General features: G+C 31.6%; 4 protein-coding genes across 5 annotated transcripts; all 4 read left to right on the plus strand.

Annotated features, from left to right (window-relative positions):
- The first annotated feature begins 5,534 nt into the window (after positions 1-5,534).
- LOC139525941 (uncharacterized) lies at positions 5,535-15,950 on the plus strand. Its single transcript, XM_071321142.1, has 6 exons — positions 5,535-5,645; positions 10,292-10,607; positions 11,454-11,519; positions 12,128-12,220; positions 14,338-14,466; positions 15,494-15,950. Exons 2-6 carry the CDS (start codon positions 10,299-10,301, stop codon positions 15,806-15,808), a joined length of 912 nt encoding a protein of 303 aa, XP_071177243.1. The 5' UTR covers positions 5,535-5,645; positions 10,292-10,298; the 3' UTR covers positions 15,809-15,950.
- Positions 15,951-25,602: 9,652 nt separating this feature from the next.
- LOC139525942 (uncharacterized) lies at positions 25,603-30,414 on the plus strand. The gene is made up of 5 exons (XM_071321143.1): positions 25,603-25,919; positions 26,690-26,755; positions 27,525-27,617; positions 28,743-28,871; positions 29,980-30,414. Exons 1-5 carry the CDS (start codon positions 25,611-25,613, stop codon positions 30,214-30,216), a joined length of 834 nt encoding a protein of 277 aa, XP_071177244.1. The 5' UTR covers positions 25,603-25,610; the 3' UTR covers positions 30,217-30,414.
- Positions 30,415-32,837: 2,423 nt separating this feature from the next.
- LOC139525943 (uncharacterized) lies at positions 32,838-39,211 on the plus strand. Of its 2 annotated transcripts, XM_071321144.1 has the most exons (6): positions 32,838-32,912; positions 33,806-34,122; positions 35,180-35,245; positions 36,051-36,143; positions 37,132-37,263; positions 38,398-39,211. In XM_071321144.1, exons 1-6 carry the CDS (start codon positions 32,867-32,869, stop codon positions 38,698-38,700), a joined length of 957 nt encoding a protein of 318 aa, XP_071177245.1. In that variant the 5' UTR covers positions 32,838-32,866; the 3' UTR covers positions 38,701-39,211. The 2 variants fall into 2 exon arrangements, with proteins under 2 accessions (XP_071177245.1, XP_071177246.1); XM_071321145.1 differs by lacking the exon at positions 35,180-35,245.
- A 4,917-nt stretch (positions 39,212-44,128) lies between these two features.
- LOC139526926 (coiled-coil domain-containing protein 110-like) lies at positions 44,129-47,559 on the plus strand. Its single transcript, XM_071322103.1, has 2 exons — positions 44,129-45,039; positions 45,853-47,559. The coding sequence occupies exons 1-2, from the start codon at positions 44,157-44,159 to the stop codon at positions 46,230-46,232; spliced, it is 1,263 nt and encodes a 420-aa protein (XP_071178204.1). The 5' UTR covers positions 44,129-44,156; the 3' UTR covers positions 46,233-47,559.
- Positions 47,560-72,089: the final 24,530 nt, after the last annotated feature.

Genomic DNA, 72,089 nt, shown 5'->3' on the forward strand with positions numbered 1-72,089 from the left:
TTGATGCCTTTAAATTAAAACAGCTTGAATTAGAACATGAATTTAAATTAAAACAAGCAGAACTGGAAATGAAGGAAAGGTTGGAAATAGAGAGAAAAGAAAAAGAAGATGAATTTAAATTAAAAGAACTGGAAATGAAGGAGAGGGAGAAAATAAAAGAAGATGAATTAAAATTAAAAGAACTTGAAATGAGAGAAAGGCTAGAGATGGAAAAACTGAAAATTGAAATGGTCAAAGAAGAAAGCAACACTAAAGTCCAGTCGAAATCAGATTATTTTGATGCAGCAAAAAATATACGTTTGGTTCCGAAATTTTGTGAAAAAACAGTTGATAAATATTTTCCACAGTTTGAGAAAATTGCTAATAATTTGAAATGGCCAATGCCGTATTGGACTACGATGCTGCAAAGTGTTTTTGAGGGTAAGGCAGCTGAAATATACTCCGCACTTCCATCAGAAAAAAGTTCTGATTATGACACTGTGAAACAGGAAATTTTGAAAGCCTATGAGCTAGTACCAGAAGCATATAGACAGAAATTTAGATCTTATAAAAAGTTTGATTCGCAAACCTATGTGGAATTTGCTCGGGAAAAAGAAGATCTATTTGATAAATGGCTTACTTCAAAGAAAACAAAAAACAATTTTGACCAACTAAGACAATTGATGTTATTAGAAGAGTTTAAACAATGTGTTCATTCAGAATTAAAAACACATTTAGACGACAAAACTGTTGAGTCAATACATGATGCGGCTGTAATTTCAGATAATTATACTCTTTCACATAAAAGAAGTTTCAAGAGTCAAAATGTTAATACTTCCAGTGGAAATTACAAAAATCAAAGCACTGAGCGTACTGATAGTAAGCCTGTTCCACAGAATAAGAGTCAGTCCAGTTATAATATGTCTAGTCCAAAATTTGATACTTTTGAGAAGAAGTCACTGACTTGTGCTTATTGTAAGAAGATTGGTCACCTGATGGCTGATTGTTTTAGACTCCAGAAGAAGAATGAACGAGATAATAAGCCGAAGACCAGTGCTTGTACGACACCTTATATTACCAGTACATTGGAATGTCCTGCGCGTCAGGCTTTTAAGTCCAGTTTTTGTGATTACATGGAGGAATACAAACCCTTTATGTCTGATGGGTTTGTTTCTATTGTTGATGATACCACTCTTCAGCCTATTAAGATTTTACGGGACACTGGAGCTTCTCAGTCTTTATTGTTAGAAGGTGTGTTGCCTTTGTCCGAGAAGACTTCTGTTGGTGCCTCCGTTTTGTTACAAGGTGTAGAGTTAGGTTGTATAGATGTTCCTCTCCATCGTATTTATCTGAAGTCAGATTTGATAACTGGACCAGTTGTTGTAGGTGTTCGTCCTAATCTCCCTGTTGAGGGTGTTACCTTATTGCTAGGAAATGATCTAGCTAGGAACAAAGTGGTTGCTGAACCAATTGTTACCAGTGAACCGGTGGTGGATGTTAAATCACCTGAAGATGATGCTGAATTGTATCCAGCTTGTGTTGTTACTAGGGCGATGGCTAGAAAACAACAAAATGAGAATTTGCAAGAAGACAAGTTTGATTACATGGACCTTTCTGAAACTTTTATAGCTGATATTGAAGATCCTGGTAACTCAGAAAAGGCTATTATAAAACCACCTAGTGTTAACAAAAATGTTATTATGCCATGGCCAGATGTAAACAGCCATTCATTAGACCGAAATAATTTACTCGAAGAACAACATAAAGACCCTGAGGTTCTTCAGCTCAGCCAGAGGGCTCAACCACAGGAGGAAGCAGACAAAGTGGCCGAATGCTTTTACCATCAGGACGGCATTTTAATGAGGAAGTGGAGGCCTCCTGATGCTACCCCAGAGGAGGAATGGAGAGTGGTGTACCAAGTGGTGGTGCCTAAAGTTTATAGGCAAGAAATTATTGGTCTTGCCCATGACACCCCCTTGGCTGGACACTTAGGTATAAGGAAGACTTGCCTAAAAATATTGCAACATTTCTACTGGCCCAGACTTAGAAACGATGTTGCAGAATACTGCAAATCATGCCATATATGCCAGGTTGTTGGTAAGCCTAACCAGAAAATACCACCAGCACCTCTTCTGCCTATTCCAGCCTTTGACGAACCTTTCAGCAGAGTTCTAATTGACTGCGTTGGACCTTTACCAAAGACCAAGACTGGAAATGCGTATTTATTGACGATCATGTGTACATCTACCCGCTTTCCTGAAGCTATTCCGCTCAGAAATATCAAGACACCTACTATCGTCAAAGCTTTGATCAAATTTTTCACATTAGTAGGACTTCCTAAGTCTATACAGTCCGACCAGGGATCAAATTTCATGTCGGGTTTATTTCAGCAAGTCGTATACCAGTTAGGGATTGCTCAGTACAGATCAAGTGCTTATCATCCAGAATCTCAAGGTGCCTTAGAACGTTTTCATCAAACATTGAAGAACATGATTAGAACTTTTTGTCTTCAATTTGACAGAGACTGGGATGATGGAGTTCACTTTCTACTCTTTGCGGTTCGAGAGGCTGTTCAAGAATCCCTTGGATTTAGTCCCTTTGAGTTGGTATTTGGTCATACTGTAAGGGGACCGTTAAAATTGATTAAGGAAAAGTGGCTTACTGAACATACTGACTTGAATCTTTTAGACTATGTATCTAGATTTAAAGAAAAATTGTTTATTGCTTGTCAAATTGCTCAGAAAAACTTAAAAAATGTACAGAACAAAATGAAAATATGGTATGATAAAGATGCCAGGGACAGAATTTTTGAGCCTGGTGATAAGGTACTTGTATTTCTGCCAGTCCCTGGACATCCTTTACAGGCTAAATATTGTGGTCCTTATACAATAGAGAGTAAAATTAATGATTTGAATTATATTGTAAAAACTCCAGGTCGGCGCAAACAAAATAGAGTGTGTCATATTAATATGTTAAAACCATATTTTGAGCGTACTAATGTACTATGTGATAGTAAACCAGTTGCCACTTTAGGCATGGTTAAATTTGAGAACAATCATGACAAACCAGATGTAATTGAACCAACTTTTAGTTGTAAAACTATGGAAGAGACAGTTAGATTGAAAAATTCAGAAATTTTGTCAAATTTAGATTCAAAACTTGCACATCTGTCTTTTGATCGTAGAGAAGAAATAAAAACTTTGGTATTTTCTTTTAAAAATCTTTTTCCAGATGTGCCAAACAAAACCACTGCTGTTTGTCATGATGTTGATGTAGGAGATGCTTCTCCAATTAAGCAACATCCTTATCGGCTCAATCCACTCAAACTTGAAGTTATGAGAAAAGAAATTAAATATATGCTTGACAATGATATTGTTGAACCGAGTCACAGTGAATGGAGCTCTCCTTGTCTCCTTGTGCCAAAACCAGATAAAACTTTTCGTTTCGTGACTGATTTCAGAAAAGTAAATTCAGTCTCAAAATCTGATTCCTATCCGATTCCAAGGATAGACGATTGTATTGACAATATTGGTCAAGCAAAATTTGTGAGCAAATTTGATTTATTGAAAGGTTATTGGCAAGTTCCATTGACACAGAGAGCTCGTGAAATATCAGCTTTTGTTACACCAGATGGCTTATTTCAATATACTGTAATGCCATTTGGCATGAAAAGTGCTCCAGCTACATTTCAAAGAATGATCAATAATGTTATAAAAGATTTAGACTGTTGTTATGCTTATATTGATGATCTTATTGTATGTAGTGATAGCTGGGAACAGCATTTAACACATTTGTATGATACTTTTGATAGATTGTCACATTCAAATTTGACTGTTAATCTTGGTAAAAGTGAATTTTGTCAGGCCACTGTTGATTATTTAGGGCATACAGTTGGCCAAGGTCAAGTAAAACCTATTATGGCTAAAGTGGAAGCTATTTCCAAATTTCCACCTCCTACAAATAGAAAACAACTTATGAGATATTTAGGCATGATAGGATTTTACAGGAAATTCTGTTCAAATTTTGCTACTGTTGTTCAACCATTGACTCATCTTTTACGAAAAGATTCTAAATTTATCTGGAGTGAAAATTGTCAAAAAGCTTTTGAAAATAGCAAATCACTTTTAATTAATAGTCCAGTTCTGATTACTCCAGACTTTGAAAAACAATTTAAACTTGCTGTTGATGCAAGCGATGTAGGAATAGGAGCTGTTTTATATCAAGAGACAGATGATAATGTTGAAAAACCTATATCATATTTTTCTAAGAAATTAGATAAACATCAGAAAAATTATTCAACTATTGAAAAAGAGTGTTTTGCAATGTTGTCAGCACTTCAACATTTTGATGTATATTTGAATCCCACTGTATATCCTATTCTTGTTTATACTGATCATAATCCTCTCACCTTCATGCATAAAATGAGAAACAAGAATCAGAGGTTGACTAGGTGGAGTTTATTGTTACAGGAATATGATGTAATTGTAAAACATATTAAGGGTAAAGATAATGTAATAGCTGATGCTTTATCTAGAGCTTATTAAATCACTTTGTATATATTATGTATTTTTGTTCATATTATTCATGATAAGTTTTTGTTACACTAAAACTTCTTTTAAGGGGGGAGGTGTTATGATATTGTAATTATTATGTTTATTTATGTTGGCCTAATTTGTGTTGTATGGCCTGATAGTTGTTTACCAAATAATCTTATAATTGTGCAGTTTAGGAATCACTGGAACAATCACAGAATGATTGGAACTTTCTAGAATGATCCTTATAAAAGATGCGTAATTTAAACTTCTACGTTATTCCAGAAACTTCCGTTGTAACTTTCCAGGATTTTCCACAATGTTCCATTATAGAGTGTTCTAGAATTTTCCATTGACAACACTATATATACAGACACTAAAGTTAAACTCTCAGAATTAAACTTGGACATAGACATTGATAGACATTAGTATTCACAGCATTTGGATTGACACTTTTATTCTACAAACAACATCATACTGGATTGTGACATTAGTAGTGAACGTAATATTCAAATTGGATTCCGAAAGATTTCCGGATACAGATAAAGATAACAGATTGGACTCATATTTTGACAGTTAAGTTAACAGTAATATTTGTGTAATACCTTTTGTAAACTTTTGTATATTAAATATTGTTAAATTTTACTATTGATTTGTGTCTTTTGTTGGCTACAATTTAAAGGCGATTTCTGGCCGTAACAATGTTATTTATTTATTTTGTAAAAAAAATCTATGTTTTACAATTGCTAACTTACTACAAAAAGTAATTTGCTAAACCCAAAGAAATTACGTTTTCAATGTATTTGACTGTCGTAAAACTGGTCACGGATGAATTGTTACCACTTTAAATGCATTTTAAATATATCTTTTAAATATTCTCATGTTTTACAAAAAATATAAAGTCATGTTTTAAAGCAAAACAAAGCGTAAACAATATAATCAACGAGGAACTGCACTGTAAAACCCGACTCGGAAATAAAATACGTTCTTATAAACAAAATCTGCATATATAACATACTAATTTAGAAACTCTCATAATGCGTTTGTGAGGAGAATGAAGCGTATATAATAGTTACCTTATTCTTGATCACAGCGCATCAACTAGACTTCGATTAAATTAGATTATTTGAACATGTAAGTACCGCATCTGATAAATATATTTGAAAGACACTTTAAAGAGTGCGTTGTTAGATCTTAAACCAGCAATATAGTCTTGTCGCAGTAACATTTGGACCATCATTGCTAATTAATTAATACCGCTTACATTTGAATAACAAAATGTTTTTTTAATTATAGTTTAAACTAGATTAATCATTTCAAAAACTTTTTATTCCTGTCTAACGTTAGATAAAAGAATTTTATTGGAGTGTTACATGTATCCTCAAATACAAAGTTTAAAAAGAAATAACAAAAATACAAGACTTCACATCAGTTTAGTTAATGCTTTTAACAGTTGTCAGATTAATTTGACTCCCCTTTTGTATTTATTCCTGTAAATTAACCAATATTACTGCATTTGATTTGCATTTGGACAATTATGTCCACTCAGTAATAGCTAACAAATTAGAAAAATCAAAAACATACAATTCATGCAATTATTAAACAACTGATCAAACCAAAACAGAGCTACATTAGAGCAAAGTACAGGCAACGAATCGAAACACAGCATTCGGAAACCAGATCATTTGATTTAGAGCATTTCCCAAATTTAAACAGAAAATGTCCGTATTTTCATGACAGAACAGAAATGTAATCTATGGATTGGCGAAATCACCGGGTATTAACAGTTCAATAAAATAAAGAAATCATGAAGTTTGATCTCGAATTATGATTCAAAAACTGTTTGATTAATGTTACTACTCAAATGCAAATATTATCAAAAATAATGGATCTTTATGAGTAGAATTGTTCACCTAAATTTTTTGGAATTTTGGATCCTCAATGCTTTTCAACTTTGTACTTGCTTGGGTTTATAACTTTTTTGATATGAGCGTCACTGATGAGTCTTATGTAGACGAAACGCGCGTCTGGCGTACTTAATTATAATCCTGGTAATTTTGATAACTAATTGCAACGCAAAAAAAGGTTAACGCAGACGGCAATATGAAATTCGTTGAATGATATTTATGTTTTTGGAGGATTTGATATTAACCTGACCGAAGGTGTTAAATATTCCGTCATAATATGATCATGTTCCATTGTCATGTGGTACCGCTTTGACGGCCGGACAATCAATGAGCTTTAAACAATGATTTTAAAGGTTAAATGGGTTGTTTCCAAGGTACTTATGAACAATAAAATCATGGTTTTCAGTATATTTAGTCTTTTCTTAGACCAATAACTTGAAAGAAATTCAAATATCATTCTATAATTTTTATAAGTCGGTACACAATCAGATCATTTCTATAAATGTTGAACATGTCATTATATGAATTTATAAAACAAAAACGGCTGCTGCCACTTCAGAGTTGTAATTCAACCGACAAAAAGTAAAAACACAAAAATACTGAACTCCGAGGAAAATTCAAAAAGGAAAGTCCGAAATCAAATGGCAAATTCAAACGTTCAAACATATCAAACGAATGGATAACAACTGTCATATTCCTGACTTGGTAAAGGTATGTTCTTATGTAGAAAATGGTGGATTGAACCTGGTTTTATAGGTAACTAAACCTCTTACTTGTATGACAGACGCATACAATTCCATTAAAAAGAATGTTATCTTATATAGCATTGTAATACAGAGTACTTTTATTGTTTGGGAAGAAGTGAGAGACGTTTTAACTCATTGAGAAAGGTATTTTGAAATCGAATAAAATTGGTATTGAAATAGGCAATCAAACTGATTTTAAAGTCTTTCCTAACACATTTACTGTAATTGCCTTACCACATTTGGCACAACGTTTTGAAATTTTGAATCCTCAATGCTCTTCAACTTTGTACTTGTTTGGCTTTACAAATATTTTGATATGAACGTCACTGATGAGTCTTATGTAGACGAAACGCGCGTCTGGCGTACAAAATTATAATCCTGGAACCTTTGATAACTATTGTCTCCACTGTAATATCATTCACTAATATAGGGCCTGCTGTAATAGTCTCACTTGTGATATCGTCCGATGTAATAATTTTGCTGAAGTAGCCTCAAGTGCAATATGTACCTATGTTACATCTTTCAGAGAAGTATCCTTCATTGTAAAATATCTTTTAAAATCATTCACTGTAATAGTCTCTAAAAATATCATTTAATGTAATGGTCGCTACTGTAATATATCTCATTGGTATATCCTGAGATATACCCACGGAAATAATCTGTTGTAAATACCTTCACTGTGTCTCTATCTTGATTTTATCTACCGTAAAGTAATCAACTGTTATATCCAATACTGCAACACCCTATTATGTAAAAGTATACACTGTAATATAATTCGCTGTAAAATCGTCCACTCAAATACCGGTCACTGCTGTATACCTCACAATGATATACTCTTATGTAATAGTCTCCACTGTAATATCCTTTACTTTAACAGTCTCCACTGTAATATCCTTTACTTTTACAGTCTCCACTGCAATATGTTAACCGTATTATCATCCACTGTAAAGGCAGCTTCTGTAAAATCGTTCATTGTTCAAAAGAATAATCCTTATCATAGTTTAAAGTCATAAGAAACCTCAAATTAAAAAAAAAATAATGCATATTTTTTTATAACTCATTATAAAACTTATGTACATATACTTTTTTCTGAAGAAAATTCTTTCATTTGTTCATATTTAGAAGAAGTTTAATCTATTTTAGTTGCTTCCTTTCCAGGAAGCAATTCCCCGACATGTTTTCCGTATGCAAAGTGACCTCAGTTTGACCCATCTCGTAAAAATCCGGCAATACGCATGGAAGTCCTTAACATAAACTATTATCTAATTTTACATGTTATAGACGTGCTCAATATGCATACTTTTTCATTATCACTGGACTAGTATATATTTGTTTAGGGGCCAGCTGAAGGACGCCTCCGGGTGCGGGAATTTCTCGCTACATTGAAGACCTGTTGGTGACCCTCTGCTGTTGTTTTTTATTTGGTCGGGTTGTTGTCTCTTTGACACATTCCCCATTTCCATTCTCAATTTTATTTTTTGTTCATTTGTGACAAACAGGTGACAATCGTTAAACTTCTGCTTCACAACACGAACTTTAAATACCTGCTATATTTTCACAACAAAACTGACCGATTGAAAAACAAATTGACGATTTTAAGAAATTTAATCATTGGTTCAAGAATTGGAATAGCATTATATTTTTCGGTCACTCGTTTATTATAACTTTTAATCGCACTCACATGATGTAAAAACTACGCATGTTTGAATAGTTATTCTTTTAACTTCAGGTGAAACACGTTTAAATTAAAGTAGTTCCTTGTTTGTTAAAGACATTATGGAATATTTAATTTTTGCTTGTTTTGTCAATATCAACAATATAGTTTCAGATTTTGAGGAACTGCACTGTAAAATCTAATGAGGAAAAGTTAATCCAGTTTGAATAATGGAAAAACATAATAAATAATTGACATTTAGTACAAGGAAAAAGAAATGTATATTTGAGGAGTATTTCTCAATTATCTATTAATAAACACACACAACAATGCATTGAAAAAAATAACATTTGAATTACATGTTAGTAAAAGATATACGTATTTTAGGCTATAAAACACAAATATTTGTTTTTTTTCTGGATTAAAAGTATTTAATGACATTTTTCAAGACTAGCAGTTTTGCATTCTGATAAGCATATACATGATATATACATGTAATATATAATTATTTAAGTTTAACAGTGTCACACAGCAAGATCATGCTTATAAAGCCAGTGCACCGATAATGACATAATATACATTATAATGTGGACGCCTGCGCCGTTGCGTACATGCGTTTAAAAGCTTAAGTATTGCTACAAGGCTTGTTCTATTAACTTTAAAAGGCTCTTTTATTTTCTAAGATATAGATACTGATCTATTTAATTTCCTAGTGTGACCTTAGATAGACAGTAGAACTGAAAATGTCAGATATGCTTCTCCATTAATTCCGTTTAATAATCAGAACTAATATATATTGCATTTGATAATATGCCCTGAATTTGCCTGAACTATTAGCCTCTTGATATTGTGAAAAAAATCTAATAATAATTAAACTTATAGGTATTTCTATTGGCATGGTTGAATTCGTTAAGTTTCTATATAATAGTTTGATATGTAATCCTGCTATAGAGTTATTTTGCGAACACAATATTATGATTTGTATTTTATGTATATACTATATAGGAGATGTGACATGGTTTTTTATGAAACAACATTACACAAGAGAGAATATAAAACCAGTTAACAAAATTACAGACTTGACACAATGGACATGATTCAGATTTGATAAAAATGACCTGATTAGTTATAAAACAACAAAGGAAAAGATACTTGTTTAGACAAAAACTACAACTACTGCATAACCGTCTTTTGGAGCTTGACATTTTACAGGTGCGGAAATGAAAGTGAAAGTACTGCAATTGACAAGGGAGACATTTTGCTAGTAGGTTTGCTTGTATATGAATTAAATGTTGAAGGCAGTACGGTACCTATTGTTATTAATTTCTGTGTCATTTTGGTCTCTTATGGAGAATTGTCTCATTTGCGATTATACCACATCTTCTTGTTTATAACAACTGTTATAATTTTCATAACTGTATTGTAAAAATTGATATGATAAGGAGTTTTTTTTTTTTTTTATCTTTTATGTAGAGTAAACATGATTCATAATGAGCATATTGATCTTACAACAACTGAACCAGATCCACCCAATATTAATCGATCGCTGGGCGTTGAAAAGCTCAAGTTGTTTGCTGGAATACATATTGGTATTGGTGTTGCCTGTATGATTGCGTGTACCGTTGGCCTAATCGCAAATATGAACAGAAAGGATGCATGTTGTTATGATAATTCGTGCGACGATGATTACAACTATTCATATGATCCTGATTATAGTCCAAACCGGAAATGCATAGGTCACAGAACGATCATGATTTTATACGTGACCTGTTTATGCCTTTCTCTGTGGGTAAGTATATTAAGAATTATATAAATTCGCTACATGTTACCCTAGTAAACACAATTTACGACGAGTTGAGTCTATGTGTCATGTAGGTCTAGTAAAAAAAATGCAATTATCTCATACAGGGTACTAATTGCTCACACGTAACTCTGTGTGTGTTTGTGCAAAAATCTTGGAATATATGATGGTTACATAACAGTTCACAGCAAACATGACCAGCAAGCTATAGTCAAGATATAAGAACAAGTTCAACGACTGTTTTGATTATTCGTCTCCATTGAATTATTTTAATTAATTATTCTAAAATTCAGCAATCATTTTTTTGTTGTTGCTATTTCTCTAAAGTATAATGAAGAAGGAAAATATTTAACACCAAAGATGTGTTCCTGTGATTATAATGTTCTTCATACGAGAAACTAAACAGAAAAATAATATCTACAAAAAACAAACACTAGCAGGTACATGTCATAAATAGACTATGCTACTCTGTTTGTTTGAACTTGGTAAGTTGCAGTTTTTTTAGTTTTTACAATTAAACAAGACAAATAAAAATTCAAAGCAATAACAAAAAAACAGACGATTGTTTCGTTATGTCATTTTTTACAATTTTACCTAGTAAGTACACGTATTAATGCATATTTTAATTTCAGGATTTGTTTACAGGAATTATCCCACTTTGTATAACAGATACTAGGAAACCAAGTAATAAGCTGTACAAAATAATAACATGTCCACTTTTTTTTTTATTTCAGTACCTGTTAACAGGATTGATTCCACATTGTATGACAGATACTCGAAAACCCAAATGGGAATGTTTGGTATATATAATTATATTGGTTTATTGTATTTCAGTATTTGTTAACAGGAATGATTCCACTTTGCATGACAGATTCCCGAAAACAAAGATGGAAATGTTTGGTACGTGTATGTTTAAAAGTCAGAATACGTCACTCTTGTAATTTTTGATTATATTGAATTCTATTTCTATAATATTTTATCCCTGATGAATTTTGAAAACGTGTACCTAACTATGATTATTTTTTAAAACCAATTATAACGCAATTATCAGTAAACCGTATCGATGACCTGGAAAAGTATAATAACAAAAATACTGATCTGTAAGTAAATTTCAAAACGAAAAGTCACTGTATAAGCTAAGTCAAATGTGATCATATTCCTGGTTTGTTACTGGCGTCTCTTTATGTAGAAAATTCTGTATTAAACCTGGTTGTGTAGCTAGTTTTAACTCTCACTTGTTTGACAGTCGCATAAAATTCCATTAAATGGACAAATATGTGTGACAAAAACAGGCAAAATTTGAAAAATTTGGAATACAGCCGTCAAAATTGTATTATAATGATCTTAATCACAAAAAAAAAAAAAAAACAAACAGCTTTGTCAGAAAGGAAAAAAAAACATCAATTATCAGTTGCTATTAACCAATTCAAATATTTTATGATATTCTCTTTCTAAGTTTTAATGACGTCAATATATATATTAAAAATATCTATGTTTATTTTTCATAGAAAATAACGTTTTTGGTGTTCAATATTATATCTGCAGTAGTATTCTCTCCAGCGATGTTGAGTATCGGAATTCTTAGTATATTCATCATCACTGTAAGTTATTTAATATTGATAAAAAAAATCAGTGACAATTGTTTTGCATATGAACACTTACCTTATAACGGACATAAACGTATCACTTATCCGAGTGAAAAAGAAATAAATTTCCTTCTATAAAAGAGGGACGAAGATACCAGAGGGACAGTCAAACTCATAAATCGAAAATAAATGACAACACCATGACTAAATATGAAAAAGACAAACAGACAAATAAAAGTACACATAACACAACATAGAAAACTAAAGAATAAACAACACGAACTCCACAAAAAACTGGGGATGATCTCAGGTGCTCCAGAAGGGTAAGTTGATCCTGCTCCACATTTGTATAAACTTACCTCTTGAACTTAAAACCAGTTGGACCAATTATATAAGCGCTTAAACTCAATGTTGTTATTGAAACTTGGATAAAATTCTATAACCGAGATATACGCTATTTCAAAAGTAAATTAGCAATTATGCATAGCTTGCATATGTTTTGTCATGTGTACTATACTTTTTTTTTCTCGATTTATGAGTTTGACTGTCCCTTTGGTACCTTTCGTCCCTCTTTTGCAGTTTTGTGTGAGCCAAGGCTCCGTGTTTAAGACTGTACTTTGATCTATAGTGGTTTACTTTTACAAATTGTGACTTGGACGGAGATTTATCTCATTGGCACTCACGCCAAATCGTCTTAGAACTATTTTAGTGTTTACATGTGCAACAAATTCGTCAGTATATTGGGAAAAAAATTATCATTCCAAATATGTTTTCGTTATCCGATTTCTGTGATGTAGCATACACAAAACTATGTTCCCAATTGTTTAAAATATCAAGATCACGTGACAAATATGAGTGATACAGATTGCATGTCCTTGTCATGATAGGACCAATCTCATATTTCTAATAAATACAAATGAGAATGTAAACGCGAAATGCGTCAAAGAGAAAACCCGACCAGAGAACAAAAAAAAAAAAAAAAAAAAAAAAAAACAGCGAAAGGCAACCAATGTGTCTTTAACATAAAGCGAAAATACTGACCCTTGAAACGGGATTCAGTTGGCCCAAAAACTAAAATGTATACTAGTTCATGAAAATGGAAGTTCCACTAAACTCCAAAACAATATAAATGAACCGAAATTTAAAAACAAATGACAAAAAATTGACAGAGGTTCCTTGAACAATTTCGGTGGGGTTTAACATGTTTTGTGAAATCTTAACCCTCCAACGTCACCTGTAGCAAAAGTTGAATAAACAAACACACAGCAACACACCAATAAAACTCATTAATAGATGTCCGAATCCGACTTTAGTAAAGGCAACAGTAAAAACTAAGCAAAATGACAATGATCAACCTAGATTCACCGATGCATTACTTTTCTAATCTTTGTAAGAAATAGCTTTCAAAGAACAAAAACGCATCATTGATACATGTACCAAAATTAGGAATCTGTAGACATGATGCGAACTGCTTACAAAATAAATTACCAATGACACTCAAATCCGTAAATCATAAAGACAAAGAAAAAACGATGTTGAAGAGTATTGAGGAACAAAAACTGTAAATACAAATTAACTAATTCAATATCAATAAGATACATTGCTTCTAAAATAACATTTAGAGCATATTAATATGGAGCTTAAGTTTTGATTGAAATTTAAAAATGTACGGCATTCCTTGTTGTATTTGTATACTAAACCCACATCTTAAGTAGGGAATATTGTATTTACAATGTTCGTCTATTTAGTTATCAAATTTATTTAAACCACTCAATATAATGACATTGTAGATGGCTATGCAAGTAATGAATGATCAGGCATATGTGTCAGACACCAGCTTTGCATATTTTGTTTGACAAATTGAATGGACTTAACATAGTCCGTCACACATTTCACCAGTGTTCAAACAGAATATATTTATGTATCGTCACTAGCTGCTACATATGCTGTTATGACGTTGTTTTTTTATGTTTGGATCGTTAAGACATAATCTTCCTATTCTCCGATACCTTTAAGAACGAGTGGGTGTATTTGCAGAGTAACACCACTGTATAAATCATACATATGTACCTTCTTTGTGAATTGTTAACAGTTGCTGTTGAGAACGTTAAAGTGTATATTTGATCTTTTAGTTAGAAAACAATGGAGATATAATAACAGTTTCAGCAATTATTGACGCATGCGCCGTTATAGAAATGATAGTAGCCATTACGTCAGCCACATACTGTTGTTGCTGTTCACAAATGTTACCAGGCAATCAAGTTAGTAAAGTTTATTGTATCTAGGGTTTGTAGTAAAAATAATGTTGCCCGATGTATTAACTGTCCTTTGCATCATGACTTAATTTTATTCTGACGTAGGTTTTACATTAGCAACACTTTCTTTTTTATTTTATTTTATTTTTTGATAATGATTTAATCTAAATATCAACAACATCTCTTTTATTCGTACTTATCCAATGCCAATATATCATTTGTATATGTCAATTTGACAAAAGAGAGACTACACAAACCTAACCAATATAACCGTTTCTTTGTATATGTATATGCACATTAGTTATTTAAATTTTGTATCCGGTGAAATATGAATATTCTTTCTTGCATTGTAGAGATTATATCTTAAACTGAGACATTGCTATTTGTCTTGAATGTAAAAATAAGAACACAAAAGATTGTTCAGCAATATAGTTCCTAATTTGATTAATTTCGATTACTAAATACGACAGGAAAGGAATAGTAGGTCTACATGTTTTGTCTGTTCGGTTGTAATTTTGTCGGTGAACATCATAAGTTTATGTTTTAGCCAAAGTGCCAAATATGAAGAATAAATCATATGGAGGTAGATTCCCTGATAGTGAAATTGCCTAAGTATAATTAACCACAAAATATAAAATATTCATTTTCAAAGCTGTAGCTTTCCTGCGGAATTATGCGAATATTACAAGTAAAGTCATGTTGATATATTAAATATTTCACCAAACAAAAAAATGATGATTAGTTTCAATCAAAATCGAAACATAGGTTTTCGCCATTTATCAGTCAGACTAACCCGTGTTTGAAATAAACGGATCCAAACTTACACTCTTGCTATTTGTCAATAAAACTTCAAATGTGTTAATGAAAAAGAGTGATGCAGGAAAATTGCAATCCTATATCATATCTTCAAATAGAAGAAAAATTGCATTTGCGTTTCCAAATTTAATAGGCAAATATGTAATATTTGTCATAATGATATTGCAAGTTTGAAACTGTATTCAGACGTTTTCAAAACAAAATGTGTTTTTTACAGCAAAATGTTGTCATATTTAACCCAGTACAAGAACGAGTAGTGCACACAGTGACACAGTTACAAGCACAACCTGTTAATCAATACGGAATATTAATGCCACAAGGGTACCCACCGCAAAATTCAATGCCGAACACACATGTACAAATAGTGACCCAGCAGTCTCCTAGTCAAGTGTTGTCGCCATTGATGCAGGGACAGCAAATTCAGCATCATAATGGACTGGCAAATGTAAACTTAAATCAGCAACCAGCGTACCTGCAGCCAAAATTAGGACAGCAACCAAATCAAGGGGTCGAAAGTCAGCAGCAAATTTAACATGTTAACTAGAAAAAAACTATAAATATCTTATTGGTATACTGGCATATATATTGCCATTTATTGGGGGACATGTAACATTTTCATTAAACTTTTACCACTTTTATTTTATCTACAATCATACATGTATCTCATTATTTACTGAATACAATATTTTTCAATAACAATAAAATAATATCAACAGATAACTTAATTTTATTGTTATTTGTTATTATTGGCCACGAAAGCCACCAACGTGGCCAATTAAAAAAAGTTTTTTTTTTTAATTTGATATACAGTATTTACCCTCATAGGTATCTGGTCTATTTAAAACTTGCATATCGGACAAAGACTTAAGCAATTGGAAGATGCCATGTAACAATTTCTTTATCAGATATTAAGCATATGAAACTCAAACGAGACGACGGAATAATCAGTTGAATGTAAAAATCTAACTTATTAAATTTGTTTGTATTTCATTCGTCTTTGGTATTTGGTTCTTGAATTCATTTTTAACCGAATATTTTGTAAAAAAAAAGATGTCGTCAAGAAAAATCGTAACAGCTCTAACTTGGAAGAGTATTTTTGAAGTGGCGTTCAAGGAAAATTGCGCTCATGCGGCGTAGAGCAACCAACAAACAAGCAACCAAAGATCCTGATCTTCAACTGCCTACATGTGTCAAATAAATATGGGTAACGCATGGTCACATATCCTATTCGAACTATTGTTTTTTTACAAATTGGTAGAGATTGTCCGTTTGACAGTGCAGAATAATTACAACCGTGGATACAATTGAACAATACATCAGGTACCTTGTGTACAGAACGTGCCACTAGTTTTGCAGTAAATTCAGTTTATTTAAGTGGCAGTATAAATAAGCTGATAAATTCCATAGCCGTAATTTTTACTTGTTGTATTTCTATCAAATCTTAAACTGCTAATTAAACAAAACGTATGACACGTCAACTATCATATGTATTATGTGAATAGAGAGGAAATGTTTAACTCGATTAAGTTATACGCACATGTTTTACAGATCTAAATAAACCTGTTCTTGAAAATAGTGGGGATAGATATTAAAGGGACGGTCAAACTCATAGATTGAAAATAAACTGACAACGTCATGGCAAAAAAAGGACAAATAGACAAAAAATAGTACTCAAAACACACGAAAAACTAAAGACAAAGAAACACAAACCCCAAACAAAACTAAGGGGGATAGCAGGTGCTTCGGAAAGGAAAAGAGATCGTGCTCTTAATGTGGCACCCGTCGTTTTGCTAAAGGTATTAAAATTCCGGGAAAATAGTCTAACCACACTATTATTTTATTTATTATTATTACTTTTACTGTTAAGTCTGTTTTTGTTATATCTATTTTACATGACTGTATTTATGTATCCCGCCATACTTTGAACGACAAAATTATTCTATGTCTACCTGTGCGAATTTCAAACGCACAATTTTACACCAGTACTTAAAACCTTCCATCCTTTAAGGGTACATTTTACGCAGATAAATAAAATCGTATAATATAAGCATAATGAGGATGTTAATTTTGATGTATGCCTTTTTGTGCTTCTTCGATACATTTGTTGTTTTTATAGTGATTAAGATGATAACACAATGTTGACTGCTGTACCCCTATTTTTGACATGTTTATCAATTGTGTCTGTTTATTTTGGTCACGCATCGGTGACAATATAAGGAAATTTGATGCGACTGTCATACAATCGAGAGGTTTAGTTAGCTATAAAACCAGGTTTACATAAGAAAATGCCTGTACCAAGTCAGGGATATGACAGTTGTTATCCATTCGTTTGATATGTTTGAACTTTTGATTTTTCCATTTGATTGGGGACTTTTTGAATTTTCCTTGATAGTTCAGTATTTTTGTTATTTTACTTTCTAATTCGGAAGGTCACATTTGTAAAAAAAAGGAAGGAGATTGTAATTACGACATTAGGAACATAACGGTAGTTTCATAATTGTCAACCAACTTTTACTCGTTTGGTTAAAACGGCAAACAGGAACAAAATTCAGTTTGACCCTTATCGTGGAAAACATCCATCCTGATGTATCGTTTTGTAATTTACACTGCTCTTCTAAAGTGTTACTTATGTCAATGATATATAAACCCCTCAACATTCAAGACACATGTGCTTATATGTTATATACGATATCTATGATTTGTTATGACCACTTACCCATTTTTAACATATCGTTTAAATAGAATATTAATTTACTGTCTATTTTGTTTTCAAGAGTTTTAAACACCTAAAATACGACAAAAAAGACAAACAATGATGACGAAGAACGATACTGAAACATCTAATGTGGAAAACCAGAAGCGGCAGTAAAATAGTTGTCATCTGATTAATAGAAATCTGTATTTATTACATTATCACCAAGGAACTATCAGCATGTTTTTGCTAGGAGAAGCGTATCATATTCATTCAAAACCCGCCACTCTTTTGTAATGCAACAAATTAACGGACTTTACGGATAACAATGGTCAATTTGTTAATACACGGAGACTGTTTAAAAATTATAAATCATAAATATAAAATCAATGAGACCAATGTAACCCAAAGCTATAGATATATCTGGTGAATTGTATAGATTTGTTGGTAAGTCTTGCAATATCAACATTGTTCGGTAGGACATTTGTATTATAAACAAAAAAAAAAGGTTTTATTTAGACTAATTGAGTAAATAAAAAGAGCCTTATCGGTCAAAGTACAATTCACCGTTTTAGTTCATTATGTTAAAACCTTATCAACAATTCTGCTCCTTTACTAGCTATACATGCTATATAACTAAAAGAGGGACGAAAGATACCAAAGGGACAGTCAACGTTACATGAGTAGCCGTAAACAATATACCTAATGATGGATTGGAATGATTAGTCTAAACGCGATCAGCATTTTCATGAACAGAAGATGTCATCATAAGCTGCTCATTTGTGATTTGTTTTGTAGACTGATAGAAATCAATAGCAAACAAAAAAAAAGACCCAATCATAAAGAGTACTGAATAAAGAAAATGTCAAAATAACTGTTAAAATTAAGATAATACGTTATGTAGAAATAAACAATGAAGCGAAAAGTTTAAATCATATAATTAGATAAATAATAAATATTTAATCTCAAATTAATTTTACTGAACACATTACAAATACAGCTGTCTGATTCATGTACTACACTCACCCATTATAATACAATTGTTAGCCTAATGGGACATGCACTACATAGGAAAGGTGTTTTTTTAAAACACTATTGTTGTTATTATCATGATTATAGATCATTTCATGTATTTGAAGGAAAAAAAACCATCCATACAGTATGAAAAAAACCTTTCACATAATATAATCTTCAAATGCGTTTTGTAATGCTTTTACTTTCATTGGTAAAGTTCGAACCTAACAATTGAAAGTCATAAATGTATATATAAGTTGTAGTATTTGGAGATTTCAATAAGACCCACACTTGCGGGGGTTGCCATCTAGTATAACAGTAAAATAAAGGAATAATCTTTCACATTTCTCGTTGGGTAAGAGAAAATAAAAAGAAAACCGAAAAACAACAAAAATATCAATCTTTAGATCAAATGATGATAAAACAATAGAAGTAATTAATAACATACTAATATCGGACAAACTATAATTAATGAGAAAATACTATAAAAACAGTTCTGTTTAATTATAAAAGATATTAAATAAATTGATACAGATACATAAAAAGATAATAAAGCTACAACGATTGCATACGTTATCACAGTTTAAGACCAAAGCTCACACTAAATATGTTTGACAGAATCAAACGAATAAACTTGACGGACTCTTCGATGAATATTAATTTGAATCTAGTATTTGGATACAAAATAGAATATATCGCATACTTTGATGTTCGTGTCTTCTTTCAATATTAGTTTAAATTGGAACTCCTACTACATCTTCCAATATGTATGTAACAAAGTGTTTTTATCTTACTATTATGTTAAACGCAGACAATCACCTGTTCCAAAAACAATATATGAAACATTTGTATCAATGTTATAAACAAATCATAAAAAAAGGCTGCAGGATAATATTTTGGTTAAGTTTGTTCATTTGTAACTAAATCATTTCGTCTTCTATAAGGACTAATATAGTTCTTAATATAAAGAATAATCGAAATCATAGTTTAAATCGCACTCGTGTGATATTAGTCAGGTAATTATCGTTATCACTTTAACATCTTTCTTTCTTTAAATATGATATATTTAAATAGTCCTCGTTTGTTGAAAACCAAAATAATGGAATTTTTAAATTTAGAAGGTTTTTGTAAATAATAACTTTACGGTTTTTGATTTTGAGGAACTGCACGGTAAAACCTATCGAGGAACTGTTCAACCAGTTTGTATAAAGGAAAAAATGTATCATTTACTGAGGAAATATACCAATTTTCTACACGGAAAAAAGGTGTTTTTGTAAGTATTACACTTACTATACATTAATAAACACGCAACTATATATTAATCAAAATAACACCAGAAATGACATGTCAACAGAATTTGTAGTTATTAGTAATTCAAATTATTAAACACAATACCCTTTTCCGGATTAAAAGTAATTACTAAAACGAGCAATCTTTGCGATGAAGTAAGCATGTATACAATTTCAATTTTTTCTTTAATTACATTCATATAATTGGTAGGTTATGTGTATATTTCAATAAATCGGTGGCTATCCCAGCACCCAAACTCTATAGATCATCAGGTGTTTTGAACATCTACTTAGACCAATTAGAATTAACTAATTGACCATGGCCATGGCCATCGTCAGGTGCCAAAGCCATTGCATAGTGACACTTATTATAGAAATACTGTTATTTGTATTAGGGGCTCGACACCTCATGATCTGTTTGACTAATATTTTTTCTATACTCTTTATCTACTTAACCTTGTTTATCAATTTAACGAACAAAGTATAGAATCTACTTCATAATCTGCAACATGTTAATTACCCAGAGTTGCTGATGTTACTGTGTCTTTCAAGTTTTTATGCCTACGGAAAGCAAAAAGAGGTCTTTTATCAGATAAAAGTGTTGGCTCTCCGTCATCCTTTAATGTATCCAAGTGTTTTAAGATATTGTTCTTTATGTGTGATTTCTTACTTGAAAACACTGTGGAGAATACCAAGGGAGGCGACTGTAATACAGATTTTGTGTTTACCATTAATGTTTCGTTTCTTTGTTTTGCAGTCACTTCCTGCATAACAGTTTTAATTTCATTTTTTTGATATCCTCTTTTAAAAAAGCGCTCAGAAAATAACGCATATTGTGACATGAGATGAATTGTAATGTTTATGCCAACGCTGCCACAAACGTACGTCTCAAAATCAGTTTTTGTTCTGTTAGTTTAGTTTGCTTCAATTAAATGTTAATAAACTTATACACAATGCGTATTACCATACAACACAAACCGACTTTAAATTTCGGTAACGTTAATGTACCATTGTGGAGTTACATGTTGCTTTATAATGTTGTATGCAGGCGGTGTCATCATCCGTGCTTCATGGGCACATTCCCTATTTATGACGATCTATTTGAATTCTCCGCAATGTCTGCATTTTTTTTATTTGACTATAAGTGTTTTGGTGTCGAATATGAACTGAAATAATTTAATCAGTAAAACTACCTTAACCAGTATATCACGATGTGATAGTTGTTCAGTTGCAGGAATTAAGTCGCGGGCATTTCATTGATTAATTGAAGCTGCTCATTTGTGATTTGTTTTGTAGACTGATAGAAATCAACAGCAAACAAAAAAAAGACCCAATCATAAAGAGTACTGAATAAAGAAAATGTCAAAATAACTGTTAAAATTAAGATAATACGTTATGTAGAAATAAACAATGAAGCGAAAAGTTTAAATCATATAATTAGATAAATAATAAATATTTAATCTCAAATCTCAGATCATTTCATGTATTTGAAGAAAAAAAAACCATCCATACTGTATAAATAACTTGATTTTCAGTGTGAAAAAACCCTTTTACATAATATAGTCTTCAAATGCGTTTTGTAATGCTTTTAATTTCATTGGGAAAGTTCGAACCTAACAATTGAAAGTCATAAATGTATATATAAGTTGTGATATTTGGAGATTTCAATAAGACCCACACTTGCGGGGGTTGCCATCTTGTATAACAGTAAAACAAAGGAATAATATTTCACATTTCTCTTTGGGTTAGAGAAAATAAAAAAAACCGAAAAACAACAAAAATATCAATCTTTAGATCAAATAATGATAAAACAATAAAAGTAATTAATAACATACTAATATCGGACTAACTATAATTAATGAGACAATACTATAAAAACAGTTCTGTTTAATTATAAAAGATATTAAACAAATTAATACAGATACATTAAAAGATAATAAAGCTACAACAATTGCATACGTTTTCACAGTTTAAGACCCAAGCTCACACTAAATATGTTTGACAGAATCAAACGAATCAACTTGACGGACTCTTCGATGAATATTAATTTGAAACTAGTATTTTGATACAAAATAGAATATATCGCATAATTTGATGTTCGTGTCTTCTTTCAATATTGTTTCAATTGGAACTCCTACTACATCTTCCAATATATATGTAATAAAGTGTTTTTATCTTACTATTATGTTAAACGCAGACAATCACCTGTTCCAAAACAATATATGAAACATGTGTATCAATGTTATAAACAAGTCATAATAAAAGGCTACAGGGTAATATTTGGTTAAGTTTGTTCATGTGTAACTAAATCATTTCATCTTCTATAAGGACTTATATGGTTCTTGATATAAAGAATAATCGAAATCATAGTTTAAATCGCACTCATGTGAAATTAGTCACGTAGTTTTCGTTATCACTTTAACAGCTTTCTTTCTTTAAATATAATATATCTGAATTAGTCCTCGTTTGTTGAAAACAAAAAATAATGGATTTTTTAAATTTAGAAAGATTTTGTAAATAATAACTTTATGGTTTTCGATTTTGAGGAACTGCACGGTAAAACCTATTGAGGAACTGTTCAACCAGTTTGTATAAAGGAAAACATGTATCATTTACTGAGGAAATATAAAAAAAAATCTACACGGAAAAAAGGTGTTTTCGTAAGTATTACACTTACTATACATTTATTAACACACAACTATATATTAATCAAAATAACACCAGAAATGACAGGTCAGCAGAATATGTAGTTATTAGTATTTCAAATTATTAAACACAATACCCTTTTCAGGATTAAAAGTAATTACTAAAACTAGCAATCTTTGCGATGAGGTAATTATAAGCATGTATACAATAATTGGTAGGTTATGTGTATATTTCAATAAATCGTTGTCAAAGCCTATCCCAGCACCCCAACTATATAGATCATAAGGTTTTTCGAACATCTATTTAGACCAATTAGAATTAACTTATTAACCATGGCCATGTCCATCGTCAGGACCCAAGCCATTGCATAGTGACACTTATTATAAACATACTGTAATTTGTATTAGGGGCTCGACACCTCATGATCTGTTTGACTAATATTTTTTCTATGCTCTTTATCTACTTAACCTTGTTTATCAATTTAGCGAACAAAGTATAGAATCTACTTCATAATCTGCAACATGTTGATTACCCAGAGTTGCTTATGTTACTGTGTCTTTCAAGTTGATATGCCTACGGAAAGCAAGAAGAGGTATTTTATCAAATAAAAGTTTTGCCTCTTCGTCATCCTTTAATTTTTAATTTAATTTAAGTGTTTTAAGATATTGTTCTGTATGTGTGATTTCTGTCTTGAAAACACTGTGGAGAATACCAAGGGAGGCGACTGTAATACAGATGTTGGGTTTACCATTAATGTTTCTTTTCTTTGTTTTGCAGTCAATTCCTTCATAACATGAGATGAATTGTAATTTGTATGCCCACGCTGCCATATACGTACGTCTCAAATTCAGTTTAAATGTTAATAAACTCATACACAATGCTTATTACCACAAAACACAAACCAACTTTAAATTTCGGTTACGTTAATTGTACCATTGTGGAGTTATATGATCTGTATAATGTTATATGCAGGCGTTGTCATCATCAGTGCTTCATGGGCACATTCTCTATTTAGGTTAGATTTGAATTCTCCGCATTATCAGCATTTTTGTATTTAACTATAAGTGTTTTGGTTTCGAATATGAACTAATATAATTTAATCAGTAAAACTACCTTAACCAGTATAACACGTTGTGATAGTTGTTCAGTTATAGGAATTAAGTCGCGGGCATTTCATTAATAAATTGATTCTGATTAACATGATACGTCCCTATTTCAAGTTCCCCCAAAGTAGTCTGTAGATTTGCCAATGGCAGTTAAGCTCTCGATTTTCCCCCGTTCAATCTATTTATTTTGCATAACCGGTACATTTTATTTATTATTTGTTCATTTCCTGAATATATATGAAACATTATCCACTGAACAACTTGTAAAACGTATATATGTGTAACTATATATCAAGATTATATATATTCATAATGATTACTTTTGCTAATGACATCATTTTAACATTTAATGATTGCTTGCAGTATCCAGATTAAGGTTCGACCATTAACTCCTGTTGAGAATTTTTTTTTCACACACTATCATTGTTCAAATAATAGTTACTTGTTGAATACGTCGACCAAAGTTTTAAAATAAAGTATGTCTGCACTCCCGACCCTTGTGGTCTTGTTTAATTGTTTCCTGTAATTAGTTAATACTTCAGCTTTATCATGTACATCTTTTGAATATTCATTTTATTAAATTTACTGTTTGCAAAAGTATAAATTACTCTAAATTATAGGGATTTTCTGGTAACTTAACAGAAAACCCTTGCCGTTTTTGGCACAACCTTTTTGATCTTTTGGTCCTCGATGCTGTTCAACTTTGTACTCGTTTCGGCTTTCAAACTTTTGTATCTGTGCGTCACACATAGGTCTTGTGTGGACAAAATACACTTCTGGCGTATTAAAATTTTGAACTTGTTGCCTTTTGTTGGCTGTTGTTCGTGTGATTCTTTGTCAATTGTGTTCTCCAATTTATTTATATTGTAGTCCTGTGTTGTCATTTTGATGTTGTATTTCACATGGCCATAAAAGTGCGAGGTTTGGCATGCCACAAAACCAGGTTCAACCCACCATTTTTTCCTTTAAAAATGCCCTGTACCAAGTCAGGAATATGGTCTTTGTTATTTTATAGTTCGTTTCTGTGTGTATTACATTATAACGTTGTGTCGTTTGTTTTCTCTTATTTTTGAGTGTAAATTCACATTGCGATAAGACGTGTCACGGTACTTGTCTATCCCAAATTCATGTATTTGGTTTTGATGTTATATATATTATTCTCGTGGGATTTTGTCTATGTGTGTTACATTTTAGTGTTATGTCGTTGTTTTCCTCTTATATTTAATGCGTTGCCGTCGGTTTTAGTTTGTTATCCCGATTTTGTTTTTTGTCCATGGATTTATGAGTTTTGAACAGCGGTATACTACTGTTGCCTTATTTAACTTGTTCTCGTCTTTTGTTGTTATCCATATGACGTTGTCAGTTTCTTTCGAAGTTACAGCTTTAAATTTCTCCTTGACATCTTTCGCCTCTTTTTTTAAGTAGCATTCAATTAAACGCATACATGTATATACATCTATGATTTGTACTGATGTTGCATACTGCTATGTTCGTTAACAGTATGATAATATAATCATGTACAAGTCGTATCAAATATAATTTTACTAAATAAGTGATTTAATTATGTTTTTAGTGTACAGAGTAAAAATGAATGCCAATGAGCATAATGTTGCTACCACAACTGATACAGACCAATCTCATCTCCATTTCGCACTGGGTGTTAGAAAGCTGAAGATATTTGCTGGAATACAGATTGGACTTGGTGTTGCCTGTATAACTGCATGTATCGTAGGAATCATCACGAACTTGAACAGAAATATTTCCTGTTGTTATGATTATCCGTGCCCGAATGATTACGCATTGTTTGACAATTACAACTATAATGCTAGCCTCAATTGCAGTAGTTATAGAGCAATTTTTATTTTAAATGGGACATGTATATGCCTTTCTCTCTGGGTAGGTATAATTCTAATTAACAAAAGAACACATCATAAATTGCGTGCGGCTAAAACACTTTACCGTATTAACTTTCATCAGGAACGGTACTAAATAATTCAAGTTTTGCTTTGCTTATGTAAATTCAATTTATGACAGTTAAAACAAACGTTGTACGTACGTCAAGCTTAAAAAAAATTACAGTTATCATCAAACTATAAATTCGTTGTCCAATATAAGTGTCATGATCTGCATTAATCATGCTAATCTTGAAAAAAATATGATCTATAGAATACAAGTAGGGGCAGTAAACATGGATAGACATAAGTCAAGATCTACGAATAAGTCAAACGATAGAAACTTTTAATCATCTGTTATGAAAATTGCTTTAAGTTATGCAAGTTTTTAAAAACAAATAATTTATTCTAAGCCGTGCCAGATTTTAGCCCTGATTGTCCATACTCTTTTAACCACTTGTTTTTGCTGTTTCCCTTAAACACAACAAGGACTGAAAACTGTAAACAAAAACGACGATGAGTTAGACGAAATACTTCAGTTTCGGAGACGGTAAGGTCGGTACCTGTTAAATAGAAGCTAATCAGTACACTTGTTTTGAAGATTGGCATAGCAACATCTGTAGATACATGTTATAGTATCAAAATATATGAAACTACTCTTTAATAAACTATAGTACTCTGTATTTAGTTATTTGTGATTTCTAAATTGAACACTGTGCGAGACAAAGACATTTTAAAGCAAATAAAGTAAACAGAATCGTATTTTTATTTCAGTATCTGTTAACAGGTATGTTTCCACTTTGTATGACAGATTCCCAGAAACCCAGATGGAAATGTTTGGTATGTATATGTTCTAAAGTTAGACTACAACTTTTGATTACACTGGATTCTGTTTCGGAAATCAGTGATTCCATTTGAATAAATGTCATACTATTTAAGATCAAAATGAATTACTGAAAAGAAGTACTGTTATAATCTATCTGTATCTTAATACACCTTTTCAGCAAATTCATCCATGTTTATAAGGAACCTCATTGTTCTCTAACTTTTTACTTCATTGGCTTCATACATATTTTGATCTGAACCTCACAGATGAGTCTTATGAAGACGAAACGCACGTCTGGCGTATTGAATTATAATTCTGGTACCTGTGATAACTGGTTAGTCATTTGTATTTGAAGTTATTGATTATGTCTGTATTTTATATACATGCCGCCGTAATGAATTCATAATCCAAAAAAAAACTAATCTTAACTTTTAAAAGATATCTTAAGTTCATTTATATTTTATGACAAAGTACGGTTTATGCTTTAATTCCGTTAGTTTTATATCTCTTTTCTAACGAATTTATAAAAAAATCCATACTGGACAACTATGAATGCAGTATTGTAGTTTGTTTTGTTGGCTGCTACTTATTCTAAATACAGTATACAAACTGCATACAGGTGAATAGTATTCGAATTTCTTATGGGGTTCAGTTGTTACGAATTGATGCAAATTTACGCACAGAATGCATGCATTTTATATCGTATATTTATGCCAAGATGTGTATATTGTCTTTGTATACGTTGAACTTTTTATTATTTAGACAAGATTTTCTATTTTCTAGAAAATAACCTTTCTGGTGTTCAGTATCATTAACGCAGTAGTGTTTTCTCCAGCGATGTTGAGTATTGGACTTCTCAGTGTGTTTATCATCGATGTAAGTAACTTTATATTGATACCACAAATATTCAGTGACATAAGAAAGTGTCTGTACCAAGTTAGGAATATGGCAGTTGTTTTCTATTTGTTTGATATATTTGAGCTTTTGATTTTGCAATTTGATTAGGGACTTTCCGTTATAATTATTCCTCGGAGTGCAGTATATTTTCTCCAAGCTACTGAAGCACTTTCTAGGGAACTTAATGTTTTTACCAATCCCCTGGAAAAAACGCAAATTCTAAACTAACCTCTTTAATATTATTTTACAACCAATTGGACAAAGTTTATAAGCACCTGAGTGTAACATATTTTTTTTTATCTTCAATAACGTTCTATAACTGAAATGTAGAATTTTTTTCTGAATAAATAGGTGTAAGAATGCAATTATTTCACTAAATGTAAAAATCGCCATTTGTAGACGAAACGCATGTACAAATGTATGGTCTAATGGCTTACAAAAATATAAAATCAACAAATATATAAGTCTTTTAATTTAGTACATACATTTCTTCATCTTATCACTGAAATCAGGATTTATACTTTGTACTCCAGTCATGTGTTTCGGGTAAACAAGACATGTCAATGACGCTCGAACCAAAGAGGTCGAAAGGACAAGTAAAGAAAAAATTAAAAGAACATTGAGGCATTTTTATAAATATTTAATTGACTGATTCAAAACCAGATGAATTGCATGCAAACTTCCAAACGTATAGTTTGAACACATCTAAAGGCAAACTAAGTCTGATTTTAAATGAGTAAATACGTTCTGTTTTCCATCTTTTATTTACATATCACACCCTTCTGCTAACTAGGGGATTATGGATTAACCATATCCGTGCAAATGTTCTTTTAAATTTATTTGAACAGCTTAAAAGACATGATTTCATGGGTGGTCATTCAATAAGACAGTGATACGTTGTACAGAACGATTTTTTTCTAGTATTTGACAGACACTTTTAAATTTTTTCTCTGATATGTTGAATGAGCCTAACATGTTTCGTCACTAATTTCTCTAAAACTTTTCAACAAAAGACATTCAAATATGGTCATCAGTTATCAGTGTGAATTGGTATCATTTTTCGTCGAATACTGAGTTTCAGTGATGTGTATGCTTATTTTATAGTTGGAAAACGACGGAGATATAATAACAGTTTCAGCAATCATCGACTCATGCGCCGTTATAGAAATGATAGTATCCATTACGGCAGCCACATATTGCTGTTGCTGTTCACAAATGTTACCAGACAACCAAGTAAGTAACGTTTATTTATTCGTCAACATTTATGTAGGGTTTGTACACAATTTACCGATGTTTGATTTATTACAGGCCTTTGCATTTGACTAGGTTTTATAATGACGTATTTATTACATTGAGGCAAAAGGCAAAACTTTCTTTCTTATTTTATTTTTGATTACCAGGCAATCAACTAAGTATAATTATTGTTTTTATCAATTTCATGTACATATGTAGGGTTTGGATACAATTTACTGTTGCCCGAATTTGATAATGTCCTTTGTACATGTTTCATTATAAGATAATTTTCTTTTTCTTTTTTTACACTTAGGCAACCAAAGCTTTTTATTTTATTATTATCTTTATTATAATGTTAACGTTTTAATAGAATCTATAATATGCTATTATTACTTATCAAATGCATTGGATGAACATTCGATGGCACATGAGCTACAGAAACCTAACCAATATTAAATTCTGCCTTTTATGTCTGCAACATACTTTTTGATTTTTTTTTGTCGACGGTTGCGGTATGAATATATTTGTTGGTTAAACTCGTAGTCTAAGAACTTGTTATTTTTTATTAAAGACATTGCATGTTTAGAAATGCAGTTCCTGGTTTTATTAACTCTGATTTACGAATATTGAGTAGTTTAATATGTTCAGTTAATTTCTTTTAATTTTACCTTTAATCCATCTTATCTTTTATCAAATCCAAGATTTCTTTTGAATAAAAAATCGAAAAGGAATCAGAAAAATGATTATGAAATCGCCCCAACATATTTACCATAAGAAAAATATTCTTTTTTGATATACATGTAAAAAAATGTACAGTTTATGTATAAGATATTTCACCTAAATTAATCGATCAATTTTGTTTAAAATTAAAATAAAAACTGACCTGAACATGGTAAAATAAATCTTTGATAAGATTAACCATTTTAATTTAGGTCACCAAAAGAAAATATGCAAATGCGTTTATAACTATGTGGGATGCATGAACATTGCAAACAAAACGTTAAATAGCGAAATTGACAACCTATGTCACATCTACATTTCAACTCAGTTTTAATTGAATTGCATGCATCTTCGGGGACATTTACTAAAGTTTTGTATTATTTTACAGCAAAATGTTGTCATTTTTAACCCAATACAAGAACGCGTTATACATACCGTGACACAGTTTCAAGGACCACCTGTTAATCAACATGGAGTAATAATTCCACAAGGGTACCAGCAACAATATGTCATGCCGAACACACATGTACAATTAATGACCCAGCAGTCTCCTGGTCAAGTGATGGTTCAAGGTCAACACCATAACGGAATGGAAAATGTTAACTTAGGTCAACAGCCAGGGTAAATGCAGCCTAATATACGACATCAAAATGAACAATTTCTTGCCAGTCAGCAACAAATCTAACTCGCATAAAAATCAATATAAATGTTTTGTATTACGTGTACTTGTATTTACTAAAAATGTCATATATTTGAGAACATGTAATAATGTCATTAAACTTTTCCTTTTTTTTTTACGTTAACCTATATATATTTTTTCGATATAAACATGTTATGAATACATAAATGACTGATTATATAACAAACAGAAAATAAAGAAAGCAGGTAGATAAGTGTTGTGTTTATTTGTGAGAATGACCAAAAGAAGCAGTACATAATTATAGGGTTGAATGCCTACGGAATTTATTGAAGACAAAATGGACTAATGCCCTCACAAACATGTTTCTGGTTGACTTGGTCCAGTTTATACACCAATAAATTCCTCTAAAAAAGCGATTAATCATTATAATTCTTAAGAAATAGAGGCAATGAATCACTTTCCCCACTCGTAACTTCTATCACGCATGCATAACACAACTCTGGCAATGACTTCGCTTGTCCAATGCACAATTCCTTTTGGTTAACAGGGAAAAAAACCTACTCAAAGACATTTGCTATCTTTTTAAACAAAATCTACAAAAACATCTTTATTATCATTTAAATGAAAAATATGTATAATTATTAAATTTAACGAAAAACTCGAAGCGATATCAATATTGTAAATGTCCGCCAGTTTATGTAACTATCGCTGCCATCTTATTTACATTAGTTACGAAAAGTAGTTCTGTCAACGTCGTCTATCAAAAACTAAATATTTGCAAGAACAAATGTGAAAAAAAAATTGATCAATCATGTGAACGTATTCTGTAATATGCAAATGACCCTCATATAAGAATATTTGGTATGAGTGCAAATGAGAAAACTCTTCATTCAAGTCAAAATTTTGTATAATGTTTTTCATCAGAAGATTTCCGTTGAAACATTGTGTGTTAATTTATGTGTTTTTTTTTGGTTACCTAAGTTATTGACTATAAATTTCAGAACCCGTTGTCCATCCTTTTATGGCACACAACTGCGTGTATTTGTTGATTACACCGCCAAATCTGATTGCCAAAATCTAAGGGATTTCAAAGTTTGAGAGTCGTAAATGTTGTTACTAAATAGTGCACAGTCATAAACATACATAGCATGGCAATATATGATAAAATATTAGATATAATTCCTCAAAACATGAATTATATCAGATATTTACAGAGTTTTACATAATTTTTCGATTATCGTTCAAAAACTGGCATATTGAACCAAAGGCGTAAACCAAGGGTCCGATGTTTTGCCGAAAAAAACCCATCTTAAAAATATTTATTTACCACATATGAAATAGATACGTCCAATGAAATAGGAACACGTTAATTGAATAAACAATTGAATGTTAGACATTTCCCTAAAAGCTTTTCTCATTTTGCTACTTGTGACAAATTTTCTCATTGGCAATCATACCACTTCTTCTATGTCATATTCTGAAATGGTAATCAATTGCATTTTTAAATCTATTCCGCATCATAAATTCAGGAAAGCTTTTCACTTGCACGTTTGTTCTTATAAGTATTCCTTCAAGTTCGATCAAACATGTTTTAAAGAAATCTGTAAATGTAGATATAAAAAATCTGATCAGTTAATACGTGTATTTAAAGGCTTAAATTCACTTTGTGTTAAGTTGATTGGTCAATACAAACAAACAAACAAGTGCGAAATGCAGTTTAAACTTTATCGAGAAAAAACTCCTGACATTCAAAAAGAAGAAAAAATGGGAAAATTAAGGATGTTTGCTCCTCCATCTTTTGATTTTTTTGCCAGATTTTCGGAATCCTCTGGTTTTATACATGTATTGTCATTAAAAAAAATTTGACCACTAACCCCTACTTTTCTTTTCATGATTTTATTACACAAAATTTAAAAAGCCATATTTCAAAATTTTATAAAATTCTTGTTATTTTTCATAGATTTTGAAACAAAGAAGGTGCCAATGTTAAATATATGAAAAATCTAGAGTGTATTATTTCTCGCCAAATGTACAATGGCTTATATCTCGAAAACGAGCACACAACCCCAAAATTTTTTTCTAATTTTTTAGTTTCTTTATTTATATACTATCAATTCATAATAGTTTTTTTAAAAAGCTTATTATTTTTTAACAGAGTAGCGAACATCCTTAAGCGCAGGTTTTGGTTCCCTGTCTGTATCATTTCAATTCTGAATATGGTATTAAAACTTCTCTTCTTAAGTGCTTCCGTTCTTGATAATCTGAAAACCCATCGAAATCCAAGTTTAAGTTTGTTTATCTATCGTTTACAGAGCCATGCATGGATTGTTACGATAAATATCTCATTTTTAATACAATGTTTCAATAGTGATGAATATAATGTTTGTAAAAATAGATAATTGTTTTTTTTTCATTTTTGTAACTTAGATATGATAACAGTACAATAAAAGGTCACAAGGATCTAGACTGTAAAACCCAATGAGGAATACTTGTCTCAGTTGTAAAATATTGTCGTTTCAATAATAGAAATATGTTTTTATTGTATTCTAACTGAGGACATACCTTTATAATTTTTATAGGAAGAAACGTATTATATTCATGCAATACCCCAACATGTTCATCACATCCTTATTTGATGAGAAAGTACATAAACAAACTTTACGGATTGACACAGACTATTTGTAAGTACCGAATCTGATTAATATTTGAATTCTTGAAATTCAAAATTAATGGTCTAAGTAAATAAATGCAATACTTATTTTATTGATAACTTGTGCGTTTTGAGTTAATTTGACACTGAATAGAATATTACGTCCCTTATTAGCAATCAGAAGTTTTAATTAGCCTGATTAATAAAAATAGAAATACTATTTTCGATTCAAGTACAATTCATTTGTTTTTCATTGTATACAGTATAACCCTTTTGATTGCTTTATGAGACAAAATGTTCACTTAGTTTTAGTCAAACAATGAACCATTTATATGTTTATATAATGAATCTCAACGTGACTGTGTATGACATTAATATTTACAAGCATAATTTGTACAGGTTTGATTAATGTTCAAGTTTGAAATGTAGTTAGATTGTCTCGCTTTGTTCATTAAATATATAATAAATGCTTCTTTCTGTTATATCGCCGCGATATAGCCTTTTTGTGCTAATGTGGCGTAAAGCAACCAACAATCAATCTATCAATCTCTCTGTTATACATTTGTAAAAGACAAGACACTAGTTAAATATCGATGGTTTTATGAAAACAAAATTTGTTTTGATTCATTTTGATGATCTGGATTTTTGATTTACTTTAGTGTGTACTTTATCAATTAATCTGTGTACTAGTGCAGCATATGTCTAATGTATTACTAAATACAAAAATAATTTGTTGGTGCCTTTGCTATATTTATTTGTAAGTTTGTTAAGTGCTAGTATGATCTGAGTGTCTTATGTAGACGATACGCGCGTCTGGCGTATAAAATTAAAACCTAGTATCTTTGATAACTATTGGTTACTTGCTTTGTATGTATTCCAAAATTGTTATATTAACAATTTTTCATTTCATTATATTTTAAAAAGACAACATGAATCTGAACGAACCTTCAAGAACATATACAGTCCCTTCCAATTTCCGTTCGGCACTAGGTGTTGGAAAACTTAAGGTTTTTGCTGGAATACAGATCAGTTTAGGGGTTGCCTGTATATCTGCGTGCACAGCGGGTGTTATAACAAATATGAAGAAAAAGGTTATGTGTTGTGATGATTATGCATGCCAGAAAAAGTTTCAAGAACATTTCACATTAGACGATCTATATAACTCATATTCACACCTCGGATGTAAGGAAAAAACAATATTACTGATTTTATATGGGACCTGTATATTTCTGTCAGGCTGGGTAAGTTCTGTTTGAGCATTTTTGTGTTCATTTCGGTGTCCTCATTTTAATCTTCTTTTAAGGAACATAGAATAATATCGAATGGGATGTGTTAAAAAGTTTGAAATTTTCTATAAAATGAAGACGTTTGAATGTTTGTAATAGAACTACATACCATGTAATATTATGAATATGTCATTTTAACAAAAAATGATGTTGCTACAGGTCGTTCTTGTGCAAATTTTAATAAATGACGTTTTGGTATGTTTTGTTCAGATACATTTTGGTATTAAGGTGCAATCACTGTGTTAAGCGGGAAGATTATAAACGTAAAAAACATATAAGTCACAGCAAATATATGTATAAATCTTTAGAAGGGAAAGTTATTGTGTAAAAGAATATTTTAGAAGGATAGTCGTAACATATTTGAATTAAACATGTCCAGGACAAGCGATAAACTTAAACCACAATGGTCAAATTATTCATCCCTTTCAAAGACGAATAGATTCGGTAATGTGATTCCCGTTCAAACCGAAGTGGTGCAAGGTGTCTGAGAAATTCCTGCTACCATTGTGCTGCAAACTCTGCAAGTTTTAAATCAACTATTGCCCGTTGTGTGTTTAATAATTTCTAGTTTATATACGAATATCAATCTTAATGGAAGTTATAGAAGCAATCTAACACATACTCTTGGTGGACGTTTAATTGATTAATTGTAAATTTTCGTTTGTTTATACAGATCGACTTGTGTAATTTAATGTACATACAACATAAAATATTAAAAATCAACACAATTTCTAGTCAGTGAGTTTAGTAGAATTATTGTAATTATAAGTGTCGAGTTTTCCTTTTTCAACATGCTATTTTTAAAACTAACAAATTGAATGTGTGTTTCGATGTAATTGTATGTAGAATGATAACAACAACTTGCAATTTTGTAAATTTTATTCCCAACGCAGTCATATACCACATTTGACATGAATGTACCATTTAAATTCTATAATCAGGTAAAAACTACCTTATATATAATGAATGTTCTTGCGTTATAGTTTAATGAATATACATACTTGTATTTCAGTTCTTGTTAACGGGAATATTTCCAATTTGCATGACGGATTCAAAGAGGCCCAGATGGAAATGCTTGGTATACATGTTAACGTTACTATGCATGTTTATGTCTACTTTGGTTACTTTAGCTCATTTGGCCAAAATTCATGCGTTTTATAACATCATTGTGATGGTTTTTTTTCAATCTTCGAGTTAGTAGTACACTTTCTATTTAATTCAACAAAACTCGTGTTGATTTTATTCGAGTGTCGTTTTAAATTGTAATCCATCAATCACTCTTATCGCTATGGATGAAATTCAGTATAAAATGTTAGGATGTTTTTTTGTTTGTTTTCAGAGCTAGAAATTCACATTAGGTAGTAAAAATCTTACTAAGTAAATATGATTGTATAACACGGGATTTGTTCACACCAATAAAACCATGTTTTGGTCCAAATATTCCGTTTTCCGTCTTTGTCAGATTCATCCACATTCTAAATATTCACACATTTTTTTTGCGAGTTGACAATAACCAAATAATGCTTTATCATGGACACATAACGTCTTATACATGAATACTATGTTTTGGATAGTTGGACCGTCTACAGTGTCTCAGATTTATGTTTACCTTTCTTATAGTTTTCTTGCTTGAATTGTTTTACATTATATTATTAGTAACTTAGTGTGTTAGTGACCTAATACGATACATATGGGTCAGTATGTTCCATATGGGAAGAGAAGGACGCTCGAACCCCATATGGAATTTACTGACCCCGTATATATCGTATTAGGTCACTAGCACACTATGTAACGAATTCATCTTACCGACTATCTTTATTTGTATATATGATATTTCATTTTTAAGTATAAAAAACAATGAATTTCTTGTTTTTTTCTTACAGAAAATAACGTTTCTGGTGTTTAGTATTATATCTGCGGTAATATTTTGTCCATCGATGTTTACTATTGGAATTCTAAGCGTTTCCATTCTCAAAGTAAGTAGCATAATTCACTAAAATAAACCCTACACATACCACATATGATATGTTTAATGAAATAATGACATTCAATTTAAAAGCTTATATCATTGTGCAAGTTGTGCAAATGAACAAAAACAAAGGCTTCACAGAATAGGACTTATTTTCATTTGACCATCAAATGAACACACGTACATTGTAAACATGGTTAGTTAATTCTAGAACAAATTATGGTAAAAATTGCAGAATTTAAAGAAATAGATCTTTGTGTTCAATGGAATTTAAAGAACATGGCAAATATCATTGTTGAATGTAAATGTCAGTCCAATGACTCATGTAGGACGATAAAGGCAATAGACTTATACGCAAGACAAAGTGAGCACCATGTCATTTGCAACGACAACATATTCAAGGCAAATATACGTTAAATGAGTTTCGGTATTTCAAAACTTTTTTGCGTACTGATTTAGAGATTAATAGGTTTATTCATTTAAGGAACAAACAGTAACTGAACAAACTCGGAAACGTAATGAAACTCATTAGATATATCAGGATTTAAAACAATCATAACATTATTTTCTCACGTTGAATAACAGCGATATGTTTTTATCTCTATTGGTACGGATTGAAATCGAGAAATTTCTTTAATACATAGTATTTCATCATAAAAACAAAACATGCAACTTTAACGGTAACTCAAAAGAACCATAGTTAGAGATATTATGACATCATGGTAGGACCAGTTGTGTGTTCTAAGAAACAAACATTTACAATTGCTTGTTTAAGTGAAGATGTTACAGTTTATAACTTATGTTAAGATTCTTTCACTGAAAAAAAAACCCCACAAACTTGATATACTTTCTTAATTTTTCTAAATATCTATAAACCTTTCAATTATCAATATTGAAAAACATATCGGCACATTCAAGACAAATATAAATAAGTGTTTATATTTACCTTATCATACCAAGTTTACTTCAATGAACGTTAATGTTTGTTATTGTAGGCAAAAGAAGTCGACGGAGATATTATTACAGTTTCGGGAATCATTGACGCATGCGCTGTTATTGAATTGATAGTAGCCATTACATCAGCGACATATTGTTGCTGCTGTTCCCAAATTCTACCACCAAATGAAGTCAGTATAAAATAACTTTAGTTTACGATTCCCTTTTTTTCTCGGTACTACTGGACAATATAGAAATATAACTTCAACAAATGTATTACGATATTTCTCCACTCTCGAGAGTTAAAGTTTAATATTTAAAGCGCGAGGCTTTCCCAGCTGTTTGAATAATTAAAATGTAACTGTTGAGAATGAAGAAATGTCGTAATACATGGGTTACAGTGCTGGAATTCTTCCTTTTTAAAGATTTGAGGACAGTTGTGTACTTTTGATCTGACGTCATCCGGCTATTTCGGCTTTTTTCATGACGTCACAATAAGAAAATTCAGAAGAAAAAGACCGGTCAGGAAATGTGAAATTAGCACAATAATTAGAAAAATAATTATTTTTTAAATTCTTTAAAATTTTTTACTTTTTAGCCTAAGAATATACATTTGTTCGAAAAACTCTTTCAAGACAAATATCTAAAAAAAAATGTATGAAACAGGAGCAGAATAAACGTACTTAAAATCAACATGTTCGTTTTACTTTTGTAAACGCGGTTATGTTTCTCTGTAATTGTACAATTGAAAATAGATAAGTAGTCATAATTTGACATTAGTCCACTAGAGAAGGAATATTTGGTTTCTAAATTGGTAAACATTCAATAACATAAACCGGTACCATTTCATGTCGCGTGAAACTACAACAAACATGCTCTTATTTAAAACTCTAGTAAGAACATGTAATATTATTTTCAATGCTAAAATCGATAAAGCCAAAAATTGATGGAAACTATTAGCTATTTAATTCCATTTGATTTGCACATCTTATTTAATAAAAAAAAAAAGATTCAATTTTAGCAGTAAAGCTCACTGATATAGTATGTTACAGTTGTGAATCAATAATTATTGTTATTAAACCCATTACTTAACTATCTTAAATATCCATTGTGATAAACAGTGCGTTGAAACAAAGTAGAAGTTATGCAATTTTATATTAAATATGTAGCCTTACTTCAGAAAGCAAAACCCTTATATATTTCTAGCTATAAGCAAGAAGGCCCTTTAATTCATCATCGACAACATGGACAAGGCAACTCAATTTAAAAAAAAAATAATTGTTTCTTTGATGCTTTTGTCAAAAACAGTTTGTTCTTTTTTTCAGCAAAATGTTGTCATTTTTAATCCAGTCCAAGAACATGTATTACATAACATGACACAGCTACAAGGGCCAAATGGTAACCAACAAGGAGTATTTATTCCACAAGGGTACCAGCAACAACAAGTCATGCCGAACTCAAATGTACAAATAATACCTCAGCAAGTTCATGGGCAAATATTTCCGACATCGATACAGGGAAATCAGCATCAGCAAAACAACGGGATGGTCAGTTCCATTGTCGATCAACAGTCAGCTCATGGGTATATGCAGCCATGTCAAGGGGTCAACGGTCAACAACAAATGTAACTTCTGAAGTTTTAATTGGCATTAAACAATGTTGTTTTTATGAAACATTTGTTATTTATGCAGGGTGTAATGATTTATTTTCATTTAACTCTTTTCTGTTGTTTGAACTGATTTCACTCTTGTTTATGAGTATTTAGATGTTTTAAAATGTACAAAAAATCAGTAATTAAGTCTTTTTTTAATTTGTTTTTAACCATAAGTAACGGTAAAGATCATGCAATCATTCATTTTTTTGTGATGTTTATGGTTTGCTAAAACAATAACATAACATTTAACCATTTAAAGTTTTGTATTGCTATTTGCTGTTCAATTATTATTTCAAGTCATGAAAATAATACTCAAATACGTGTCGTAGGAAAGTCTGTATCCGACAAGAAAGACAAATAATAAATTCAATGAACAACCTGACAACTTGCAACATTAGCTCAAATCCAGAAAGGAAGAACTGTTCAAAATAAATGATAACATGTAAATTTACCTTACGCAATTCAATTTAAAAGATGCTTTCCACTCCCACGCTAAGTAGTATTTGTATATGTATCCATCTGATGAGTTAAGCCATTTTAAACTGATTTTTATATTTTGTTGTACTGTTGCACCATTGTCCCACGTTTAACCCAACAATTTTTTGTATGTATGTGCCTGTTCGATTGATTGTTGGTTGCTTAACGTCCAGTGGCAAATATGCATGCATATTTAGGACGATGTGCCTATTCGAAGTCAGGAGCCTGTTAATCAGTGGTTGTCGTTTGTTTATGTTTTACATATTTGTTTTTCGTTATTTTCTTCTACTTAAATTAGCTATAGGCCGTCAGTTTTTTTTCGTTTACATTGTTTAACACTTATTTTGTGGCCTTTAATAGCTGATTATACGGTATGGGCTTTGCTCATTGTTGGAGGTCGTACGGTGACCTATAGTTGTTAATTTTTTTTTTAATTGTTTTTTCTTTGTGTTTTGTATTGATAAAAGTTTCTTCAGATATTTTATCATCGTCACTGATAGGAATTATGTGGACAAAACAATCGTCTTGCCTCTATAATTGTCAGCCTGGTATCTAGTAAACGTTGGAAATTTGTGTTTACATTTATTTTGTTTTCATGCATTTGTACTGTTCATGTTGTACGAAATTTATTCAACTAAACAAAATTTGCAAATATTATTTACATGTGCAGTTTCAAATATCTGATAAAGTTATGATTTGTATAAAATCCCTTCCGTTATCATTCATAAATATTAATTCTGAAGGTTAAATTACCTGAACTAAATCTGTATGTAAATAGATAAACATAATTATCTTCGTACAACTATTTGTTTTTGACGCCCTGTGATCACTACGAAAATATGTAATCAACAGCTGTAAACTTTAATAAAGTAACAGATTATAATTTATCATAATGTTCAAAGTCAAATTAGATACATTAGGCGTCAGAAAAGTGTCGTTATTAATTTGGTTAAAAACCAGGCTATATTACATTTTATTGTAAAACGGGCGCAACTTTGAATTTCCTTTAAACAAATATCTAATCTCATACTACTAAGAACATACCTGTAAGCTAAACATAATAAAAATGACCTGACAAACATAGAATAAATCACATAAAAGTATCAATTTGAATGAGAGTTTAATACTTGTGCTGGACAGTAAGTGAACATGAAAAGATCGTATGGGATTACCACAATTGTATTTATGATCGCCATGCCATATCTTTAAATTTACTTCAAAAGGTAGACTATCACCCAATCAAAAGTTAGAATCGCCGAATCTTATTTTGTTTGTACCAATTGCTACGGATATGCTTTTTATATACGCATTATTCTATATCTAACATAACAAGGATTCGACAAAAAAGCTTTCGCATCTAGTTTGAACTCTTTTTGATACACATTGTGTCAATTAAAAAAAACTTTAATAGTATGCTTGACGTGATTAACGTGCAGTGGAAAACAGTGCATGTGTAATCGATACTGAATCAACAATAAAACCATAACGGACTTCTTGAGAATAGGGTCGACAGAAATGTCTATTACAAGGTTGCGGGTATTCGCATAGCCTTGTAATAGTTAACATGATATTAACATGATATTGTACGTGTTACCTTTATCTATAATACCACCATTTCTTGTGAGTCTTGTAGTGTTCTTTTTATTTTTTGCTATTTTTGTTAGATAGCTTCATATTTAAGATCCAGGACAGTGGTATCTTTAAAAAAACAAACTATTATACGATAGTTCTACATTGTACGAGAAAACATCTCCCTGTTATTTTGTGTGTCGACTCTTTTTCAGATATGTTTGATCTTATGGTATGTAAATTATCTTAGTAATGCTACGTTTAATTTGTGCATGATTTGAACCCATGACATTACGTAATTTAGGATCTTACAGAAATTCTAAATTCATAGTTTTTCTTTATTTGACATTTATGAAGTTCTTGTTTGAAGTTTAAACAGAACTGTCCGTCAGCCTATAAATTAGATTCCTATATAAATGTTTATATTTGAGTCCAAACATTATCACATTTCGCTTTTAAACTTTATATCTCGAATTTACTCAAAAATAAACACGAATAACATAATTATTTATAGAACGACCGGCTTCAGTGGAAAGCAGTGTGTTAATAATTATTGAGTTATTTTTTAAAGTGAAAGCAAGGCGCAAAACTATTTTTGTGCACCACCTACGATAGTAGAGGGGCATTATATTTTCTGGTCTGTGCGTCCGTTCGTCCGTTCGTCCGTCCGTCTGTTCGTTCGTCGTCTGTCCCGCTTCAGGTTAAAGTTTTTGGTCGAGGTAGTTTTTTGATGAAGTTGAAGTCCAATCAACCTGAAACTTAGATTACATGTTCCGTATGATATGATCTTTCTAATTGTAATGCCAAATTAGAGTTCTGACCCCAATTTCACGGTCCACTGAACATAGAAAATGATAGTGCGAGTGGGGCATCCGTGTACTGGGGACACATTCTTGTTAACAGTGTTTAGAGTATGGGTACTAAATACATACATTTATATGTTTCGAAGTTTAGTGTGACATCAATTTTCTATGAACTAGTAGACATTTTAGTGTAAGTGCCAGGTGAAGCAGGATTGTCTCCCTGTGTTGAAGGCCCATTGGTGGCCGTTCGGTGACCTTCAGGATTTAATTTAAACACCTTGACTGTCATAATAACTATCTTATCAACGTCAAAGCTAAAGAGAAAAAACGTGAAACTGAAAAATAACTATACCACTGTACATGTGCTGTATGAACTAAAGATTGTCAAAGTCGAAAACAACAAAATTCAAGATCAGTTCACTTCATTAAAGAATAAAACAAATGAAATCGATGACCGGGTGAGCAATATCGAACAATTTTAGAAAATTCAATCACTTCAAGATTTACAGACAGTAAAACAGCAAATTCAGAGAATAACTGCATAAACAGCGTCACTAAGTCATACTCAATTCGCACGAAACCAAGACTTTTTAGCACTATACAATCTGACATCAGTTCGCTTTGTCAATACGGAAGATCGTCTGCAAACTTTGGAAACTTCAACGAGGAATCAATGTTGAATACAAGAAGTCTGCAGAAGAACACAAAATACAATAGGTATCGACAATACATCAAACCCGACGACGGTCACCAATCATACAAAAAGTACGTATAATACACGAATAGGTATGGTTATTCAACTACAAAATTTTGAATTTAAAAATATATAGTTTTTACATTTTTTGTGAATCCTTGTTGATGATATAATTATATAGTTTTATGAAACAATAAAATTTTCAAAATCCGTCCTGAAAAAGATGAGTATCTTAATAAGTTAAAATTTAAATGAAGGTGTATACAATTTATACAATTCCACGTGCAATGATATATTTTTTTAGGTATATTTTAACACATAATATTTTGGTTTCTATGAGAAAAGTTTTCGATAACCAAAATGAAATGAATGAATATTTAAAAATCGATATAATCTTGTTTTATTATTCAGTTGAAATAACAGCTTGCAAACGAGACGATGTTAGAGACAATGCTGGATATATTGTGAGGTTTGACAACGTGAAAATAATCTTTGGAGTAAGTGATCTTTCGTCATGTCTAGGCAATGGAAAATGTGAACATGAGGGTTTATATATTGTATCCGTATCGCTGACGGCACACAACACAGGAGTCGATTATGTACTGAATGTGAAAGGTTTTGTATACACAAGAGTTCTTGAATTGGACAACAAAGTACCTTACCAAAGAGGCGCTACCACTGTTGTTTTAAATCTTCATGTTGACGACCTGGTGTGGATAGAACTTAATAGTGTTATGTACGTTGAGGATGTTGGTTCATGCATTACTTTTATATTAATTGAATGACCACTTCCAAGATATGCCACATTGTATGGGTTTACAAATATAATTTATGTTAAATGAAGGAATAAAAACATTTACAAACTCAAACTATTAACCAAACTAATTACAGCCATAAACGAAGTCATCACTGCTGCGTTGACATTGATTATCATTGATATGGTCACACTGCTAAATAATGATAAATAATGCTGTTTATCAAACTTAAAATTTAAAGAAATGCTAAGGTTTTTCTTCACCAGGAAAATATTACCTAGGCTATATTTGGCATAATGCTTCGGAATCTTGGGTCCTTAATTCTCTAAAACTTCGTATTTCTTTTTTGTTTTAACTAGCATAAACAATTTTTATCCTGGTATCTATAATGAGTTTATATGAGCGTATTACATGAATCTTTTTATGTGTTTGTTATCTTATTTCAATCAACATGATAAACATGATAAAGGTCATATTACTATTGTTTTAATACAAATATTGTTAAGTACATGTAAGACCAATTACACGTAAGGCTATATACGCAGAAGGAGTTCTGAATTTATTCTTTTCGCAAAGATAGAAAGGCAACCAGGCAGACGAATAAACAGACTGACAAACAAAAGATTTGTTTTTTTATTTAGATTAAATTTCCTAATTTTTCATGTTAAGTATTTCGGGGAGACACTACTCATACCGACGGCCCAAATGTCTGCGTTCCAATACGCGTATGAAAACTATAGGGACACACAGTTGTGTTTATACTTTTTGCTTAAAAGGGAATTGCAAATTTGCTGGAATATAATATACCCTGTTTAGACTTTGCTAATGGGGTGAAATAGTATAATGGTTGTTTCTCATTGATCACGACGTCAAATACAATAGTTAAACATCTAAATATCATTACAAACAATGGTTAAAGGTCTGTTCTGTCCTAACAATGAACATACTGACAATTAAAGCTACAAAACATCATCTTAATAATTTTTGTTTATTATTTTATGTCAAATCTATCCCTATCTCCTGGTTTGTCAACACTATCTTATCAAAACAAATACATATAACTAAGTTAATATATTGACAAATACATGTAATTGATAATTACTTTGTTTCATCTACACACGTACATCTTACAATGTTCAAAATGTACCTCTGGAGTGTTTCCCTTTTTTTGTTACCATCGGTATGTGCTTTTTTGTTGGAGCCTAGTAATCAACAAAATTCGTCCAAAGGACCATTAGTCTCCAGTGACCATTATGTAACTCTTTCGCGATTTCTCCAAGCACAAACGCAACAACAATTAAGTCTCGAAGAACAACACCGTAATACAGAGGCGCTCCGTAAGTCCGTGGATGAAACGTTTGCTTTATTATCATCGCAACTGCAAGGTAAATTCGTCGACTTTGAACGGAAATTAATCAATGATGTTAAGCAAAATGAAACTTTTCGGGGTGTTGATGATCTTGAGAAAAAGCTGTTGGAACTAGAAAATAACTTTACCGCCGTTGTTTATGAACTAAAGATTGCAAGATATGAAAACGAGAAAATGAAAACCGTGATTTTGTCATTGAAGAACGAAAACATGAAAATGAAAAATCAGTTTTCAATGTTAATGAATGAAACACATCATGTTGATGTACGAGTGAAAAGTATCGAACAATTGAAAATATTACAATCACTTCAAGATTTGCAGACCGTAAAACAGGAAATTCAGACTATCGACTCACAAACAGCAACACTGCTAAAAAATCAGATCGGTCGAAATCAGGACTTTTTAGCACTATACAATAAGACTTCATTTGACTTTATCCAAGCTGACAATCGTCTACAGCATTTGGAAACCTTTCAGAATGTGTCAATGAATAACGCAACAGTTATGCAGCAGCAAGTTACGAATCGTTTTGTAGTAATGGAAGGTCGACTACAACATTTGGAGGAATACAAAAACATGTCATTAACGCGTCCCAACCTGAACACAGCAGCACTACAGACACACACTACTACTAATGAACAAAAAGGTATAACGATAATGAATATTGAAATCATGGCAGTAAAGCACAAATGGGTGTATTTTGTTTTTGTGTTCTTCACAAATTTTGTATTTAAACTATTTACTGAACAAAACATAGGTTTCCCTAATTGACTTGGAAAAACAGTATCCTGATAAAAGAACATGTATATACATTAACAAAACAAGATCTTCTGATAGAAAGATTCCTGATAATGTTTTGACTTTCATTCACATATTATATTAAAAAGGAATGAAACTTTTATCCGATCAATTTTAACACAGGGTTTTAATGCAGGGTTTTAACAAAATCAATACAATAGTAGGTAACTGAGTCAAAGGGTTCTGGCTTTCCGCAGGGGACTTATATATATACACAGCGAAGTACCATAGGAAAGGAAACGCTTACTTCCTCGTGTTGAGAGACATATATCTGTAATATAATCCTTTCTATAATATGTGGTCCATATTTGATATTTTGCAGTCAAATTGTCGTTATTCGTCCTTGTCGCTCGTTTTGTAAAACCTAATACCTTGTAGGTTATTGTTTGTTTTCCTGTCTTTCAGAATGTGTATGAACTAAATTTATACAATTGCCATTTCAAGTAAATCAAACAAAAATTAATCATGTAGTATTTACAGAACTAGTATTTAGTTTTCATTCCATGATCAGTGACTCAATACATAAAATGTTCACGCAAATTATGATTTTGTAAAAAGAGAAGATCTCATTTGCTTTATACAAAATTAGGAGATGTGGTAACATTGCCAATGATACAACTATCCATCATTTTTTCTTTACACTCTTGGTTATATTTTACAGTAGCAATAACAGCATGCCAAGCAGACAATCGAATCGAGTATTATGGATATATAGTGAAGTTTGACAACGTTAAAACAACTATAGGAGTAAGTGACATTTCATCCTTTCAAAGCAGCGGGAAATTAAAATGTGAATATGAAGGTCTCTACACTGTGTCTGTATGTTTGACAGCATTCAAAACTGCAATAGATTATGGAATATACATAAATGGTGTTGAGTACACTTCTGTATACGAAGATGACAACAAAGTTCCATACCAGAGGGGCTGTACTACTGTGGTTGTAAATCTTCAACCGAATGACATGCTGTGGGTACAGCTCAAAGGAAGTATGTCCGTCAACAATGGCAATTCGTGTATCGCCATTGTGATGATTAAATGAAAGATTTAGTTTAAGTATTAATATCAATTGGAATTATTTAAATATTGGGCTGTGTTTGTCATGTTTGTTTCAAGATAGTCTTCAAAGTGGCAAATTCAAAATTAAATGGATTATTTATATATAGAGAGCTAATTTGTATAAACACTATGCATGATTATATAATCATATTCTGATCATATGACGCGAAAGTTTATTTGGAGACAACAAAACTTAAAAATGAAGAAACTAAAAGACAAAAAAAAGAAGAAAAAAGCTACTTTTTAGATATCAATAATGAAATAAAGTAAATGACATTATTAGAATGCAGACTATCAACATCCCTCTATTTGGCCATAAGTGAAGAATGTACTTGACTTTTCCACAGTCAAAAGTATACACTTACTATCTTAATTTTAACTTCTTTTATTTGATTAAAAAATCGTTTATGAATGTATTAAAAGAGGGACGAAAGATACCAAAGGGACAGTCAAACTCATAAATCTAAAACAAACTGACAACGCCATGGCTAAAAATAAAAAAAACAAACAGAAAAACAATAGTACACACGACATAACATAGAAAACTAAAGAATAAACAACACGAACCCCACCAAAAACTAGGGGTGATCTCAGGTGCTCCGAAAGGGTAATGTCTAAATTAAAAAAAAACAACATCTGTTTTGTATAACCGTAATTATTTGCTATACGTTGACAAGAGTTGTTATAAATGAAAAATGGCTTGTTTTGATACTTAGATTCGATGTTAAGATACCAGCGACAGCCTTACTCAAAAGGTGATTTTTTTCTTTTTAAGATGTAGATAACAACTTCTATTGAAAACGTAATCCCTGACAGAAAACACAAGAAAAACTATTTGCCAAGATGTGCAAAAAAAACTGTTTTTTACAAAGTCCTCTTCAATTATGACGTCACAAATACATCATTAAGGACACTACTGGTGAACATCTGAAACAATTTGACATTTTAACATACGTTTTCATCGTATTTTCATGCATTATAGCAGTAATGAATTTTCAGATGTAAAGAGTCAACAACTGTTCCATATTTTTTCAGTGCATTTTCAATTTTTGCCTCATATATGACCAGATTTGGCAATGTCCGAATAAAATGTACGTTTAACATACATCTGTCTGTCTGATTTGTTCACACACATGTCAATATAATGAAAAATGTTGCGACTGTCATACAAGTGAGTAGTTTGGCTAGCTATAAAACCAGGTTTAATCTACTATTTTCTACATGAGAAAGTGCCACTACTAAGTCAGGAATATGTCAGTTGTTATCCAATCATTTAATGTATTTGAGCTTTTGATTTTCCGTTTTGAATTTTTCTCAGGTTATACAAAATTTAGTACTGGTATCGATGATGAGTTTATTTCGGTATTTTAGTTATTTTACTTTTTTTTTTTATCAAATTGCAAATAGATCTGCATACTCTTCCGGAGCACATGAGATTGCCCCCAGTTTTTGGTGGGGTTCGTGCTGCTTAGCCTTTAGTTTTCTATACTGTGTCTTTTGTATTATTATTTGTCTGTCTTTTTTTTTTATTTTTAGCCATGGCATTGTCAGTTTATTTTCAATTGATGAGTTTGACTGTCTGGTATCTTTCGTCCCTCTTTTGCAACCTTCAATATCATGAATTATCATCATCGATCTAACTTAACATCAACTTCACCTACAAAATAATTTCATTATTATGATAATGTTCCGATCACTGCAATGCATATAATATTTAGACAACTACATATATGTCGTAATAACTGTACATTATGTCGTGACGGCTGCATATAATGTTGTGACGACTGCATATTATCTCGTGACAACTGCATATAGTTTGGTTACGACTAGTTTCCATATTATGTCATCAGGAGTCGGTTTCACAAAAAAACTTCCGACCAAAATTGATCGTAAGTCATGAACAATTCCGTATAATTACAAACAATCTTAGTCGTATATGTTTTTGTTGTTGTTAAACCGACTCCAGAACTGCATATAATGTTGTGCCGACTGCATATAACGTTGTCAACACTAAGTATTATGTTGTGACGACTGCACATATAATTTTGTGAGGATTGCATATGACGTCTTGACAACTGCATTTTTTGTTGTGACGGCTGCATATAAAGGTGTGATGACTGCATTCTGTGTTGAGACAACTACATTTAAGGTTTAGAAACTTTATTTAATGTCGTGACCACTGCATATAATGTTTCGACCACTGTATATAACATTAAGACTATTGCATTATGTTGCTGAGACCAATGCATATAATTTTCGACGACTACATATATTGTCGTGACAATTACATAACCTGTGGTGGCGAATGCATATAATGTTGTGACAACTGTATATAATGTTATGTCAACTCCATATAATGTTGTGACAACTGCACACTTTATGACACGTTGCATCCAATCGTGAACAATGATACAGCAACGGAATCAAACGAGAGTAACATACGGATCAATGCTTTTTTTCATGGATTTGCGTTCTCCACCTTAAAATTTTATTTTAATGATTAGTACAATGTTTTCTGTTGTTTAATCTTTTTCGGGAGACACATTATGTTATTCGTATGATTGTTGATAATTTGCTTATTATGTGACAACTATGTCTACAAATAAGATCGACCAAGATGTAAATTGAACAGTCACTAACAAAAAGTGTATTTCTGTCTTTCAATATGCTGTACATCCTGTAAAATCAAAAATACGCCCAATTGCTACATTATCGTAGGAGAGAAGTTATAAGAGACAGCTAAACATAGTTTTTACCAAGGGAAATGGTTGTTAGCAATTCCATTCATTTTAACACGTTTTCATAACCGTTAATTCAAAAGATTGACGGGGGTTTATAACATGCATAACATTTTTTACTTATGTCACTTAGATCTCTAATAATGGCACTGAAACCTTGTTTCGGGTCCGTTTGATGTTGTTATAGCACCGTCAGAATTGAGAGGCGATGTTACTCCCGGTACCTAGCATAGTTCGAGAATTATGTTATCTGTATGTCAAGGAACCATTTCACAACATTTTGATTGATCCAATGATAGCCTGTCCAAAGACAAAAATGTTTCTGACTTTTGTTTTGTCTGTCTAAATTTCCGCCTTTAATTCTGTCGATACTTTTTTCAGAACTTCCGTTATGAATTTGTTGTTCGTTCAGTCTCGAAAGCATACGTTATATTTCTAATTTTACGGCAGGCATACATCAATCTTTCAATGAACTGTTTTGTACCGTGTTCTCATTAGGGTCAAATCTTAAACCTTGTTAAATTTGTGTATTGATAGAATCGTGTACCAATTGGTACAAAAACGAAAAACAGGGTGACATGTTGATCTATTTATTTATAAAACCTGACCCGACATGTTGATCTATCAATGATGGATAGATTTTAATGTTTCGTCATGCACAAATATTTAAGAGTATACATTTTATATACTGTAAATTCAGAAATTATAACGACGTTTTTAGTTATGCAAATACTGCGACTGGTTGAATATCGTCATAATAAGAACTCTCATTTTAATATCTGAAACACATATTTCTATAAATATTCTCCTGAGATCCACATGATTTATCTCGCATTTTTTATCATTCTTTAAAAATAACAATTTTAACTAGAACTGTCATAGCACGCAATAGCGGATGTCACCCTCGTCCGCCAATTGCCACTTATCTGCAGCCATTTTGAATTTGAAGCATTTTTAATTTATTTCACATTTTGGCAGTGTCCATGGTAACGGAGTTAAATTTTGTAATCTCCAAAGTCTAAAGTCAAGTCTAGTTTACATATGCTAGGCAACATTTGTTTCACATTGAATTTGGAGCATTTTAATCTTTTTATGTTTTTGCTGTTTCCATGGTAACGGCTGCCATTTTTAAAATTCCAAAGTCATACTGATGCTGAATATTGTGTTCCCCATATTAATAAACCATCATTTAACATTTAATATATGTTGAATTAATTTAACACTAATGTTCTTGAATGTTCCATGAAATCCCCCCCCCCTTAAATTATGCCAAGGACACCTCCAGCTGAGATTAAAATGTTTTATGTTGAAGTGGACATGGGTCTCTTAATATCATAGAAGTTTTATTTAAAGACAAATCCCTCTATTGTTTATGCGCATATACAAGCGCAACAGTACTATGCCGTCAGCGGTTTATGACGTCGCGGTTTCCGCGAACTGGAAACGTTTAGTAGAGTTATTCCTCTTTGAGCCGATGGAGAGAGTGACAATCATTTTGATAGGTTAATTTGCCGAGAAAAAAATGAATATTGTTTTTATATAATTGACTGGATAAATGAGAATGAAAAGAGAGTCAACTATACAGCAATCTAACAACAAAAAATACACAAAAATAACTAAAGAAACGAAACAAAATCTAGATACTCGACAACAAGATGAGCCAATCAAATTATAATATAATACTTTGTTCCTTAATTTTCCACATGTATAGACTTTCGTATGTTCTTAATTACATCGATATTTTAAAAATTCATTGTATCTTTAGCAATAGGTACATAACGTACCTATATATGGATATGGCAAATTGCACTAACGTATTTTGAATGTGTACGGCACTTACATTTTTACATGAATATAATAATTAGATTTCTGATAAATACCAACAAAACAGTAACATAAGGACGCATACATGTAAAACAAAGTACATCTAGAGAAATTAACAAGCTTCTAACATTGTAGGTTTTTTTATATGACCATTCCGAGTTTGTTCCGATTTACAAAATTTGATATTTATGTATAAGGTGCACAATTTTTGTATTAAAAAAACATAATCGTGTCTGTGTTAAAAAGTTGTCGGAATGGAGAATTACAGAGGAATGCATATGGAAAAAAAATCAATTTAAAGGAGATTTGAGAAAAGAGGTCGAACTAGGTTTTATTCATATTCACGGTATGACAGCTGTATGAGTATACTAAAACTGAGTTTCTAGCAACATTACGGAATATTTCGATATTCATAGATGCCTAGGGATGAATGATCAACACAGAAATGATGTTAATTAGACTCCGTTAACACTTGCACGGAATTAAAATAAAATCTATCTCTGAAAAGCATCTCGCGTATTCCATCTTTTAAGAACTTGTGCGTTTACATTTAGTATACATTGCATATCTAAAATAATCGGTCTAACCATTTCGTTAACAAAAAATCGTAGAAAATAGAATAAGAAAATATTTGGTTCATTAGATTATTATATGCTTCTGCATTTATTAATTTTATTTTTTATTAACATGTCATAAGTAATTAAAAACAAAGAATTGTCAGAAAAAATTACTTATAACGGTCATTTCGTTTAAAGATGAGTAATTTACAGAAAATAAAAAAAAAGGAATGAATACAATTGTAAAGATATTTTTTAAAAGGTGCACCGAATAACACACGTATAGTAAGCGAATATGGAACGAATAAGTAACAGGGCATAACAAACAACAAAACAGCAAATAACGAGAACTGGGTTGTCCCTTATTTGTAAGAATATAGCCTAAACCGGCCGCACGTCTTTCGACGTTATTTTTAGAATTGGCGCAATGTGTTCCCGCCAATTCAAATTGTTAACCCCTTTTTAGAAATATCTCTTTTTCCATTACGGTGACCCCATCTTTTTATTTCCTTATTTTGTTTAGGTATAAACAACGCATATTCTATTGAAGACTCATGGAGAAATTATTGGTCAATTTTTTTAAAACTTAATTTTCTTTTAGGTATTTCATATTAAAAAAGGCGAGAGAACTATTATAGCAACTTATCATTATTATTTTCCACTCAGAAAATGGTGATATTATTAAAATAGTTTGTATTAACAACTAGGTTAACAAAACAGACAAGTTTTTATTGGATACGGACTTTTAAAAAAATATTACACTGCTATTGACTAGAAGTCCCAATCATCCAAATTCCGTGAAAAAGATGGCGTTTTAAATCGAAAACGAGGTCGGTGACCCCATTTTTTTATTTACTTATTTTAAAGCTTTTACCTAGCCTAAAGTAAAAATAAAATATAAAAAAGATATTATTGGTAGATCTGAATAGAAGGATTTGTCTTTAATTTGGACTTTTTGATTTTTCACATTCTTTCTGTTTCCATGACAACGGCAGCCATTATAAGGAAAAGAAAAAGAATCGAACAGCATATTGGCTAAATTTAATTTTCAAACTGCACCGTAACTGAAATACAAATAAAATATGGCCTGGTTTTTTACCTAAATAACTCTTGTATTTTTCTGAGACCCGGAATATCAAAAATGTTACTGTATACAAAAACATCAATGACATTCAGAAAACATTTGATTGTGAATTTTGTATAATAATATATTTACATGTTATAAAAGGTTATCTGTTTCTTTATAAAAGCTTTCAAATTGTCGTTTGGGAACGTTTGCAGGTGTCATTGTACGATAATTTATCTATTCATGTATTGTTACATACAGATTAGAGGAAAAAGTTTCAATGACCAGTGATTATGGTTACTACTGACAGCGGAATGAATTTTACAGTTACTAGATACCTTCGTTATACATTTGAATTGACGACATTACAAAAAATTTCACAGCCTTGCAATTGTTTTGGTCGATCTGCGCAGACGATATATTGTAAATGAAAATAATACTAGTCCATTTCTTTTCAAGATATTGTCTTTGTAAAATATTTACCCTTTTTTTTTCTTCAAAAGAAAAGAAAACGAAACATATTCTTACCTTAAAAAAAAATTATTTCATAAGTTGGGTTTGTTATTTCATATCTTAATTACTTAAACTTTTATTGTGGATTTGCCTATCTGGTATGTACCGCTCTTGGTATATATTAATATTGCAATATACAGACTAGTCCAGCAATAAGACAACTGGAAATCAACACATTTTTTGCAGATACTTTTTCTCTAGTTTAACAATTTCTGGTCGACTTCTCAGCGATTATTTTGGAGGTCATCTGTATTTGTTGATGTATCTATATCTGTATTGATATCAGTTTTACATGCGCGACGATTTTTATTTGTGTCATTTATCTAATAAAAAAGGTCACAAAAATTGTTGGTTTACAGTAAATATAATGGTATACACATGCATGTTTGCTTGATTTAAATTCTGTTACCATGTATCACATCTCCGAGGAAATAAAAGATTGGAGGGACGTTCAATTACGAACATAATCCAAATGAAACTGGTACATACCTACAGTATATTACATCTTTTACAACAGGCGGCGTTTTGTTTAGTTGTTCAGTGTGTAGTGCGAATATTGTATTTCTTCGGTATTTGGTGTTTTCAAAACAGTTGCTGTTCTGTTTTGAGCTGTTCTGGAAGGAAACACAGGACCACAAACCACATCATCTTACACAACCTAATTATGTCGAATACAATGGCAAGGTTGACGTTATTTAACCAGTAAGCTCTCCAAGTATTCAGTTTACTACACATCCGGGGAATTTTGATGTATGGGTATAAGTGTGTTTGCTAAATGTTTATTAAGAAAACCGTTCGTTTCGGACGAGGTATATGTAATGAGTGATGTTTATTTATTTATTTTATAACAATTTAAAACTTTAACACTTTCAATAATAACAATTCCACCGAATTTGTAATTTTAGAAAAAAAAATGTAAATAGACGTGATTGTTGCAAACAGCGAAACACAAATCATGAAGATCTCTGAATCTTCCATTAATAAGCAATCTTATGACCGAGTCAAACGATTCTCCGTCCAGTAAAGTTAAATGCGTTCATTCGAAATTTACCCATGTAAGAAAAACATTGAACAACATAATCAACCCGTTTGAAATGTTTCTGTATTTCCAACTAAATTTCAACAGCGCTTGTATTACTATAAGTGATCTTACGGATGGTCGCTCCACTTGGTTTTTGATTTTTGCAAAAAATTCAGTATCTTCATGTTTTATTCATGTAGTGCAATTAAATCTTTGGCTTATTTTCCCCTTTTTTTCCTTCAATAATTTTATTAAATTTTTCTGGTCCACAATGCATTTAACTTCGTACATTATTTGGCCTTTTTAACTTTGTTTTATATAAACGTCACTAATGAGTCTTTTGTAGACGAAAATCGCATTTGACGCCAAATGTCAATTATGAAATCTATGATGACCAACATTGCTATTTTGAAACAGAGTAATAAACATCCGTAACGAATTATATCTTATAATTGTATTCAAATTCAAAACTACTTAAAGGACCGGTTTGAGCGGACAGACGTTTTTCATTATGTATATTTTTTCAGTAACAGTATCACAAAAAACTACTGATTAAGCACAGGAAGTTTGTTAAACTATGTTCTTTTATGATATTAGACATGCTGGAAATGTAAACACAAAAAAGTGATGGCTTACAATTCCATATTGACTTAATCAAATAAACTTTAATCTCCTTGTGTGTCATAACTTCTTTCCTAACAATATATAAATTTATCTTACCTCCTATACATTTCCAGGAATATGATTGGTTAAAAGCGTCCGCGTGCAAACCGTGTATATTTGATATTAGGTTAGTAGGGAGGCGGGGCTTATCTCATACACGGTTAGTAGTGGAGTTACGTCCCTTTATATTCCATATTAGGTAAGAAGGGGGCGGGGCTTATTTCATACACGGTTAGTAATGGTGTTATGTCCCTTTATAAAAACAAAACGGTACTGAGAAAAAAACTTAAAAGTTCCGACAGACGAAGAAATTGATGATTAAGATTGAAACAAATTCATAAAACACATTTAAACCTTACAAGTCGTTATTGTTTGCATCTATTTTTGTAGGATCAATGGAAGTATTTTCTTAATGCTAACAGTATTGAAGACTTGCTCATTTTGAGAATCAATAGTCTTAATTTCACACGTTAAGATAGTCGGTAAGATAAATTCGTTACATAGTGTGCTAGTGACGTAATACGGTATATATGGGGTCGGTAAATTCCATATGGGGATTCGAGCTTCGCTCTCACCCCATATGGAATTTACTGACCCCATATATACCGTATTAGGTCACTAGCACACTATGTAACTAATAGTATCTAGCTGATAACTTCTTATATAGTAATTGAAGCAATGACGTTATTTTATCTGTATTAGTTTATATTTCTATATTCACCATGCTGAGTGTGTACCTTGTTTTGTTACCATCGCTCAGTGCATTTTTGCTAGAGCCGAATAATCAACAAAACTCAACAGGAGGACAATTAGTGTCCGATAACCATTATCTTACTCTTGCTAAATGTATTGAGTCACAAAAACAGCAACATCGTGATACGGAAGTGCTCCGTAACTCCATGAACGATACCATTTCTGTTTTAACATCACAACTACAAAAAAAGTTTATAAACCTTGAAGTTAAATTGAGGGAGAATTTTAAACAAAACGATACATGTCGAATGTTTGCTATTGATGAACTGGAGAAAAAAATATTGGAATTGGAAGATTAACTTTACGAATGTGCTTCATGAACTAAAGATTGCAAATAACAAAATTGCAAATAACAAAATCTTAAAAATGACAGATGATGAAACGTCATTGAAGAACAACACCCATCATATTGATGCCAGAATGAAATCTGTCAAACAATTCGAGAATTTACAACCACTTAAAGATTTGCAGTCTATGAAACAGCAATTATAATGCAATTATTTTGTATCAATGGTTCTGATTGGATGACAGTTAGCGTAAAATGCTCTATCTCCTTGTCTGTAACTAAGGAAGCCGACATTTTTAATTGCTGAATGTATTGACTTGTAATGTCTACAATAATAAGCAAAACAAAACTCACATGTTGCACCTAAAAATCTTATTTTTATCAAATTTTATTACACTCTGAAGCGGCACAGAAGCAAGAAAACGCCCGGTGTATATGTTTGACGGAGGAAGCATACATATGACGTCACCTAGTGAAGGGACCAAATAAGAAAACATCTTTTCGCAGAATTTACTATATATAATGAAGATTTTATACTGAAATAATGATTGAATTTTAATTATGAAATTGTTTTGCATTAGAATAGAGAAACTGTAATGTATTTGTATCTTTTCTACGCGTCGCCAGGTAAACTGAATTTGCGACAGTAAAACTACCGATGGACGTCCTTAAAGCTTCAAATACAATACAGTTATCTCTTAAATGCAGGCTATCGATTCACAAACAACGACACTGAGTCGAAATCAATTCCCACGAAACCAGGACTTTCTAGCACTTGACAATCTGACTACAGTTCGCTTTGTCAATGAAGAACATCGTCTGTAAACTTTGGAGTCTCCAGGAGGATTTACTAACCCTCTTTAATCAGACATCATTTTGTCACAACTGAAAACCGGCTGCAACACATTGAAAACATCGAAAACGAGTCGTTGAACAACACGAGAATTATTGAAGATCGACTACGACATTTGGAGACCTATAAAATTGTATCATTGAATAATACAACTCGCTTGAACATGAAAACGGAAACACTGCAGACGCAAATAAGTAACAATAATCTGAAAGGTATGAATATTTCATGTTAACATTACGTAATTGTAGTATATCTAAGTGAAACATGTCTTATTATTACGTAAATCATTTAGTCCAGCGTCTACAAGCATATTCCAGAGGAATTATGCATATCCTTATTATCGTATATAATTAAAATATAAAAGTTTACTCATGTATTATGATATATTTTATCATATATTATCACAGGTATAAAAGGGTTAAATAAAATATTAGCAGCAAAGATATAAATAAATCTAAAATTGCTGCTACACTCTCATAAGATCACTCAACACATCGCCATTATATACATTACATTTGCACAGAAGAGATTTGAAAATATATGAGTTGTTTTAGTATATAAAGATAATGAATACGGGGAATGTGTAAAACATCTCCGACCATAGAACAGATCAAGGCAGCCACCGAACCTAGAGGCGGTATACAGATGGTTCCAAAGCAATAATAAATAAATTTAAACGCGAAGCCTGGGTTAAAGATTCTTTCTATCAGAATAGAAATATTCAATGAGCACAAAGGCGGCGACTATTATGTTTGCTAATACTTATTTGCTTTTTATGCTATTTTATTGTAAATCCCCAGTTCTGCACTTCAAAACGGCTCTGTTGAAGGGCAGTACGCTAACCATATTGATGCAATACTTTTAGATGAGTCATAGAAGTAGTATTGAGTTTTACAGACCCTATCAGATGATATAATACTTCCCAAACAACAATAGGTTTGCGGGTGTATTTTTGAGCATACGTTGAACATGTAATGTATAGCAATGTACTGCTCTCTGTAACCGAAGAAGATATTGACCAGCAATAACACTGCAGCCAGCAGATAATGGCATACGTGAATTATTCGTAATCATAACATTGAATTGCAAATAAATATAGTAAGTTACTGAGTGATTTTAGCAAGTGAGTGCTTTGTTTTTTTCAAGACTACAGCACCAATAGAGCCAAACAAAACAAAAAAAAAACCTAAAGAACTAAAGACCTTAATAATTCTAAGAAAACTTACCATTATTGACAATTGTATATTCTGGATGCAAAATATGCCAAACATATATCTGCAAACAAATGTAAGTTATGTTTCCTTGTTACTGGCGTAATGGTATTAACCATATGTGAATTCTTGAAAATTCTAAAGAACTTCTGGATAATGTTAAATCTCAGACTATTTCTGAAATTAACATATTATTCTTTTTTTATATCTCTGCTTGTATATACCACCATTTCCAATGTGAAATTTTAATTGTTTTGAATAAACATTGAACGACAATTTTTTTTCTATGTGACGTTTACATTTTCTGACTTCCGACACGCGAGGCAATGAATGTGGTTTTTTTATTTGATAAATGCTGTTGATGAAATGGTAACACAGTGATGACTGCTGACCCATATTTTGACTTTTGATTAGTATGTATGTTTTGTTCACGCATCGTTGAAAATATAACGCAATTTGATGCGACTGTCATATAAGTGAGATGTTTAGCGCTATAAAACCAGGTTCAATCCACCATTTTGTACATTTGAAAATACCTGTACCAAATCAGGAATATGACAGTTGTTGTACATTCGTTTGATGTATAGTATCTTTTGATGTTGGCATTTGATTAGGGATTTTCCGTTTTAAATTTTCCTCGGAGTTAAGTATTTTTGTGAATTTTTCCTTTTTTTTTACTGAAAAAAAATAGAACGGCCTTACCACATCCATTTATTTATCCTAATAATAAGTTATAATCTCAGATCCATGGCGTGTTGTCCCTACTCCATAATAAAACTGGCTTCCATACATTAAATGAGAATCTATACTGAGCCGAAAAAGTTTTGCAACAAAATAAAAAAAAATTATAACAAAATCAGAACGACATATTACATGTCTAATTTTAATACTAAGAAAATGGAATTATGACATGTTAGAAGCAACATGCATGTTTATCTCTCACATTCGCTAGGAATTGTTTTGTATGGAATGCAGTAGGGTCGAAATATGGAAATCAAAATATTGTTATTCAAAATCAATTTCTCGTCTATGCTCCACGTGCATCAATGAAGGTTTGGCAAGCCCTTCAGTAGCTACCCATATTATGTACACTACTCTTATGGCCGGAATATACTTGATGTTAAGCGGAAGTAGTGCTCCTCCCTCTGTGTTGTTTTTTTTTGGATCTACTAGATATCAGCATGTCCTGTGCAATTCCGATTTGTCAATATTTCTTTGTTAGTCTCTTAACTATTCACTTACGCACATTAAATCGAGCCGCGACATTGGTAACACTCATTCCGGCATCAACCATTCTAAAAGCTTTCTGATGGTCATTTTCGGTGAGACCTGGTTGACGCCCCATGCAATTTTTTCTAATGTTTATGTGTCTTTCTTACCAATCATTATGCTGGGTCACTGAACGTTTTAAATGTATAGGTACAGAAGGTAAAATATCAATTACGCGTGCAAAGCTTAAATGGCGAAGTCAATGTTTGGTTACTAGTTGAGGAAAAAATGAAGTCCTACTTAACTCTAAAACATATAGATAGACTAAATTAAAAAAAAACATACAAGGCTAACAAAGACCAGATGCTCCTGACTTGGGACAGGTGCAAACATGCTTCAGGGTTAAAAAAAAATTGTGATCTCAACCCTTCTTATTCATCTAGCCAATGTAGAATAAAGAAACACACATCAATACGCACAGTAAAACTCAGTAGAAAAGAAGTCTGAGTCCGATATTAGAATATGTAACAAAAGAAACTAAGCAAGGTGACAATGAAACACAAATTAAAAAGTACTATTAGCAGTTACTTTCATGCCAGACTCAATCAAACTAATTGAAATATTATGTCTTTATCATATGAAAATCAATCACAATCCATCTGATTAGGAGTTGAGTATCATTACATCATAACACAAAGAGAAGAACATAGACCATACCATGCAAGTCACAAAAGCCCTTTTCACAAAAAAATTTTAAGTGTAAAATTAATCTTACGATAAAAATATTTCAATTGTTAAGGAATATTTTAGACTAGCGATTAATTTTTCATTTAACATTTTTTGTAAAAAGGGCTCATGTTTTTTTTTTTGATAAATGTGTTTATTTCGATGCAAAGACCCAATGTTTGAACCATCATTGATACCAAAATTTGCAATACGTAATGATCTGACAACAATATCGATCGTAACTTTATCCCTTCTGAATACGACTGTTGAAAGATTTTGTTAGCTTTTGAGGTGGTGCCGACATTGATGTGCTCTGAAAAGAATATAACCATAAAGATTGAATTTGAAATACCGAAACGTTTAAGATGTCTGCACATATTAACCTAAGTAACTTGCAGATACAGTGTTACATGCTAATATGAGAGGACTTCTTTGAACTTTAATTCATTAAAATATATTCTTACACTAAACATGTTAAATGCATATTAGAACAGGACATGAAAATATCAATATCATTTAACGTTTACCGTATTCGTTCTGTCAACAGTCACACTGTAAACGTTATTCACATGCACACAATCAGTTGGAGCAATGTGTCTTAATATATGTAACAGTTTTACTGTAGTTTAATCCTTAATCATCAAATGATATACCGATAGAATATTGAGCAGATACTTTAAGACATTATTATCAATACTATTACATTTTTATATACGTTGCGAAAAGAATGATATAAACTATTTTGATTGTCAAAACCATAAAGTTGGTTATAATGTTCATTCTTTATTGTGCTGTACATCCTGAACATTCAAATAGACGTCCGAATTTGAATGGATTTTACTGGTAGTAGGTAGAGTTGACAAAAAATATGTACCTTATTTAGGAAATATGTCGATCAGATAACTATCTACCAAAGGATGTAGATCAAACGTGTCCTTCTCGCAAACCATCAAAAGTGATAGAAAAAATATCACTCTAATGGATTGAAATTCTGCTATGGACCGAATAATGGGGACTTTTGTAAATTTTCATCCATTTTTTGCAACATTGTGTATCAAATAAATACAGATCGTTGCCTTGATTACAACAAAATGATATTATATTTCACTACTGAAAATTAAATCCATGAAAGATGATGTTTCCATATATATGCACTGTCACATGCGTAATACAAACATTACGTCTTATTTGTTTAAAAAAAAACAAGGAAAAGAGGGTTAAAAATTATGAGTGTCATTTTAGAGTTCTATTCCTAACTGTGCTTTGCTACTTTATCACTTCGACTTCTCTTCAGCAACAGTGGCAATAAAATTCGGATTTGTAGTTAGCTTGGCTGTTTGAATAGTCGGCATTGTAGTATCACCATCTTTGCACGATAGACAACCATTTCAGCTTAATTTTGACTAGATCCGTAGATGGCCTGTTTCTAGACAAAATATGTTTGTTCCTTTTTCAAAAGGTTATCCATCGATTGGCAGTCTACATTTCATTTAAATGTATGTCAATCCAATTTTTGGGACGTCTTTAAAGGATAAACTGTTATGTAAGTCATTGCGCGTTTAGCTTTTTTATCAATGTATATATTTTTCTAATTGGCAAGGTTTATTCCAAGTGACTATGATTCATTATACGCTCGTTCAGAACAAATACTAATATATATATGCACTGATAGATGTCACTCAGTATATAGAAATTCGTGAATTGAACATCAAATACTGGTTGTCCCAAAGCTTTAATAGGGAGAAATACTACATGATGACCTCAACATCGTCTTACCAGGCAAGTTAGTTTTTTTATAGAAAATAAGGTATTTCGACATGACACATACACCCTGTCTTCCTGTATAAGTTACTAAATAACTCTTTCTAGTCTTATGCCGTGTAACTATTGTATGGCCTGCTTGGTCTGGGTTTTTTTATTATAAAAAGCCGAAATTCGTTTGAAGATTGCTAATGATAACAAAATAGTTAAATTTATTCTTTTTTGCATCTGTTCTATAATGCAAATGTTATACTGACCAGATTTTGTACAAATTACTTATGGCATTTTTCAGTAGCCCGGAAAACCAAACTTTATAACGCATGCAGAAAAATTAATATATACATTTACATAACATTTAATCGTAAATTGTGACAAGCAGAGATTCACCTTTTAATAAATCTTAATATTTGTCGTTGTGCGTATCTAGATTTGAATAAAATCTGTATGTTGTACTCACAAAGCGGTATATTTTTACAAAGATAGATATTTTAATCTATTTACATGAAGATATAATAGCAATATTTTTATCTTCAGAATTTATCTTTATTATGGATATAGGAATGCATTTAGAATAAACTATACCTGTGTTAGAGATTAAAATCCGTACGAATCAACATAGTATATTCACTTTTATGCAAATTTTGATTTTTTTATCAATCTGTAAAAAAATTAATATTCTAACTGCAACCGATCATCGTACAGTCCAAATGCATTATTAAGACAAAACATCTCTATATAAGTGCCACTTGTTTTAATTTTACCTTAAGTTGATACGAAACCATGCAAAGTACATTTTTTCTTTCTTTTCATAAATACGTGCGATAATACAAAAGTCGTTAAAACGATAAACAAAAGATCTTTATCATCATCATTGGGTACATTATAATGAAATATTTTAAATCGGTTACATATACAATTTACATTATGTATTTTCGAACTCTCAAATCCCTGTTCATCAATTCCCCAAATGAAGTTGAAAAACAAAACCATGTATATGCGATTCGTTCTTTTAAAACGCTTCCAATCAATAAAACATACGTTCATCTACAAAACTAAAGTTGTTTATATACAAATAAAAAATGAGATCGTTATTTTTACATTGAGTAACTTAGGTGTTTAGATATCATATTTGACGTTATAAGAAAACCCAAACTAGTGTAAGGATCAATTAATGAAACGCATTCTCATGACACGTACATGACATACATTAAAGCATATATTCTGCGACTTTTTTTAGTCCTAAAACATATGACGTTAGGGGCAATATTGAACAATTGTGATATTTCTATTTAACTTTTTTTCTATATTATCAATTTCTGTTTTCAGCCATGAAATACATCATTGTACATAGTAAAATAAAATTATCAATTAAATTAGAAAGTGTCCTTAAATTTTATATATATTTTCAAACATTGCCTTAACATGGTTAAATTCTAATAAGTATAAAAATGTGATTTAGTCGATTTGTCAGTTGAATGGTTGCTACAGTACAAGAATGGGAACTGTGTTGTTATATGGTACACACAATGAAAATATAGATACAAGAAAGGAATATTATACATGTTTTTATCAAATTTTCTTCATAAAATCAATCTTTTAGTGCGCTATTTCTTGTCGACATAAAAATGCATCTATCTTTTTACTTTCTATATAGGTATAACAACAGCTACACTATTTTATCTTTATCAGTCTAGTTTTAGCATTCAAGATGTACCTGTGGAGTGTTTATCTTGTTATGTTTGCATCGGTAAATGCATTTTTGCTAAAGTCATCTAATCAACAAAATTCAACAAGAGAACAATTAGTGTCTAGTACCCATTATATTACTGTTTCGAGATTTCTTGAGGCACAAAAGCAACAACAGTTAAATATCGAAGAACAACATCGTAATTCAGAGACGTTCCGAAAGTCTGTAGATGAAACATTTGCTTTATTAACAACGCAACTGCAAGATAAATTCGACTACTTTGAAAGGAAATTTTGCAATGATGCTAAGCGAAACGAATCATGTTCAGCTGTAGATAAATTAGAGAAAAAGTTGTTGGAACTAGAAAATAATTATACCACCGTGTTATCTGAAATAAGATTGACCAAAGACGAGAACAAGAAATTGAAAAATCAGTTGTCTATATTAATGAACAAAACATATTATGTCGATGAACGGGTGAACAATATCGAACAATTAAAACACATACAATCACTCCAAGATTTGAAAACTATAAAACAACAAATTCAGAGTATTAATTCAAGAACAGCGGTTCTGAGTCAAAATCAGTTCGCACTAAACCAGGATTTCCTAGCCCTATATAATCAGTCTTCAGTTGGGTTTGCTCATGCTGTTACCCGTTTACAACACTTGGAAAGCTTCGAAAATGAATCATTGACAAACAGAAATCATTTTGCAGAGCGACTACAAGATTTGGAGACCTACAGGAATATGTCAATGATGACTGCAACTAGTCTTACCAAGAAAACAGAAACAATGAAGACGCAAATTAATAATGATATACGGAAAGGTAAGACAAATCGTAAATTCATTTAATTGAACAGTAATATGAGTGGAAAATATTGAAATTAATTAATGTTTTTTGTGTATTACAAAAATGTAATTCCTCTCGAAAAAAAAAACGTCGATGGTGCACGTACTTATTTCTGGATTTGCCTTTTAGTTGTACTTTGATTTTTATTAAAATTCTTTTTAAGCAGCTTGACTTATTACAGGTCATACAAAGGAAGTGCAAATATATTGGCACACATGTTGGACATGGGTTTTAAGAATGTTAGCTGATCTGTTTCAAAATGTTAAGCTTTTCAAGAGATTATTATAAACTTATAGTATATAAATAAATGAACTAAAAAACGAAAAGTCTCTGTCCTTTGATGTTGATACATTTGTATTACGAAGATAAATGATTATTTTCTGTTTGGTCGGGTTGTTATACTATTTTCGAAAATGGTTTTTGAAACTATATACATGTTCTGTACTGGTGTATCACAATTATGAAAAGCAATGTTAAGCAGGCAACATTATGAATGACAATACATATATTAAACCAGAAGATTCTAAATTTCAAAACAAATGCCAAAAACAAGATCAATTACAGTCAAATCAAATTAGCCATGACACTCATTTTGTGAAATCTACCTTATGTATTATTGGGTGATTTGCTGGATTTATTTTGAATATTTATGAACTCTGTTTCATCAAATGTGCAACAACAAAAAAATCAAACAATGTGCCACAATTATTATCTAAATCATGTTAGTTAATAAATCAGTATAAAAAACCGGTTAAAAAAATCGATCTTAGAGAAAAATAAAAAAAAATCTGTTTTATTTATAAACATCACTGATAGTTTGATACACACATTGACAATAGTTGTTGAATACAGACAAAACTAAATTCTCCTTGTAAGACTCTTTTTTCGCCTATAATGTGTCAAAAACAAGCTATTTTGTATCACTTTGTTTTGTTGCAACTACTTAACGCTATCTTGAAACTCGACTCAACCTGTCCCGACCAAGGGTTGATGTCAATTAAACTCCGGCATTTTCAAAAAGTCAAACTCTGGAAGGGGTTTTAATTTGTTTGTCTGTTTCATTAACTCGACAGACTATACTTACCCGAGTTTGTCGAATCGGAGTTGTCCTTTGATGTAATAGATAGGAACGTCTTTGCTAAAATTGACCAACTCATCCCTATAAAAGATATGACTTTTCCGATCCTTGATGTGCTGTAACCCGTCATTATTAAAACGAACGACAATTTAACGCATTAGCTATTCTGTTATACTAAAGTTATAGAGAAAATATGAAGATGATCCTAGCATACGAACTACATTAAAGCAGGTCAGTTCGTTTTTATTTTCTTTACCGACTGTTGTTGGGATAGTACCGTCCAGTCGAACTTATCTCAGATATCTCATTTAGTGGGAAACACTAGGATACTATTAACCCTTTCACCAACATTGTTGTTGGTTTTTGCTAATGCCTTATTCTAAAACAAAAATACATGTATTTCTGTCTTTTTCAAATTTCCTCTATTCAGCTGTTTTTAAATTTTCGCTTGCATTTTTATTGTACTATTTTGTAGAAAGTCCATAATTAATTAACTGTTAAGTCAGTCAGGTAAATATTAACTAATGGTATCCCTAAGTAAATCTAACAATCAATCTATTTTTCAACCTAGCACGTTTTGTTGTATATAGTACTGCAACTGACATCGAAAAAGACGCTTATTTAATGAGTTTAATGGTCCGGAATAACACACGGCTGCAAATTGTTTTAAATGATAGAATAATATCTATATTTTAATTTCCGTCGGGTCGTAAAAAGTTTCTATGGTCACATTTTTGTATTTTATCCCTTTAATGGGGGTAACCCACAATTTACGGTTTTGGGTAGTTACCTTAAAATCCAAAAATATATTTTTTGGTTAAATTTCCCCCTATTTTCGTAAATATTTTCTATGCACATATCATCAAGGATCATCGGAATGATGAAGACATAAATATAATACCATCTCCAAGTAAAACATTCAAACTTAAAGTTAGCTGTTTTTTAGGTAGAAATTTAACGCGTTTTTCTTTGAAAACGAGAAAACATATGATTCAAAAATAGTATTTGACATTTGAGAGGACAAAACATATTATTGCGATACTGCATGCAAATTTTGTTGGGCAAATTCCAAACAATTTTGTCAAAAACTCAAAAATAAAAACATCAATTGTACCTTTTTTAATTACGGAAATTTCCTATCCGTCAATCAGCTTCACCATTTATTTTTTCCTTCACCATCAATTTGATAGTTTCGATGTGATTATAAAATTGAGAAAGGAAATGGTGAATATGTCAAAGCGACAACCACCCGACCATAGAGCAAACAACAGCCGAAGGCAACCAATGGGTCTTCAATGTAGCGAGAATTCCCGCACCCGTAGGTGTCCTTCAGCTGGCCCCTAAAATATGCATAATAGTACAGTGATAATGGACGTCATACTAAACTCCGAATTATACACAAGAAACTAAAATTTAAAATCATACAAGACTAACAAAGGCCAGAGGCTCCTGTAGATTTTGTAGGAGAAGTTAAGTTATTTTTTAGTGATTTGAATATATATAGTTGTTCTTTCGTGTATTTTCTGTAAATAAGTTATATTTTTGTTAATAAAATTTTGACTTTATATAAAAGTTAACCAAATCCTTCGGATAAGAGGTTTTTCCGGATAATGACTATAGTTGACATTGTGTGAAAATACATTGTATGTCAATGTTTAACCTCAGAGCAATTAATATGCATGCAAGTGGTCGGGGGAAAAGTACTATTGAAGATTCGCAGAGATTTGGTGTGTGACAAGGTGATGCTAAAACCAACTTCTCTTAATATTCTGCTTTCCGTGGGCGAATCATCAGTGATGTTATGAGACTTGCACCAGAAGGCAAAATTGGTGCGTCTTTAAATTAGATTGATTGATTGATTGTTGGTTGCTTAACGTCCAGTGACAAATATTTCATGCATGTTCAGGACGAGAACAAGTTAACAATAAAAACAATAGGTAGGTTTTGTCATAATAGAGGCCATTCGGGATGATGATCGGGAAAATTTAGACTGACACTGGAAAATGATAGTATATTGTTTGGGACAGAAATTTTCCATTGCAACAGGCCACCTTCGGACTCCTCAAAGAGTTGATGCAAGGGTTTTAACATGCAAAGAACGTGACACTCCCTTTACACGAGGCATCGGACTTAACGTCCCCATTCTGACCGGAGGTGACTGCGAACTTGATACATCCCGCACAGCCAAACGGACGCCCCACTTCGTTTTACTGCCGGTCGGGAGAAGACCAAGTGACCATATTTCGTTTCCCCAGTCACCCTTGGGGAACTTTAAATTAGAAACAACAGAAATCCATACATGTGATCAAACTGATCGATATGTATCCTCACAACCTGACACTTTTATACGATCTCGCTCTAGGTTTCTTCCTTGTAGTTTGGATATGAAAACAGGGTTTTTGTGTAAAAGACAAACCTTTAAAAAAAACCGAGAAAACTACGCAAAACTGAGTCCTCTAAACGTGTTGACAATCTTTTAAGTTGTGCTTATTAATGTGAGTAATCATTTATCCATGCATAACCAAGTACTTATTGAAGTCAACACCTGTGCAATTAAGTAAATCAGTTACTGAAAAATTAGAATTTGAACTTGCTCTCAGTTCATTAATAACGATTGTTAGTGATGTGATTTGTTCTTCCATAAAAAAGCCTTTCTCATGTAGCACATCCTATATATATACCGATCAATTTTACCCAAGATTGTCTCTGATGCTTACCAAACTGCCAAACTCCAGAACTAACTAGATATTGTGACACCTTACAATTCAGACACAGTGGGGCCAAGGGATATGAAATAAAGAGTTTAGCTCTGAACTCAATTTAGGGGATGCCATATCTGCTGCAGGAAAATTGAAGTCTATGTTAAAACTTTCAGAATTACACCAAGGTGTGTCTGACAATATTAAGGATACATTAAAAGAAGAACAATTACTTCACCCTGCCACCAGTGCTCTTATGAGCTATGTCCTCATTTTGGTATTTCTATGGAAATGCATAGCTTGTTAATAGATATAGGAAGATGTGGTATGAGTGCCAACGATACAACACACCATCCAAGTCACAATTTATAAAAGTAAACCATTATGGGTCACGGTCCGGTCTTCAACACGGAGCCTAGGCTCAAAAGTTCATTTGTTAGTTAATTGATAAAAATAACACAAAGGCGCTTCTGAACCGTATATTGTCCCTAAAGATAACAAAAATTCGCAAATGGATGGCTATTACAAAATCAATCGTTTCTGTAGCAACATTCGCCCCATTACACTTTGGATTGGCAGTGCAGATACATCGTGCATATGCATATGGGAATATGGGTCACTAACATTTATAGAAACTTTGTACTCACATTTCTTTTGTGTTTCCTATGCAAAGGTAAGACCATATCTGACGAGTTTGACCGAATCAGGACGGTATTTACGCTCTAGATAGCATTTGTACTCAAAAACTGTGTTTGCTTTGAACAAACTCTGTCCTACGCCGAACTTGTTCTTATGAAAAAGGGAAGTGTCTTGTAATGCTAATACGCGTACTGAATTCGCATATGATGACTAAGAGATTGATTCATGTCCCTATTTTATGAATACTTGAGCTATAGTGTGTCACTTTTAAAAGTTATATAAGGATCACGACTGATTTTGAATTACAACATTAGAAAATTAGCATTGCATTGTATAATTTTTCATCCTTCCCTTAAAAAACGAATGAGTTAACTTTTTTACCAGGATTATACCACTAAAAAAAAGTTCATGCACCAAACTGACTTTGTTTTACACTCACTTTTTTTTAAACCTCGCATTCGCCTCGTGTGACTATAGTATATTTTGTGTTATAACTGCTCTGTCTAGACTTTGCAAATCCACAATATGTACATGTATTTATCTATAACTAGATACTAATTTTCACAAAATACACAACCTTTAAGATGCAAAATTAAAAACACTGTTTCAGTGCTTGAATTTTGTTTTTTTCAAAGATAGAAAAAATATTGAAATCATTTGATAAACTGGTGTTTTATACTTTAGAAAATAATTCTGTAATATACTATAGTGAAATACTATACACAATATGAAAGTTTATGGATGTGAAAAGGTCAAGGCCACTTCTTCTTTTGCTATGTGTTAAATGGAAAAAAATCAGAAGGTTCCAAATCAACGCCATTTTTTAATGGCAGCTTTTCATATAAGTAGTCAAATTTGTCGTTTTAACATCGTTTATGCCATATGCTTATGATTGAATCGTTTTTGTAGCATTCTATTGAATAAATATCAGAATATTTCTCCTTTTTGTCCTTGTGGTTGAAATGTTGATATTTTTAGGTCTGACCTTTGACCTCAATTTCACAAAATTGTGACCACTCTGGATTTTTACGACCCAACTTTTCTTATTATACACGTTTTCCTCTTTCCATCGATATATAATTTAGGTGTGTGTTCTTCCGGACCATTAAAGTTTTAAAAAATGAACTCTGGTTGCAGTACTAATAGTACAGACAAGAAAGTAAGTATGGAAAATGTTCAGTCTTCCACTTTTTGGGAAAAAATCAAAACCCGTGTTGTAGGATGCATGTCTGCTAAGCACGTGGGAAATATACTGACAGTTAAAACTGCTTGATCTTACCGTTTGATAGGTTGACATATCTGAGTCAGTATTTAAAAAATCAATATTTTGGTCTGATATAAAATCTAAATGTATCAGTCTTTATACTATATGCTTGGTATGTCCGATCTGTTTTATTCTAATGATCTACAGAAATATTGTTCGTCGTCCGATATTGCATATATACACATGGAAAAAAGTATTGCAACACCAAATTGAAATTGAAATAAAAAAAAAACACTTTTTATTTTTGTGTGATATAATTTGGTAAAATAGAACAACTTAAACATTATTTAAGTATAACCTGAGCTTAATCAATAAATATCGAATCGATAAGTTTTTATCTGCACATGCAGCTACTGTACCCGTAAACAGCAAAACAGATGTTTTCATCCTCATTGTTTTCAACACTTTAAATAACAAAGTTTTTAAAGTTATGTGATTGACACCTTGTAATGGGTCCTCGACAACTCTAAACTGCAGCAAGATGGCATATTATCAGCATGAGAGAAGCAGGGATGTCGCTGTAACAACTGCACGTATTGTTGGTCATCACCATTCCACTATAAGTCGTTTTGAGTTAAAAATAAGGCACTAAACGATGTTCAAGACCTTCTGAGATAAAGAAGACCCCCTATACCATTTGCTAGGGAAAATCAAGCATAATGAAACTTGGTCAGAAGGAAACCCATTGCATACAATACAATCCTAAAAAGAGAGTGGTGGGCATCCAGGAGATTTTTAACAAGAACTGTTCGTGATCGACTCATCGCTACTGGTTATCGTGCGATAAGACCATTTCAGAGAACTTTGCTTACAAACAGACACACAGTTTTCCGTATCCAATGTAGTGCAGAGCTCGCTAAAGTTGAAAATTAGCATCGTGGAGGAAGATCCATTGTCCCAATGGAACTCGGTTCATCTTCCTTGGACGGATCATAGCCCGGATTTGAACCATATCGAGCATATATGGAACACTATTGGGCGGAACGTGCGCGAAAGGACACCCCAGTTCAAACACATCATGAAATAAACAATGCTCTTCATCAGAAATGGTTGCTGCTACCTTAGCAACAAATTAGTCGATTTTTGGCAGGAATCAGAAGACGTTTAGATGCGGTTATCCGTTTGAAAGGAGGCTGCGCACAAAGTACTAATTTGTTGGCGTATAACGATCAACCATGATGTGAACAGTCATCTGAAGATTAATTTTGAAATGTCTGACATTGTAAGGTTCGACTACAGTAAAAGTTGTAAAATGCATTTTGTTTGAACAAAAAACACTTCATTTTGTTATTAAAATTGTGGTTATATAATTCATTTTTTTTCAAACATTTTTTGTTCGTTTCAATGCCAATGTTACAATGTATCATAAACTATGTTTCAATAATATTATACAAACATTTTATTATATTCCATCCCAAAAATGAGGCTGATTTTTCAAATTTTAAAAAATCAAGGCGTTGCAATACTTTTTTCCATGTGTATAGATTAAAAAGTGATTGAAATTTGCAGCTGTTGTATAATAGTTTACAATATATATTCGAAATAATCTATGGCCTGATTTCAGTCAGTTTAATCTATGCATTTTTCTGAATCCAGGATTATGAAAAATTTCACATATACAAAACCATCAATAACATTAAAGGAACAATTAATTGTCAATAGTGACAAGCAAAGTATTTACATTTTATGTTATTTTATTTTTCATTAAAACTTTAAACTGATGATTGAAGAGTTTTTATTCTTACAGTTTGTCAAAACAAGTATATATTTCAAGATGATTAATATGATATAAATAAAGATCAAATATTTTAATTTCAATATTTTGATTGCATGATAGTGAAATACATCTTATAGAAACCATAACTTCTTTAGAGATTCAAAATTGTGACTGTAAACATATTGTTTTCATACCAGTCTGATCATCATTTAAACAATTTTAGATTTTAAAATCAGTCTGTATCGTTATCATGAAATAAACTAAGAAATGCTTGATTTATATTTTATACCTTTAAAAATACTCATCTCTCAATTCTGAGTGCTCTTTAACATAAAACTTGCTACAAAATAAAACAGTTACCTGCACAATTAACTAAGAATGTCACATCTCTTTGATTGTTCATTGTTGATTTTATTATTACTGGCTGCAGACATTTTTACAAATTCATCCAACGTTTCGATATTCTCAATTGTGTTACATCTTTTTCGAATAAAACTGTTCGATGGCGGTCGATTTTGAATAGGAAATGCTTGAGCGTGTTTAGTATTTTTAGATGTATTCATTTTGTGTTAGCTGTTAAGACTGATGGTTAACAGTTATATTTACGATTTTTACTGCTTAAATTAAGTAAGATAGCACTTTAAAATTAAATCTTCCAATTGTGAAAAATAGGAAGTGTCATCAAAATCATAAGGAACAACAATCAGCTTCACTATTAACAT

This window comes from Mytilus edulis, chromosome 6 (assembly GCF_963676685.1).
Source record: "Mytilus edulis chromosome 6, xbMytEdul2.2, whole genome shotgun sequence".
NCBI lineage: Eukaryota > Metazoa > Mollusca > Bivalvia > Mytilida > Mytilidae > Mytilus > Mytilus edulis.

Coding starts and splice junctions, on each gene's coding strand:
- LOC139525942 (XM_071321143.1), top strand. CDS start 25,611: ATGAATGCCAATGAGCATAATGTTGCTACCACAACTGATACAGACCAA. Junction 25,920..26,689: donor GTATATGCCTTTCTCTCTGG/GTAGGTATAATT, acceptor TTTTTATTTCAG/TATCTGTTAACAGGTATGTT. Junction 28,872..29,979: donor AAATGTTACCAGACAACCAA/GTAAGTAACGTT, acceptor ATTATTTTACAG/CAAAATGTTGTCATTTTTAA.
- LOC139525941 (XM_071321142.1), top strand. CDS start 10,299: ATGATTCATAATGAGCATATTGATCTTACAACAACTGAACCAGATCCA. Junction 11,520..12,127: donor AACAAAGATGGAAATGTTTG/GTACGTGTATGT, acceptor TATTTTTCATAG/AAAATAACGTTTTTGGTGTT. Junction 14,467..15,493: donor AAATGTTACCAGGCAATCAA/GTTAGTAAAGTT, acceptor TGTTTTTTACAG/CAAAATGTTGTCATATTTAA.
- LOC139525943 (XM_071321144.1), top strand. CDS start 32,867: ATGAGAAAGTACATAAACAAACTTTACGGATTGACACAGACTATTT. Junction 32,913..33,805: donor CGGATTGACACAGACTATTT/GTAAGTACCGAA, acceptor TATTTTAAAAAG/ACAACATGAATCTGAACGAA. Junction 34,123..35,179: donor GTATATTTCTGTCAGGCTGG/GTAAGTTCTGTT, acceptor CTTGTATTTCAG/TTCTTGTTAACGGGAATATT.
- LOC139526926 (XM_071322103.1), top strand. CDS start 44,157: ATGTTCAAAATGTACCTCTGGAGTGTTTCCCTTTTTTTGTTACCATCG. Junction 45,040..45,852: donor TACTACTAATGAACAAAAAG/GTATAACGATAA, acceptor TATATTTTACAG/TAGCAATAACAGCATGCCAA.